General features: G+C 31.3%; 7 protein-coding genes and 1 long non-coding RNA gene across 14 annotated transcripts; 5 read left to right on the forward strand and 3 right to left on the reverse strand.

Moving 5' to 3' along the window:
- Nucleotides 1-4,483: 4,483 nt before the first annotated feature.
- LOC125418316 (uncharacterized protein At4g06744) lies at nt 4,484-6,274 on the reverse strand. The gene has a single exon (XM_048480161.2). It carries the CDS (start codon nt 6,132-6,134, stop codon nt 4,782-4,784), a length of 1,353 nt encoding a protein of 450 aa, XP_048336118.2. The 5' UTR covers nt 6,135-6,274; the 3' UTR covers nt 4,484-4,781.
- Nucleotides 6,275-14,882: 8,608 nt separating this feature from the next.
- On the reverse strand, nt 14,883-17,065 carry LOC107426949 (uncharacterized protein At4g06744). The gene has a single exon (XM_048461814.2). The coding sequence runs from the start codon at nt 16,928-16,930 to the stop codon at nt 15,245-15,247; it is 1,686 nt and encodes a 561-aa protein (XP_048317771.2). The 5' UTR covers nt 16,931-17,065; the 3' UTR covers nt 14,883-15,244.
- Nucleotides 17,066-19,245: 2,180 nt separating this feature from the next.
- Nucleotides 19,246-24,229, reverse strand: LOC112492809 (uncharacterized). 4 transcript variants are annotated; one of them, XR_003057232.3, is made up of 5 exons: nt 24,074-24,229; nt 21,496-22,102; nt 21,175-21,263; nt 20,050-20,457; nt 19,246-19,687 (listed from the first exon to the last, which is right to left on the reverse strand). It is a non-coding gene; the product is annotated as an uncharacterized LOC112492809 (long non-coding RNA). The 4 variants fall into 4 exon arrangements; XR_007242839.2 differs by lacking the exon at nt 19,246-19,687 and having other exon boundaries at nt 19,694-20,260; nt 20,347-20,457; XR_003057230.3 differs by lacking the exon at nt 19,246-19,687 and having other exon boundaries at nt 19,694-20,457.
- Nucleotides 24,230-31,712: 7,483 nt separating this feature from the next.
- On the forward strand, nt 31,713-34,625 carry LOC107426962 (cysteine proteinase mucunain). The gene is made up of 5 exons (XM_016037284.4): nt 31,713-32,382; nt 32,923-33,158; nt 33,255-33,395; nt 33,579-34,034; nt 34,127-34,625. Exons 1-5 carry the CDS (start codon nt 31,887-31,889, stop codon nt 34,220-34,222), a joined length of 1,425 nt encoding a protein of 474 aa, XP_015892770.2. The 5' UTR covers nt 31,713-31,886; the 3' UTR covers nt 34,223-34,625.
- Nucleotides 34,626-36,661: 2,036 nt separating this feature from the next.
- LOC107426986 (phosphatidylinositol 3,4,5-trisphosphate 3-phosphatase and protein-tyrosine-phosphatase PTEN2A) lies at nt 36,662-44,599 on the forward strand. 4 transcript variants are annotated; one of them, XM_016037310.4, is made up of 13 exons: nt 36,662-36,999; nt 37,902-38,428; nt 38,820-38,921; nt 39,006-39,062; nt 39,441-39,506; nt 40,604-40,780; nt 40,885-40,971; nt 41,093-41,157; nt 41,249-41,325; nt 42,070-42,116; nt 42,238-42,368; nt 42,476-42,545; nt 43,760-44,599. In XM_016037310.4, exons 2-13 carry the CDS (start codon nt 37,991-37,993, stop codon nt 44,279-44,281), a joined length of 1,839 nt encoding a protein of 612 aa, XP_015892796.3. In that variant the 5' UTR covers nt 36,662-36,999; nt 37,902-37,990; the 3' UTR covers nt 44,282-44,599. The 4 variants fall into 4 exon arrangements, with proteins under 4 accessions (XP_015892796.3, XP_015892795.3, XP_015892798.3 ...); XM_016037309.4 differs by having other exon boundaries at nt 36,662-36,994; XM_016037312.4 differs by lacking the exon at nt 36,662-36,999 and adding an exon at nt 37,203-37,435.
- Nucleotides 44,600-46,303: 1,704 nt separating this feature from the next.
- LOC107426976 (protein SRC2 homolog) lies at nt 46,304-49,073 on the forward strand. Its single transcript, XM_048481615.2, has 7 exons — nt 46,304-46,793; nt 46,923-47,027; nt 47,224-47,350; nt 47,459-47,530; nt 48,217-48,262; nt 48,376-48,730; nt 48,843-49,073. The coding sequence occupies exons 1-7, from the start codon at nt 46,706-46,708 to the stop codon at nt 48,881-48,883; spliced, it is 834 nt and encodes a 277-aa protein (XP_048337572.1). The 5' UTR covers nt 46,304-46,705; the 3' UTR covers nt 48,884-49,073.
- A 9,013-nt stretch (nt 49,074-58,086) lies between these two features.
- LOC132799390 (uncharacterized mitochondrial protein AtMg00810-like) lies at nt 58,087-59,058 on the forward strand. The gene has a single exon (XM_060811196.1). It carries the CDS (start codon nt 58,087-58,089, stop codon nt 59,056-59,058), a length of 972 nt encoding a protein of 323 aa, XP_060667179.1.
- A 3,115-nt stretch (nt 59,059-62,173) lies between these two features.
- LOC125424364 (uncharacterized) lies at nt 62,174-65,135 on the forward strand. Its single transcript, XM_048481573.2, has 7 exons — nt 62,174-62,497; nt 62,636-62,740; nt 62,936-63,062; nt 63,184-63,255; nt 63,943-63,988; nt 64,102-64,483; nt 64,628-65,135. Exons 1-7 carry the CDS (start codon nt 62,410-62,412, stop codon nt 64,666-64,668), a joined length of 861 nt encoding a protein of 286 aa, XP_048337530.2. The 5' UTR covers nt 62,174-62,409; the 3' UTR covers nt 64,669-65,135.
- The last annotated feature ends 5,879 nt before the right edge of the window (nt 65,136-71,014 follow it).

A 71,014-nucleotide genomic window follows, 5' to 3' on the forward strand; every position in this document is an offset into this window, starting at 1 on the left:
GTATCTTGGCGAAGTGCCAAACAGTCTGTGACAACATCCTCGACTATAGAGGCAGAGTATGTGGCGTGTTATGAAGCTACTCGTCATGCAGTTTGGCTTTGGAATTTTATTTATGATTTGGGAGTAGTTGATTCCATTGAAAAGCCTATTATGATGTATTGTAACAATACTGCAGTAGTGTCTTTTTCCAATAATTTAAAAGGTACCCCTAGTGCGAGGTACATTAATGTAAAGTATTTTGTGGTAAATAAGAAAGTTGAATAGGGTCTTATTACTGTTGTTCACATGCCTACTAACAGTATGGTGGCTGATCCACTGACCAAAGCCTTACTAGTAGGCATATTTGAGGAGCATGTGTCCCGTATGAAATTGTTAGGCAGCTGAGACTGCTGTAGGTCAGTGGGAGTTTGTTATAATTTTTGCAATAATATCCATATTGAGTATTATTCATTTCTTTAAGTATTTTGATATATTGATGTATGTGGATTATTATCTATTTATGAGATGATTTATTACACATATTATTGCTCCTTATATTTACAGGCCTGTTAAGACTTTTAGTTTATGCATATATATATGTTGATCCACAGGTGACTTGGTGAGTGCCTACTACCTAATTTGGTTATATTATTGTATTCTGTCGATATACAATGTACTCGAATGAAATGGTATTTATGTGTTGGGGGATTGCAAATGGTTAGATAAATCTCTACTACCTAGACTGAGTTTATGGCATACAAAGTGCTCAGTTGAAATGGTATAATGTTTTAGGAGATTTACTAGAGAATCTTTACTGCCTAGTCTAGTATATTGTTGTGTCCTGTCGGCATGCTATATATTTAGAGGAAATAGTATTATGGTTCAGGAGATTCTATAGTAAGTGAGTTCGGATTATATATATGATAATGATTATGCAGTCCAAGTGGAAGAATGTTAAATAAATAAATAATTTGTGGACTTGGCATAATCAATAACTCACTTACAGGGCCTATTTATGCTATTAATGGGATTGATTTATTTTATTATTTTTTAGTAGTGTTCTTGGTCACACACTCTCTATAAAACTCCAGTTTGCCCATTGAACTAGAGAATCAACTCTCTTTATAAGCCCATCGACTTACCTATATTTTTTCTATTATTATAATATTATTAAATAATTATTATTTTGTATGTGTTAAAAATTAATGGGTAAGTATGACCTGCAGAGATTATAAAAGGTTTAGGGCAAGCAAACAAACACATGTCATACGGTATTTTGAGATTAAGGTTTTCAGATATTTGAGAGTAGTGTGTCTATAGGTACTATTTTAAGTTGTTTTCTATTTTGCAGGATTAAAGTTTTAATTTATCAATGGCTGTATTTGGAGGATAGTAATTTATAATTTATGAAATTTATTATACATATTTAGATCCATAAAATTCTAACAAACCACTCATCATATTAGTTTTCTCATCTCCTTTCATCAATCTTTATTCCCTTTTTATTTTTGGATAAATAGGTGTGTGAATTTGTTGCAACAAAAATACATTTATGAATTTGTCTTAGTTTTTTTGTGTGGATTTCTTTATGGGTGTTTAGATTTTCATTTCTAAGGACTTGATGCTCTTCTAATTAATCTATATTTTGAATATTTAGTTGATTATTAATGAATTTTCTATTTTACTTATTTGTGTTTCCTCGTACTTATTGAATTTATACTTCTAATTAATTGATTGGGAATTAATTGGGTGTTGTCTAGATTTATGAATTAAGTGTTAGAAGAGATTAATTTGTAAATTGGGATCTAGGTAAACATAACTTAGGTTGTTATTGAGTTCAAGAAACCAAAAATACTTAGGCAATCTATTAATTGAGAGTTTAGGTTACTTGTGGATTCGGGAGGCCATTAGTACCTAAGTAATCAATAAGACGATAGCTTAATGAATAGGTAATAAGGAATAAAGGTATCAACTTGATTAATTATTCATATGATCTTGCTAGGCACTCGAGAGAGGTAGTGAGATTAATTTAGAAACCCTTGAATAATGGATTAATAGGAACTTGCTTTTAGTTGCTAATTATGAAGAGCGTAGGAAAATTAGAATGAGTCAAGGCTCTAGAATCATTTCTTCATAGGAAAATCCATACTTTTATATTTAGGTATGCTTTAATATTTAGTTTTAGTTTAATTTACATTTATTTGATTGCCAAAATAAATTCGCGTTGCAATTATTGGGGTACTTAGCTTAAGTCTAAAAACAATTCTCATAAGATCAATACTTAACTCATTATTTTATTATTAACTCATTATTTTATTATTTGAAACGATCTGTATACTTGCAAATTTTATTTATTTTTCCAATCATTCAGCATGTAGCATAGGTTTCGTTCATAACCAACAAACGGCCAAAAAAAACTCCAATGACTAGTGGTCTAACGTGAGGTTTGTGGCTAGATTTGGTGTTCTTCCTAGTGCCTGAGGAATTAGCAATGTTCTCCTATATTAGGAAGGAGAACTAACCCCAGAAGAGAAAAGAAGAGAACGAAAATAATAATAATAATGGGTAATTTTGAATGGAAAATATGTATGGATAAAAAATTGGAAGGTGTAAAAAGTGGCTCTCGGTACTGGTGCAAAATATTAACTAACGAGGCCCAAAATACATGCGCAATTGCTTTGGTATCACAAGCCCTCAAACACATTGTTCTTCAAAATTGGACCAAGCCGATGGGTTTACTGTCTGTTCTCATCGATCCTTTTCTCTACTGTCTGTCCCTTTCTCTTTCGGTCCCTCTCTACTGCCTGTTCTCATCAAGCCTTATTTTATTTAATTATCAACAAGAAGTGCGTGATAATTTGAGCTGTCAACAACCAGTTAGCCAAACCTTCACTTTCTTTTGGATTATTAGCACAGTAGTTTTTAGCAGATATTTCACATTTACACTTTGATCCTTTTTTTTTTTTTTTTGGCGTTATAGTCCATTATAAATTTTAATTTTATCACACTTCGAATTTTAAAACTATTTTTTGTTTAACTTTTACTAATTTTGAGGTGTATAATATACTTATACAACATACAGAAGCCTTAATTCACCCCCCAAAAAAAAAAAAAAAAAAGACATGCAGAGCCTTACGAGGTTGCCTAATTTTATAGGTTCATATTGTGCTAAAATTTACACTAAAAATAGTTTCAAATCAAAATGTAACAGAAATTTTAAATTTAAAGATCAAAAGTAAATGTGAGCATAATTTAGTCATTACAAATGCCAATAATAACCCTTTTCTTTTTCCCATTTATAATTGGACCCAAAATAAATCTTTGGCCATATATATTTGGAAACAAAATGCTTTATCTTATTCCAACCCAAAATTAAAAACAAAAAATAAAAACAAGGAAGCCAGTATCCCAAAATACTAATATAACATTTTATTTAATGTATTTTCAACGAAATATATATATATATATATATACACACACACTTTTTTTTATTGGGCAAAAATATATATATTTTCCAGTAGGGAATGTGTCCCCACCATCATAAACATCGGCAAAAACAGTTTGAGACCCTTTTCCTCGCTTATTCCAAGGAAAGATGAACCGATACACCTGGCCTTTTCTTGTGGACCTGTGTGTGTCAGATATGTCAATTTTCTCAACTACAGTTCCACGGCACCATCTACAAATATCATAGCTTTTAACAACAATATAATTTTCAACATCCATATCATAAATTATTTCCTTCCTCAGGAGTTCTTCTTATGGGGTCTCTTGGACACTAATTCTGTGAACTATTCTAAAGATGCCTTTCATTCTCAACACTTTTGCATGACAATCAGTATAAATTTTGTCAATTAAAGCATTTGAAAAAGCGCTTAATTGCCTTATTGTTTTGAATTGCCATAATTAATTTGTCTTTGCTAAATTCCATTTTTTTTTTTTTCCTAGATAACTCACTTTGTTCATCGATAAAGAGGAAATTTTCACTGACCCCCATGAAGTTTGCCAAAAAAAAAATAATCAAGACCCCAAGTTTTCAAAATTTATCACTTACCACCCCAACATTTAATCTATGTTAGAAAATTGACTAAATTGACTTATAATTTTTATTTTTTGCCGTTAATGATGAATGAAATATTTAAAGTTTACATTAGTTTGCATTTTATACGTTATTTTACTTCATTTTATAGCACATAATGAAAAAAGATAAAGTATTAATTTAATAAAATATTTGAAGTTTACTTATTGATTTGAATTTTATGTGTTACTTTTTTTTTTTTAATCAAAAATTTTATGTGTTACTTTACTTTAACACATTGAAAAAAAAAATGACAAATTATTAATTCAATATTTATTTGTTCCCATATATATATATATATATATATAAATGTAAAGCAGATATTTTATAAGAAAAAAAGTCAACTTTTTTTTTTTTTAATTACAAATCTCAGGATATGAAAGAAACTTTCCCTAGATTAAATGAAAAGAAAAAAAGAAGAGAAAATATTCTAATAAAATTATCTTTATTCTATTTTTTTTTAATTTGCTTAGATCTCTAAGCTAGATTACAATATTAATGCTTCAGAAAACAGTGAAATATTCACACTTTATAGACGTACACATTTATGCCCGGGGACATATAATCGTTCTATATCCACAATTTTCCAAGGAGAATTTTTATCAATCACAAAGAGATAAATTTTTAAATTTTTACTTTCACCATAGACGGATTTGTCTACATTTACTTCAGATACAGTAGTAGTACTTAACCAGACGGTGACAGATAACACACTGCATTAAAATCATAACCCATCTGGTGAATGAGCTCGATATGATACCGGCGGTGAAGCTGAAACAGCCGGAGTAAGTGCTGGTCTCCTACTGTCAGACTTCCATTTCGAAACCCATGGCAGACGACAAGGAATATAAGTCAAAACCTGATGGTTGATACAGAGGCTAGGCTTCGAAAAGAAACGAGCACATTCAGCCTTTGGTTTCTGATAAGGAAGATCCAAAATGCAATTCGACGTCACATCCAATATCTTCCTCTCGATCAAGTTCCGGCATGCCGGACCAACCTGAGTGAAATAGTTGTTCGCCAAAGACAGCTTTTCCAAATTAGGCAGCTTACAGACGTCCTCTGGAACCGCTCCAAACAACTTGTTGTTGTTGAAGTTGAGAAGCTCAATCTTTGCCAAGCATGCAAAAGAGCGAGGTATAGGACCGGTTAACTGGTTATTGCTCGCATCAAAAAGGGTCGCTTTTTTTAAGTATCCAATCTCCATTGGCAAACAACCGGAGAGCCGGTTGTTGAGGAAGAGAACCTCTATGAGAGTCTCCGAAGCTCCGCGAATGCTTTTGGGGATTGGACCGGTGAACATGTTGTTGGCGAAAGTGAGGTACAGAGCTGGTGTGGAGCCGAGATTATCGGGGAGTGGCTGCTCTAAGTTGTTGTTGTTGATGAAAAGCACGTCGACGTCGAGGTTGAACAAGCCTGGTGGAACTTTGCCCGAAAAATTGTTGAACCGAAGGTCCAAGAATGTGAGATTCTTGGCACCGAGGACTTCTAGTGGGAAATCACCTATTAGCCTGTTGTTGCTGAGGTCGAGCTCGTAGAGGAACCTGAATTGGGCTATTTTGGAGGGGATTTTACCCGTGAAGTTGTTAGAGTTGGCGTGGAAAATGGTGATGTCTTCCAGCTCGTCGATAAACCCTTCGAGGGTAAGATCACGACCGTTGAAATTAGCGCCATTGAAGTCTACACCGGCAACTGCTAGCAGATTGTCGTCGGGATGTTCTGCGCAGACAAAGCCCTTGTACTTACAGGCATCGTCTCCCTTCCATGTCTCTGTATAGCCTACGGGATCACATTCTATTTTAGATGCGAATGTTTTAATTGCTTTGGTGGCTTTTAGAACTCGGGGGCTTATAGGATTACATGATGGCGGTGGTGGTGGAGGCAGTGAACAACCTTTAGTGAGTTTAGGAGAAGGAGAACGATAAGAGTGATCACCACCAATGATTACCTTCGAAGCTTCCCTATTGGTTCTGATCACCGGAACAGAAGCGGCTGTCACATAATTGTAATTTTGCAAATATAAAAATAAGATTGAAGCACAGAAAAAGACGAAGATGGAGATGGAGATTGAACCCATTTCTCTTGGAAGCTAGTTGAGAATGGTTGGACATGATGTAGAAAAGACATATATAGAGAGAGACGGAAAGGAAGACTATTTTGAAGAATAGTCAACACACTCAAGAAGAAACATGTGAACTTGCCTACAAAAGTTTGTCCACGGCTGAGAAGCTGTTGCCTTTCGTTTTCAGAGAAACAGCGACACTTCCTTTTAAGCTTTTTTTTTTTTTTTTTTCTTGGCTGAATGACACTTCCTTTTAACCTTTTTTTTGTTTTTTGGCTGAAAACTTCCTTTTAAGCTTTAGACATTGCTTTGTTTAAATAAACATAGAATTGGACATTGCTAATATCAAATAATGGTTGATATATCTAAAGGGAATTGACAAAATTCATCATTATTTTTCCATTCTATGAAATAAAAAAGAAGCTACACATTTTTGCATTTTGTAGAATTAGAAGATATTGTTAATTAATTTTTAGTCGCATAGAGACCTTGTACAATGATCTTGATTCCAAGTCTATATTTTTTCAGTCAAGACATTTAAATAGCTTTTGAGATATTTATTGGCATCGCAAAGATGTAGGGTCATGACGCAAGTTGTAACTAACAAGGCCCAAAATCTTTTGCAAATATATATTTGGAAACAAAATGCGTTATCCTATGCCAGCCTAGAATTAAAAAAATAAAAACGAAGAAGCAAGCATACTAAAATACTTATATAATATTTTATACGTACTTGTACACTTACATTTAGAGAATAAGTCGAAAATGTCCCCAACATTAAATTGTCGGCAAACGCAGCTGGGACCCATTTCCTCTTTTCTTGTCCCAGGGAAAGAACTGATGGACCTGGCCTTTTCTTGTGGACCTGCGTCAGATATGTCAATTTTCCAACTGCGATTCCACGGCACCATCTAAAAATATCATCGGTTTTAGTACAAGTTTCCACATCCATATCATAACTTTATCCAATAGTGATTTTCTTCCTCCGGAGCTCTTATGGGGTCCCTTGGACACAAATGCCAAGAAAGGTTTTCTAAGGATGCCTTTTTCAATCTCAATGCTTTTGCATCACAGTCATTATAGACTTTGTCAATTAAAACGTCCTAGAAAGTGCTTAATTTTGGGTCAAGATAGAAATTAGACTTTAGAACAGGGGACTTAAATAGGAGTAATTTAGATCATGATATAATAATATAATTGAAAAATAATACAGAATTAGTAGATTTTAATTTATTATAAATGAGTTCGGATTAAATTTGAATCAATTCGTTTAATATAATTATTAAATATATCAATTTCAAATTAACCTGTTTAATTTAAAATTAATCTGAATTGATTTGTTTAACTAAACGTATCAATTAATATATCAATTTTATATTAATCCATTTAATCTGAAATTAATCCAAATTAATCCTTTTAACTAAACATATTAATTATCGTATCAATCCAACCTGATATGCTTATAATTTATTTAAATTATAATTTTAATATATTAATTTATCATTAATAAAATTTTAACTAATACTTTTTTATTACTAAATTACAAATTTATTTTTAATTTTCTTTTGTTAATTAAAAAAATAAAAAATAAAAAATAAAAAATATTAAAATAATATTTATTTACTTAAATATAATATGTTTAATACATGTATGGATTTGTTGACAACGAAAAAATAAAATTAATATGTCTGAGAGTATTGGAAATGTAGAAAATTAAAAATATAATTATTAATAAAACTTTTTTATATTATTTTTAGAGAAGTAGTATTAGATACATTATGTGTGTATATATATATATATATTTAATTATTATATGAGATTGTTATATTATCATATCATATGTTATATTAGTATAATTTTATAATTATAATTATATGGTTTTACATATATATATATATATATTTAATTTAGGAATTATTAGTGACTAAATTATTTTTATTTTATATGAAATAATTAATTTAAATAAGTTAATTTTTTTAATTTGATAAATTCCATATAAAAGGGTCAAGTTCGTGTAAATGGATCAATTTCGTATAAACAGGTCAATTTTGTATAAATAAATCAATTTCGTATAAACAAGTCATGCCGACCCAAATTGACCCATTTAATAAATGGGTTACACGGGTCATGTTAGGTACCTATTTATCAAACGGATCATATTCGGGTTGAAGAATTCTAACACGATTAACAAAAAGGTTGATACAAATCCGATACGATGACACGAATTGCCACCTCTAAACTTAAAATATGGTACTACAAAAGGCTTTGTTCGTATGAAACAAACATTTTATAGATTATATTTTTTTATTTGCAGTGCTATTGACTAAAAGAACCTTCTAAACTTCTTAGATATCATTAGCATCAAGGATTTAGTAAAACCAAAAGGCTAATTAGAAGCTCAACTAAAAAAGTATACATAATGCTAACACTAAAAACAAGATTACACATTAATTTTTAACCCCACTACAGAGTTTGCTGAGTTGAGTCATGAACTCATGACTTCTCCATAATAACTAATTTATTAGGTTGTCTGCTTGCTAGCTGTTCATTTCTATTGATAAACTCCAATTGAATTTCTTCCTTACTCACCAATTTACAAATGAAATGATGACGTATCTTTATATGTGACATATTGTCACAATAGATTTTTGTAGGTCTAATTTGCTCCATATGAAAATCTTTAAGAATTCTCCTTAGCCAACTTCTAACACCTCATCGACTAGCATTCCGTTACTCTCTTGCTTCATCAATCTTACCCCCAGTTTATCCACCGTATTTCAGGTGGTATGGATTTTTTGTTCAAACATTATAAGGGATCATCCATCTTGAAATACCTCCTGATTTCTTTTGAACTCTGAAACCAATCGCTTTGAAAAGGCTTAAATTATTAAGAGAGTGAATATTTTATATTTGAACATTACAGTTCCACAACTAGACAATGTGGGATTAAACACCAGTTAGCCTTGCCAACAAGGTAACTTGCCAGTGCTCCACATCCGCCCACACTTATCGTAGTAACCTCAAACCATACTTGTCTCATAATCCACCTTTGTACATTGTTCGATAATTTTATGCCTTCTTACTTCGCATTCTTTAAGACTCATAAGTCTTAAAATATACCTCCTTTAGGGCCTAGTGTTCTTACTAGCATATTTCTGGTCGAGTACAGGTTTTGATATCATTGCCCATTGATATTTAATTGTTTTCTTACTCTACTGATATTGTCTCTAATATATTCACTGCATTTCAAATAGTATGGGATTTTTTCAGACTTTTTAACGAGTCACCCATTCTCAAATTACTCCCACCAGAGCAAGCTTAACACCAAAGTTCTTTTGAACTCTCAAGTAAACCACTCTAAAAAGGTCTTTATTGTTAAAAGAGTGATTACTTTACATTTAAACCATCATTATTCCGCACTCTAACTATGTTGGATTGGGCACTAATTAGCCTACCAATAAGGTAGTCTACTAGTACCCTGCATCCCCCTATGCTTATGCTAGCAAACTCATAACGAACTACAAGTGGTCATCACAATCCATCTCAATGTATTGTTTATTAATCTTATTCTTTCTTGTCTCACATCTTTCAGGACTCACAGGGCTTACACAAACAGCTTCATATGCACATTGTATGAATGAAAATGTATTTAGCTTCTGCAAGGAAAAGAAATGACCTTTTGCTTTCTTAAACTCCATGATATTTTTTACAATCTAAGATGAAAAAACAAAATAGGACCTGACGCATTTTATGGTCATCAAGAGATTGTACCAATCACTATAAGTAAAACCAACTAATTTGAAGTGATCATCTTTCACATATTTTATTCCAAAATTTTTAGTTCCCCTAAGATATCTTAGAATCCATTTTGCAATCATGAAGTGTAACTTGCTTGGAGCATTCATGTATCTTGAAATAATGCTAATAGGATGCATTTAATCTAGTCTTGTGCTGGAGAGATAAATCAGGGAAGCAAACAAGCTTCTATAGATTATGACATCCATCTTTTCTTCATTACCATTTTACTACAACTACTCATTCAAAACCATAGGAGCAAAAACTGGTTTTCACTTGTTCATATGATATTTTTTAAGCAAATCATTTGCATCTCTTCAGAAAGAAAAATTTGTATTTTCTCTTGCCTAACTTGGATTTCTAGAAATTATCTTATAAGATCCATTTCAATCATTCCATATTCATGCATAATTTTCCTTCTAAGTCCTCCATCATCTTCATATTAGAACCAAAATAGATTTAGTCATCAATATATAAACAAATAAGAAGAATTGCAGTACTTCTTTCTTTATGTATAAAAAAGGTTTACTTGGACTATTTTTGAAATTGTTTTGAATAAAATAGCCATCAATCTTGTTGTTCCATGTGCCAGGAGCCTATTTTAACCATATGACTCTCAATTTAAGTTCAAGTGAAGTGTCACTCATTTTCAGCTCAAGTGAAAAGGGGTTTTTTTTTAAAAGATCAAATCTCATTGTTCAAACAACAAGACATTGTTGTTCAAATAATGAACAATAAAGTCATTGTTTTGAATAATGAATTAATCATTGTCCAAACTTGGTATTTAGTGTTTCAAAAACCACGTTAAAATACCCACCAATGAAATAAAGAAAAAATGTGTGGGGGAGATTCAAATTGGAAAACATCATTGATAAGTGTAGTGTCTAAGATAAATCCAATTTTGAGAAAACATTTCGTAAAATTAAAGATCGAAAAAAGGGGTCAAAATAGGTTATATTTAGATGAGACAAGACACTGTTTCTCAACTAAAATTTTAAAAACCATGTTTTGAAGAGAATCAAACTATAAAAATGTCTTAAATAGCAAATAGAGATCAACACATATCAATTAATAGGTTCATATGATTCATATCACAATATGAGTTACATATACTAACCGTATAATAATTCTAAATTGATACATCACATGGAAAACAAATCATAAATATAACAAGCATATTTTAATGTTCTCTATAGAAAAGAAAATTACTCTATTTTCTCACTATTCAAAAATCTCATCTAAGTCTTGATTCCTAACATAGTCCTTCGAAAACCTTCAAACTTTTTTAACCTTCCTTTGGAGACCTTAGAGAAACTATCGATATTTTCTTTATTTTCTCTTCTCTGAGATCTCTTTCTCTTCATCTTTAGGATAGTATCGTGAAAACAAATAAAGAGAATGTCATCGTAAACTTTTAAATACTTCTTAGGGTTTTAGAAACTTTATTAAAGTAATTTTAGGAAAAGATAATTAAAAAGGAATAATAGATATCTCTTTTTTTTTTTTTTTTCATTATCTTATCCTAGTTAAATAAATAAAAGTTTAAAACAAAAACCATTTTTCATCCAAAATTCGTCAACCTTAGTACCCATATACCATGGGTCATCCAAAATCTCAAACCAACTACAAAACCCATCTAAAATCGGGTGAACCCTGTCAGCCCAAATATACTTGTACCAAAACTTTTATAACTTTTCTCTAAAAATTTCAAAAAATTATTCCGTAAAATATTTTAGAAGGCAGACTTTTGGGGCTTTTTGGGAATAAATAATTTGATACATAAATTTCACTTGAAGCCTTCTAACTTTTGGGGCTTTTGGGGCTTTTTCCAAATTAGGCAGCTTATAGACCTGCTCAGGGCTTGCTCCGAGCAACTTCTTGTTGCGAAGTTGAGAAGCTCAATCTTTGCTAAGCGTGAAAAAGAACGAGGTATTGGACCGGTTAGCTTGTTGTTGCCGAGGTCGAGCTCGTACAAGTACTTGAGTTTGGTGAAGCTTTAGATATTGTTTTGTTTAAATAAATACAGAATTAGACATTGCTAATCAAATTTCGATTAATTTATCTAAAGGCAACTGATAAAATTAATCATTATTTTTCCATTCTTTGAGGAAAAGAGGAGCTACACATTTTTGCATTTTGTAGAATTAGAAGATATTGTTGATTAATTTTTAGTAGAATATCTTGTTCTCGTTAATTAATTGCCAGAATGTTTTGAATTTCCATAATTAATTCGTTTTTGCCAAATTCCAACATTTTGTTTTTTCCTGGATAACTCACTTTGTTCATAGATAAAGTGTAAAATTCCACGGATCCCCATGACGTTTGCAAAAAAAAAACCATCTATCCAAGTTTTCCAAATTTATTGCTCACCACCCTAACATTTAGTATGCGTTTGGAGTTATTTTTAAACCTCCACTTCTAAATTACAGTACAATTTTTTTATAAAATGTAGTATATATTTGGTAAATTTATAGATTTTAGATTCTATAATAATTCACCTTTTTAAAAGTTAAAATCGAAGTAATCCTAGATAGCTTTTTGAGTTTTTTTTTTTTCCTGACATAATCAATTTAAAATTACAATTATATCTTTTAGCTAATAACAAAATTTCTTTCTACCCATTTATAACTTTAGGGTTATAAATTAAATATATTTTTTTTTTCATGTTAATGAAATTAGGGTGAGGAAAAAAAATGTATATATATTATTAATTTTAATTATATTTTTTATAATTAAAAAGACAGTTAGATAGTAATAATGTATATATATATATATAATCATTCATATCTATTTTGGTCAGCATATACAATTACAATAATTAAACAATGTTCAAATTCTAATTTTATGAAATAAAAATTTACTAAAAACCCATAAGATTGTTAAAAAAAAATTGATTATTGCTTCAATAGAGCTTTTGTTGATTCTTTTATAATTTACAGCCACCCTAAATTTACCTTAGTCTAGTAAGAAAATTGACTAATTAAAAGTATTTTTTTGCCCTTAATGAATGAAATATTTGATGCATACATTAATTTGCATTTTATATATTATTTTATTTCATTTTTTAGTTCATATTAAGGGGTGAAAAGAAACAAAGGCCCAAACAAAAAAAGAAATGAAAAAAGACAAAGTATTAATTTAATAAAATATTTGAAGTTTACATTGATTTGAATTGTATGTGTTAGATTACTTCTTTTTTATTATTTTTCTCTTTGGTCAGTATGTGTTAGATTACTTTCAACACAATGAAAAAATTGGCATATTATTAGTTAAATACTTATTTATTCCTATACAAGGATAAAAAAGATTTTTTATAAGCCAAAAAGTCAAATTTGTGTAACAAAGATTAAATAGTAAGGTCGTAAGCAGGCTTGATGATTTTAAAGATAATCATGCTATAGTATCCTTTAAAATCATATTATTTCATATAGGAAGTTATACAATTTTTTTTCGACATTTGATATTATATTTTTAAAATTATTACAAATTGGTTCAAATCTATTAAAATTAATAAAAACAATCCAAAATTATACTTTAATATTAATGTCCTTTTTTTTTCATTTCTCCAATTAAAGTCATTAAAATAGATTAGTAAACTAAAAAACTTAAAACCAAAATAAAATCTGAAAAAACTCACCATTTAGTCAAACCAAACAAGACACACCTACCTTTTTTTTTTTTCTATAAAAATTAATTTTACTTTTCCAAAAGAAAAAAATTACATTATTTTACAAAAATAACGTGATCACTTTTTTTTATAGGTCTCTATTTTTTTTTTTTACTCTTTATTATATGTACATATTATTATTTTTATTTTTTGAAAAAACATATTTGCATTTTTCAATACTTTACTAATTGATTAAAAGAATAATAGTTATTTGTTAAAAAACTTTTCTAAAATTTTAAGTTTCTTTCCAAAGTTTATAACATTTTTTTAATACTAAAATTTTGAAAAAAAGTTTAAAATTTTATAAACTTATTTAAGAGAGGACTATTATTCTTTTAATAAATTAGGAAAATATTAAAAAATACAAATATAATTTTTTAAAAATAAAATTAATAACATGTACGAATTGTAGAAGATTCAAAATAAAATAACAAAACATAAAGACCTATAAGAAAGAAACATATCAAGAAATTTTTATTAAATAATGTAATTTATATCTTGGAAAAGTAAATTTTTTATTAAAAAATACATATTTTAAAATATATATATATACATATATGTAGTTTGATCGATCAAATGGTGATTTTTAAGATTTTGTTTTGGTTTTAATTGTTTTTAGTTTACTGTATTTTATTGAATTTAATTGGAAAAAAAATGGAAAAAAAAAGGATAAAGTATTAAGATGCAATTTTAAAGGGAGTGTATTCAATTTAGAATTTGAAAATTTTTTAAAGTTTTTAAAAGTTTAGAGATATTCAATTTAAATTTTAAAACAGTCCTTACAAGTCTAATGAAATTCAATTCAGATTTTATGGATTTTATAAAAGTACATTAAAATTTAAATGTATTCAATTAGAACTTTGTAAATTCTTTTAAAATCTGGTGATAATTAAAAAAATCATTGATTTTAAAAAATGATGAATTGTAATGGATTTAAAAAGATTTTAATAGTATCATTGTGAAGAAAATTGTAAATATGAAATTCAACCTTAAACCTAAAGATTTCGTTGAATTCTTATAAAATCTGTATGGAATCTATCAAATTTCATAATAATCTTTAAAATCTATACCTCATTTTAAAGTTGTAGACAGTTTTTATTAATTTTAATAGATTTAGACCAATTTGTAATAATTTTTAAAATAAAGATATCTGCTGTCAAAAAAGAAATTATACAGCCCTCTAAATAAAATAATGTAATTTTAAAATTTACTAAGGTGTAATTATCCCATGGTGTTTAACAAATCCCATAAGATCAATGAAATTTTCCCTAGATAAAATGACAAAAACGAAGAAGAGAAAATATGCTAATAAAATTATCTTTATTCTATAATTTAATATGCTTAGATCACTAAGCTAGGCTACAATGCTTAAGAAAATAGTGAAATATTGACACTTCATAGACGTGCATACACATGCACAGAGATCCATCTCTACCCACAATTTTCAAAAGAGAATTGTTGTCCATCAGAAAGAAGTAAATTTATAGTTTCGGCTTTACCCATAGACGGCTTTTTCTACATTCACTTAACAGATACAGCACTATACAGCAAATAAAGAAGACCACTGCATAGGGTTGAGAACGGTGGGAAAAATAAACCAGACAGCAATGACAAACAACAAAACTCAATTTTGAAAATGGGTCTTCACAGTACTGCATTAAAATCATAACCCATGTGGGGAAAGAGCTCCATATGATACTGGCGGTGCAGCTGAAGCAGCGGGACGAAGTGCTTGCATCTCAGTCTCAGACTGGTTGGACTCCGATGTGGAAACCCATTGGCGACGACAAGGAATGTAAGTCAAGGTGTGATGGTTGGCACAGAGGTTAGGCTTGGAAAAGAAATGAGCACATTCAGCCTTCGATTTCTGGTTAGGAAGATCAAAAATGCAGTTCGACCTCACATCCAATCTCTTCTTCTCGATCAATTTCCGGCACGCCGGACCAACCTGAGTGAAGTAGTTGTTAGCCAACGACAGTCTGTCCAAATTAGGGAGCTTACAGACCTCCTCGGGAATCGCTCCGAACAACTGGTTGTTGTTGAAGTTGAGAAGCTCCATCTTTGCCAGGCATTCAAAAGAGCGAGGTATTGGACCGGTTAATTGGTTATAGCTCGCATCAAAGAGAGTTGCTTTCTTTAAGTATCCAATCTCCATTGGCAGACAGCCAGAGAGCTGATTCTTGAGGAAGAGAACCTCTATGAGAGTCTCCGAAGCTCGGCGAATGCTTTTGGGGATTTGACCGGTGAACTTGTTGTTGGCGAAAGTGAGGTACAGAGCTGGTGTGGAGCCGAGATTATCGGGGAGTGGCTGCTCTAGATTGTTGTTGTTGATGAAGAGCACGTCGACGTCGAGGTTGAACACTTGCGGTGGAACTTTCCCGCAAAATCTGTTGAAACGAATGTCCAAGAACGTGAGGTTTCTGGCACGGAGGACTTCTAATGGGAAATCACCGGTTAGCTTGTTGTTGCTGAGGTCGAGCTCGTACAAGTAGTTGAGTTTGCCGGTTGTTATCGATGGGACTGTACCAATGAAATTGTTAGAGTTGGCATGGAAAATGGTAATGTCTTCCAGACCATTGATAAACTCATCGAGGATAAGCTTAGGACCGCCCAGTCCATAGCCATTGAAGTCGACCCCGGCAACCGCTTTCACCTTGTATGTAGGATGCATCGCGCAGACGAAGCCCGTGTAGTTGCACACATGTGTTGAATTCCATGTCTTGGTAACGCCTTTGGGATCCTTCACGACTTTGTTTTTGAATTTTTGAATTACATAGTAGGCTAATCTAATTCTGGCGCTTTCAAATTGTAAAGGTTGTGGAGATGGTGGCGGTGAACGCGGACGCGGAGATGGTGGTGGAGATGGTGGCGGTGAACGCGGACGCGGAGATGGTGGTGGAGGTGGCGGCGGTGAACGTGGAAGCGGAGATGGTGGTGGAGGTGGTGGCGGTGAACGTGGAGGCGGAGATGGTGGTGGAGGTGGCGGCTGTGAAGGTGGAGGCGGAGATGGTGGCGGAGGTGGAGATGGAGGAGGAGGCGGAGATGGTGGCGGAGGTGGAGATGGAGGAGGAGGCGGAGATGGTGTCGGAGGTGGAGATGGAGGAGGAGGCGGAGATGGAGGCGGTGGACAAACGGGTTCAGGAGAAGGAGGAGGATCAGAGCCACCACCAATGATGATCTCCAAAGCCTCCCTATTAGTTCTGATCACTTGATCAGAAGCAGCTCCCACATAATAATAATAATGTTGCAAAGATAAATTAAGGAAGATTGATGAGAATAAGATTGAAGCACAGAATGAGATGGAACCCATCTTTCTAGCCAGGAAAGCTAGTTGAGAATAGTTGGACATGGTGTACACAACATATATATTTATATATATACATATAGCGAGAGAGAGAGAGAGAGAGAGAGAGAGAGACCGACAGAAGACTATATTTCGAAGAATAGTCAACACTCACGAGGAAAGAGATGAAATTGCCAAAAATAGTTTGTCCATTGCCGAAATGCTGTTGCCTTTCGTTTTTCAGAGAAACAATATTGTGACTCTTCCTTTTAATCTTTTTATATCATTGTTTTGTTTAAATGAACAAAGAATTCAGACATTGTTTATCAAATTATGATTAATTTAACTAAAGAGGAATTAACAAATTCATCATTATTTTTCCATTCTATGGGGAAAAAGGGCTACACATTTTTGCATTTTGTAGAATTAGAAGATAATGTTCACTAATTTTTTGTCCAATGATCTTGATTCTAAGTCCATATTTTAGTCAAGACATTTAAATAGTTTGAAATATTTCTTGGCTTCGCAAAGCTGTAGGATCATCATGATTTGGCAATAAAAGCCCACTTTACCTTTAGTTCTCTATTGCTCACTCAGATTCATTGCATTATTGTTTTGGCTCCAAAAGTTTTAGTAGGCCCTGAAAAAGTCTTCAAAGTTTGTCCTTGTTAAGCACTTAAAAAAACAGTGATCGAAATCCAACAGTCAACAATGTTATTTTATATATACAGAAATAATTCAACTTCCAAAATTAAAATTATAAGGTTTAATTAGAGTAGAAGGAGCCAAAAAATAAACAGTATGGTGATAAACTTGAAAAATAAAGATGCTCCAAGGTCACTCAAAGACAGATGCCAACTTGAAACCTTCTGTCTGCAACTTGCTAGCATGAACTAAAGGCAACCCATAGCTCTTTTCCACAAAATGACACTAAATAGGACCGACTGAGACCCTAGAATTAAATCCAAACAGATTTTTGGGGAGGGATAAGATTATGTATATGGCTAGAAAGATCACCGTTTTGATAAGAAAAATATAACCATTAGCAAGTGCACAAAGGTTTACAAAAGACTCCATGAAATGAGACAAAAGAATCCCTCATGTTTAAGATGCTCAGAGAATGTGCACTTCAAATGAAATGCCAACCACGTCACAATGCATGAAAAATAATTCGGTATGTAGGAAGGAATATCTGAATACAATTTAAGTGCCAGTGGTACTGAAAGGTGACGTGTGGGATTGTTTTCTTGCATCATATATCAATTGGCCAATCTGACTGAGATAGTGTTACTTGATTATAAAAATATGAAATGGTCCAATTATTTCACAGCCATTAATTCTTATATTTCTATGCTCTCAAAGACAATAATTTCATCTTTTCCCTACTCGAATCTCAATCTTCAAAAAGAAAGAAAGAAACAGGCATTTAAAAGAAAATGTACTACAAATTATTATTATTATTATTATTTGCTAACATTATTATTATTTGAAATGGTTGATTTCATATATATCCTCAAAGATATGATCTATTTATACAAATATTCCTATAGTTTCAAAATAATCATTTACACTTATATAAAGGATGTGCATAATATTTATCAAATGAGTGTTAATGAAATAATAGATAAGAAAGATGATAATTTAAAGTCCAATAGAAAATTGATAATATTTTTCAAATTGTATTTAGAATAAAAGTGAACGATACCTAAATATATATATATATATATATATATGATTAAAGAAAAGGAAAAAGTCTAAACAAGTGAAAATGAGGTTTGAAAAGTATGGATGCAAAATTTAGACAGTATAGCAACTGTTATGTCATTTGTCAAATAATTATTTTTGTTAAGTAATTAAAACCCAAAAATATTTGTGCGTATTTTGACTAAACAAGACTCCGGGTCTTAGTCCCTAAATTTGTATTGAATTAAAATTTAAAATTTTCAATTTTACATAAGGTGAATCAAAATAAAAGCATGTATTTTAGCACCACAAGATCGAATTTGGATTTTTTTTTTTTTTTTTTTTTTTTTGGGTTGATAAAACAAAGTGAAGCTTTAAGTCATGTCGGAGTCAACGTACCCGGTCCCAAATGACATGAATGAAGCTTTAAGCATGTGGGAATCAACGTCCCTGGTCCCAAATGACATGCTATATTGAAAATGATGTTTCTAGCTGTTGATCATTAAAATGATTTTAAACTAATGATATGATGCACATTTTTTTCACTGTTTTGTTTATACTTTTTTTTGAAATAGACCACTTAAAAAATATCATGTATAAAAGAAAATTATGTGATACATTCTTCGTTGTACTCTTTGGTACATTCTCTATTGTTTATGGATCTTACCAGTCCCACATTATGATGCCTTTTGGCTGTCAAGCATTATTTGTTCTCTGTAGATCTTACTAATCCCATTATACGATGCCCTTTAGCTATCGTAAAATATATATACACATATATATTTGGAAAATCAAAAACAAATATATTCTTTATGCAATAAGTAATTTCCATTAAACAAGAGGGAAAAAAAAAGAAGCCCCAAACCAATTTCCACATACCAGCTCCTATCTGTCCTCTAGGCAGAACTATTATCATTATGTGGACTTCCATTCTTTTGGATGAGTCTCTCTGAACATCTTCTGGAAATACAGATGCCATATTATCACATTGAAAATAATGCCAACCAGCCAAAAAAAAAAAATAAAAAAATAGGTTCTTCCTCATATGTGACTGTGAGAGGTATGATCTGTCGGCTTTTGCATGGCCAAGTACATCGTTTAGGTGTGCGAAAATATGGAAGTCAGTACGGCATATTACCTCTGATAGTTCAAAAAATATAATATATTATATATGGATCAAGATCAAGATTGTACTTCTCCATTATGACAGTAAAGACCACAAACCTAACCCACTGAACAGTATCTACGACTAAAACATATGGAAGCTCATTCTTAGGCAAACAAATTATTTCAGGATAGTAGTTTATATTGAAGTTAAAGCATATTATATCCAACTGAATAAATACTTTATCACCCACCACGGTTGAAAAAGAGCTTCTGCTGGCAAATTTTATTGTGAAGCACTTAAATTCAAGTAGGCATAAATTGAAGCTTCCATTATGAAACAAATAAATAAATAAATAATAAAAGTTTACTTGCTTTTAGTTGCTTCCAAGCCTTACCGGTGTCAAACTCTTAAAAGGTAACACATTCCTGACAACCAATGCTTTAAGGCCCTTAAAGCTTTTCAGCACAAAAACTTATGTGCTTCACCTTGTCCCCCTTTTTAAAAAATGATTTAGTCTTGATCACCAGATTATCTTCACAAACCTCTGTCCATGCAAATCTTTCCACAGGCAAAATAAGGAACCTAGATAATTCTGTTGTGCCTTTCTGCTTCAAAAAGATTAGTACTAAACAAGTGATTATCTCAGCAAAAACGTTGGTCATATCTGAGATTACATTCCCCTAAAGCATACCAGTCTTCATTTCAGCACAAGGAGGTCAGATAAAAGATATCCCCTAAGTCACGTCACTTTTCCCTTATCTGTCCCATCAGCTGCTTATGTTTAACGGATTTCCAGCAAAGCCTGAAAGAAATATTGGAACGTATTGGATGGATACAAATATCACCTTCAAGAAATAAATGGTGGAGAATAAGTAATACATAACCATCGTCTTTTAAAAATAATGCATCAAATAATATCATTGTACTCATTTTGAAAAGTAAAAAAGGGCATGGAAAGCAATGCATATCAACTCACGGGCGACTAGAGACAATTTCTGAAGCATTAAGGCAATAAGCTTTTCAGCAACATAAATAAATATGTATATGAAAAAAACAACAGTTCTAGCATGATTAAAACACAAACTTTATGGAAAAATATAATAGGTTTTGCAAGTCTATGAGTCAACAAATCTTTTTCCTCTTTACTTCCAATACGATTCAACAAGAACTTAATTGATAAGGACTCTTCTGGTAACCATAATTCACCTACAAATAGAGAAAACCTGTTTAGTAAAAATTCCCCATTTATGTCCATTGATTATATCCCAAAAGGGTCGTTATTAAACCTTTTAAGAGTTTAATAGCTTTATGGAGAAAACGTAAAATCTTAAAATCCAATTCCTTAAACACAAAAATTTTATGAGTTGCTCCAAAAAGTGAAAGAAAACCCGCACAATTAGTTATCAAGGGAAGCATCGCTCAAGCAGAAAGGTACAAATGAAACAGTGTCTAGGACATGTCCCTTTGTTACTTATGTGGCTAATATTTTAGCTGAGTCTCCTGAGGCTATTAGACTCACCTTTGCTCTAGGAGATACCATTTTAGGTGACCCTTAAAACATAACTTTCTACGTCACTGATATCTAATGACTTGAAATCTTCACACTATCTGCACATCAACAACTGGACTAAGATCAAATTGAGCAAAGAAATATATATCATCAGCTAGGATGATAGCATGCTTAACAAGTGTAAAAAAGGCTTTTCACTTCCCAAAAAAGGGAAACAAACATTATAGAGCAATATTCTTCCAATAAAGAATATCGTACTCCAAAAATCAGAGTTAAAGGTAGAATAATGAAGAGAACTAGAAATAAGACATTGAAATGATTAACACATACACAATTAAAAGGTGGGAGACTTCTTAATATAGAGCTTGTTCCCATACAGTAGCATTAGTCCTTTTCTAAGTAACAGGGGAGAGCTGATTGAGATCACCATGACAGAGAATAAGATCACCTAAAACTCAATTGAAGACCAGAGTACGTCTCACATCTGAATGGACTTCTTATTTTCGTGACTGCAAAAGCTGTATGGCTGTATATATTCAAAACAAAACAATAAAGCTATGAACCTAATTTTTATCCAAAAATTGGCTAGATGATATCAAATCTTCCATATTTCCATGACAAAGAATGCGGAGGACAAAGAGTCAACCATATCTCATATAAAAGCCAAACTTCTGAATTACTATACTTCATTGTCTTATCACTGACAATGGATGCCAACCGTGATTGCCATGTTCTAAAATAGCTGTGATCTAAGAAGAGAGAAAATTATCAAAAAATTACTTTATTTTGAAACCATAGTCTTTCTATCTGTTCTGCTCCCCAATGCATTATATATCAAAATAAATTTTTTCTGACATGCGAGTTAAGGTTAAATAAACTTAGCTTCTGGAGTGTCACAAACGTATAAGGAGTCAGATCTTTCTTCATTTTCCCAATCCTGTCAATATTCAAAATTTTCAACCAATTATTTGCTTCATCCTTTTCTAAGACATTAATCTTTTTACAGCACTACATTGATTCACATCAAGTTCATAACTTATATAACAAAAATAAATAGGCACAGTGTGAAGGAAGGCAACTACTGCCACTGCATCCTCTGGAAGAGAATAACAATTGAATTTCAAAAAATGAGTTCAAATGTTAAACAACTAGGTTACATGGTCATCCTACACATGGGCATTATTTGCTATTGGTCATCCCACTACCTTAAACACCAGTTTACTACAGCAGTGTCACTAGGATTATCCTGTGGCAGATTTAATGTCTCAATGAGATACAGATTTGCGTTAAACTTGGGCTTCCTGGGTACTTTTCGACAATTTCTTTTTCTTAGTTTTGGCTTGTTCCATTATGAACCATACAAAATTGTGGCCTGTGATTTGGAACCTTTTTCTTTGCCTGGCCTTCCATATACAGATAGCAAGGTCAAGACTTACAAACTATATCATAGTAGGAAATCAGATTGAATTCAAAAAGTACATTGACAAAGTTTCAAAGTCATCGATGTCAAGCTTTGAAGTTCTCTTAAACAGAGCTCTGCAATCTGCCTTACTCGGAATACTATAAAAAGGTAATACGGGGCTCATACACTCCGCAACAACACTTTATCCTCCACATCCAGGTGGCTCATGCACTGTGCAATAACAAGTATATCCTCCACATCCAGGAGACGTTATTGCCATGGGAGGAAAAATTCTTGCCATGGGCCACTAATGCCCAATCATCTCAATTTTCTGTTTCGTCCTTTTAAGTTGTTTATAAAAATGAATTTCATTTGTTTTTCTATATTATTGTTTTCCCCTTTTTTTTTTTTTTTTTTTTTTTTTTTTTTGCGTTGAATGAAGCTTTTTGTGGCATGAGATGGACTGTACTAAAACCTTGGTTTGGCACAACTTTTTTTTTTTTTTTTTGTTTATGCTTCTCCAAAAAATGCTTATGATGTAATATGGTTAAAAGTGCTTTTGAGATAAAAATTATCCAAATATTTTCAAAAATATTATTTTTGCCTCAAAATCTGCAATGCTAAACAAAGGCATAGCTTGCTTCTGCTTCTCCAAAAGTTCTTCATGATGAAGTCCCTCTTAAATGATTTTGGTTAGATGTACTTTCGAATGTGAGAAACATTTTTTAAAAATTATCTAAAATCTTTTAAAAACAGCTTTTAAAGTTTAAAAATTGCTTTTAAAAAACTTTGTCAAATAAAATATTTTTTAAAAATTATCCAAATATTTTCAAAAACAGCTTTTAAAATTCAAAATTTTTTTTTCAAAAACACTGCAAAACAGGACTTTAAATGTTTATTTAGAGCCTAGAGGCCAAGAGAATCAGAGACACCATTCTTAATGTTTTATCGGTTCTCAGTTCATAGGTATGAGATGCAAAAATTATTGAAACCAATATCATCCTTAACAGTAAATTAGTAAAGTGTGTACACATTTTCAAAGACATTATTTGTTCCTGATCATAATGACGAAAGGTTGCTTAATTAAAACTCTAGTCTAACAAAACAAAAAAGAAGCAGACAACGAAATTAATTGAAAATTAAGAGAATTGTATTCTCAATCAATTATCAACACAATTATTCTGCTTCAGGTCTACGAAAACTGAGAAATATCGGCAAATGCACATGCGCCATTATTGTTTCTTTTTTACTGTAATTCAGTCAATTATAAACGCAAGCAGTTGTGGGATATTCCATTACTTTAGCATTAAGCTGGTTATTTGAAAGAAATTTTTTTCTTCCATACCTCGAATATCGTGGAAAAACTAAAACAGCATTAATTCATACAGACTGCGAGCATATATATAAATCTATATATAATAGAAACAAATGTTTACAATTTAGACACGATTTTAAGCATCAAATGTAATAATTTTGAAAATGGTTAACCGAAAAATACATACTTACATAGCCATGTTGCACGGAGGGGGCCCAAAAATCATGCATTATCACCTACCATGTTCATGATGTGGTTGCTGAAACATTGCTGTTTGTTTCTTGGGAAAGCACATAGAGCATGTGGGAATGAAAATCGAGGGCATTGTCTGCAGGCGAAAGTTTCTGCCTTTTGGGAAAACCCAGCTTCAAGCTTGGCCCTTGGGCCACTTATAAGCCCATTTTTACTTTGTTTCTGTATATACTATTTTGCATTTTTCTTTTAATTCCACCAATCTATCTTCTTCTTTTTTTTTTTTCCTCCTCCATCAAGATTTTATGTTTAAACCTCCTTTACATTTAAACTATATATGAAAAAAAAAGATTAAATAATTCATATTATATTGTAATATAGTATGCAAATATGAACCAATCAGAATAATAAATAATTGAACTATTTCATCATCCATAGTTTATTTAGGTGTGTTTAGTAACATAATTGGTTTTTAGTTTTTATTTTTTAATTTTGTTTAATTTTCTTAAATCAATTATTAGTTAATGATACGTAAAGTTTATTAGGCATATATATTAATTATAACGTTAAGAATGAGAAAAGAAAAAAAAAACGCAAACATAAGTTAGTTATAAAGTTTGTTTGTTTGTTTGTTTTTTTTTTTTTTTCTGTTTTTCTTTTTTTATTTCCTTGAACTTTTTAATTGTTTAAAAAATCCAAAAAACTATAATTATTATTAAATTAACCCTGGATAGAAACAAATTTCCTGATTTAACATGTGTTTTTAATTGTTTTACCGTTAGATTAAGTTTACAAAAACTAACTTCTAACTTGAATGCACATTGACTTGAATTGGTTCAATGTTATGAAATTTTATTGAAGATGAACGCATAAAAAACCAAAAAATAAAAAAAATCAAATCAAATTGTTTTTATTACAGAAACTATCATGCAAATAAACCGGAATGCAAAACTCTATCTTGATAAAAATTCCCCTCTCTTAAATTGTAATTAAAAATAACTTCTCAAAAAACTATTCATTGGTAAGGCAAAAGAGTTATATAAAATTAAAAAAAAAAAAAATGTTACTTACTGGGAAGTTGTTAATTCGTGAAATTCCAATAAAAAAAGTAAAATATTATTTTCATGATAAAATAATTTATCTTTAAAAAAACAATTGACACATGCAAAATAAATAAAATAAAGAATAATAAGAAATTTTATAATAATATATTAGGGTATAAATGATTCTCTCACCAATGACGGCTCTGGTAAAGCCATCAAGGCGGTGGGCGACGGTGGCCTAAGGCCAAAAGCAGCCATTAAATATTTTATATGTATTAAATATTAAATATATGAAAGATTGTTTGTACTAATTAAAAAGTCCATTTTGAAATTAAAAATATTTTACAAGGTCTATTTTTATAATGATATATTGGGATAGAAAAGGATCAACGAGACTGTGACCAGTGGCGGCCCCAATTAAATATTTTACATATATTAAATATATCAAAAAAATAATTTTATATACTAATTAAAAACGTTCATGTGGAAATTAGAAATAATGAATTAATTATATGTAATAATTAGGATGTTTATTTTTATAATAATATATGAGGATATAAAAGGATCCGTGACCAGTGGCGGCAAAACAACCAAGGGACACAATTAAATATTTTATATATAATTATATTAAATATATATATATATATATATAATTAGTAATAATGTATTGGTTATATGAACTAATTAGAAGACTAATTTTTATAGTAATATATTGGGAATAAAAGGTTCGTGGATATTATTTTCAAAAATTGTAATCCAAAATAATGTATACATTAAAAAAGAAAATTTGTGGCTGTTTGTATTAAAATTATATATTTTAAATGTAAATATGGATAATATACTAACTAAATCAGCTTTATTTAACTGTATTAAATTTATCAAATATAATTATATGTAATAATTAAAAGGTCCATTTTGAAATTTAAAATATTGGGGTAGAAAAGAATCTCTGACCAGTGGTGTCTCTAGGGTAACGCCAGGTGGGGCTTAAGCCCCAAGACAGCCAAAGCCATAATTAAATATTTTAAATATATTAAATATATCAAAACTAATTATGTGTATTAATTAAGAGGTCCATTTTGTAATTAAAAATAATTTATTAATTGATTTTTAAGGATAAATTTATCTTATAATTTATCAAAAGTTTTCTAATCTAATTAGAGAACTCCAAAAAAAAAAAACAAAAAAAGGAAATATAATTATTTTAACTATTTTTGAAAAAGTAAATTTCTAATCACATTTAATGAGGTTTTTTTTTTTTTTTACATTAATCATATTAATGAGTTGACAATCCTATTTTCAGATTATATCTCTTCTCAACTTTTAGGTAAATAAATTTTCTAACATTGAAACGTCTTCAATATTCATTAATCATTCTTCATCTAAAATATCAAGGAAAAAAAGTTCTTCTTCATCTCTTTTACTTTGCATTCTCTCTCACCTTGAAATTATGCGGAAATCTTAGCAATGTAGAAGGTAAATTTGAAATCGTTTGGATTCCAGAGTGAGTTTGGCCATTATGGTGGATTTTTCTCTATGCATTTTACACCACAAAATTAGTCTTTCTTTTGTTCCTATGATTTTTAAGTGAAATATGTTATGATATAAATGAATTAATATTTATTTATCTTAAAACATTATTATATATAATAAAATTGAAGACCCCAGTTTCTTTGATAGCTAAGGCTTCAAATAAAGTAGAGGCCCAATCTCCAACCAGGGTAGACAAAGCTGTATATACAATACAAATAACAAACCATTATTGAAGATGATAATTTAGTGAAAAAAGCTACTCAATTATTATATTTATAAATTAAAATTTATGATTTAAATTTTGATAAATTTGGTTGCTATCTCAAAATGTCACATGCTGATATGCCTTATGACAGTAAAATGTGCAACCAATCCAATTACTCAAATTTCCCAACATATTATTATTATTATATTTCCAAGCTGCTTAACTCCATTTGACAGACCAGACAAACTTCCAAAACATGCCATATAGACAAAATCCAAAGGATGTGGAAGGCTAGGGTTGGGACTTGAACATACCCAAAATAAGAAAGGAAAATTTCTATCAATTACTCCAAACTTTTATTATTTTTTGATATAAAATATGTATTTTATCATTTTATGTCAAAATAAATATAACTACTATTTTATCGTTTAGGTTATAATTTATGTATATTAAAAATATATCATTTATTATAAATTGCAGTTATATAATATTTAGAATATCTTTAATGGTGAATATGAATTAATCATTATATGATATAAAAATTAACATCGTACAAATTTATATTGCATAAATGTATATAAAAAATTTAAAATTGTTTTCCTATAATAATGTAGATAAAAATTATTTATAACTGTTAATTGATCATATAAATATATATATATATATATTTTACTTTTGAAAGAAATTTTAGCTTTTTAAAATATTTAACAGAGTTTTAAAAAAAAAATATCCACTTTATTAATATTAGGTTAGATTGATATTTTAGATATTACTATTGAAAAATAAATTTTTTAAACAATGTTCACATTGGTTATGTAGCATTGCTTAATTTTTACTATCTATGTGGTTATTAGAGATATTTTTTTTCAAGAAAAAAAATTTTCATTGAGAACCAACAAAGTACAACGGTCAGCTTGTAGAGTAAGTAAAAGCCAATTAGGCCCTAATACCCTCCAAGAATCAAAAGACATTAAATCTAAAGCATAACGAGTAAGCAAATGAACTACTCGATAAAAATTCCTAATAGAAAAAAGTGACTAAAAGAATCATATAAATCAAAAAGTCCCCTAATTAATCAACCCAAAAACAAGCTTCACCCAAATAGTCATTAAATATACTTTTTCTAATATAATTAGGAAGACAAATAAAAATGCATTTCAATTAAATATGTTATTCAATAATATCTTAACAAATGTTATTTGTAAATATTTAAATATATTTAAATAACATCATTATCATGTTAATATCAAAACAATCAATTTTTTTTAATAAACTATTCTATAAAATTTGGTTTATGGGGAATCACCAAATTTAATTAATAATTCTTGCAAAATTATTAAATAGGTGATTTCTTTAAAACAATCATTAAAACTTACTTTTAGATTTTTTTTATTTTTTTGGATCAAATATCATAGAAAGTGATTTCATTTTCTTTACAACGCTTTAAAGATTTGAAAATCACTCTCAAATGCATCTTTAATCAAAAATCAATTTAAAAAATGATGGAGAGTATATAATCAATTTTCAAATTTCAAAGATGTAGCTATATTTTTATTTTTTTTACAAAATTTAAAGGCGATTTAAGAAATATTTAACTTTGAAATAAAAGTTCGAAATATAGTTTACATCATTATTAAAAAAAAAAAAAAAAAAAAAAAAAAAAAAAAAAGCTCATTTAGCATGATCATAGACTTTATCCATATAAGTTGAAGAGCAAGCAAATGATTATCTCCATTCTTTTGACAACTTATGGTTTGCATTGTCTCAAACGCAACCATTACATTGTCCATAACCTGTTGTCCAAGTATAGAATATTTTGTTCGTCAAAGATAGCATAAGGATGAACAAGCTTTAACTGATTCGCAATCGACTTTGCAATGATTTTAAAAATCACATTACAAAAGACTTATTATAGACTGGTATTCAATAAGTAGTAGGATATTTCACCTTCGAATTCAAAACTAGCAAAGTATGATTAATTAGCACTTAGCTCACCACCATAATTCAATAAATTTATACAAGCTTATTGTTATTATTATCATTTTTGCAATAGCCACTTTTTTGAATCATGAATCACATATATTCATAATAAATACATGTAATTGTGAACTACTCAATTAATCATCACATATATATTTATATACATATTTATATATATATATATATATATATATTTGCTTGTATTGGAAATGGAGCGTTCGAATTTAAACCTATACCATTAGGCTATCTCCAAAGAGACACTTGAAGATCATAAAATCTCACATACCAGACTATTGATTTTAGTATATTTTGCACTTTCCCTTCCAAACTAACCCTGAAATTGACTCCTGTTCTATTTTTATAATCATTTTACCTTAATTTCATAAGTTAACAAATAGAATTGATAAAATTAGCGTAGCTTATGGAATTCTGTCTAATTTATTTAATTACATTTTAAATATTTTTGTGAAGTGTTTATAGTTTTGTCAAATATAGTAGAGATTACAATGGCATAAAAATAATATTTAAAAAAATAATATAAGAAATTTGTAGAGCTTCGAAGCAAAGTGTAAAATGTACACTAGCTTAGTTTTTTTTGTTTTGCATGAGTTTGAATAATAATTTAATGGTATAATATCATGGCGTATATCTAATCACAACCTCATGTTTATGAATATGAATGATATATTAATTATAGCTTTGTCAAATGTAGTAGACAAATATAGATTACAGTCGCATTAAAATAATATTTAAGAAAATAATCTAAGAAATTTTTAGAGCTTAGAAGCAAAGTGTAAAATGTACACTAGCTTAGTCTTTTTCATTAAAAAATTTTTTTTTTCATTTTTGAGTTTGAAAAATAATTTAAAAATATAGAGTTGTGATGTGAATCAAATCACAACCTCATAATTGTTGATATGAATAATATACTAATGGAATCAAACTCAATCATATGACCTTAGCATTTATAATTGTATCAATTTAATTTTCCCATGGGTAACACATAGTTAGGCACATGATTTAATTTTGCTCACAAAAGTTGACAAATTTTAATTGGCTCAATAACTGTTACAATAAATTAATTTTGACTAACTTGATTTGGTTTAATGCATATCGACTTGAATTGATTAGTAAAAAAGAAAAAAGAAGAAGATCAAATTGGTTTCATCTTTGTTTACAAAAAGAAATTATAAAAATTGTCATGCATATCTTATCTAAACGCTCAACTCATTGACTAACTTATTTATTTATTAACGTGAAATGAATGTTTAATTTTCTCAAATAACTATTCATTGATGCCACCAAAGAGTGAAAAAAAAAAAAAAAAACAATTGAAAAAACAGAGTAAAAAAAATAATAATAATTGACTATGTTTCCAGCTAGCTGTGAAGTTGTTAATTTGTAAGATTCCAATAAAAAATTAAATATTATTTTCATAACAAATAATTTATCTTAAAAAACAATAAGAAAATTTATAATAATATATATATATATATATATAGATATAAGGATATAAAAGAATCTCTGACGGCGATAGATAAAGTAGTTTATACAAAACAAATAGCCAACCACATGATAGATATTTGATATGATGCGACACTGAACTGTCAATGCACAGCCAATTCAATTACATATTAACTGGAAACAAAAAAAAAAAAAAAAAAGAAAAAAAAAAAAAAAACAATCCAATTACCCAATTTACCCAAACTATTATTACTCTATCACCGAGTGGCTTCGTTCCACTGAGCAGACCACGACAAACTCCGTAAATACACCCACGCACACGAAATATCAATGGAAGTGGACGTCTTTTACCACCCAAAAAAAAAAAAAAAAAAAAAAAAAACAAAAAAGACCTCCAAAGTTCCATAATATATTTTTTTTTGGGTTATAAATATGTATTTGATCTTTATATGTCTATCATTTATTTTATAATTTTATGCATATTGAAAAAATATCATTTACTATAAATTGTTTTCTTTTGTAATACAAATAGGAAAACAAATAAATACATTTTAAAGTTCAATTTTTTTTAATTAGTTCATTTGTTTTAAATTAATCCATTTACAAATTTATTTATTTATATTTAAGTTGTATAAATATATGAATTTTTAATATTTATCTTAATGTTTATTGTTTTGTAAATAAATTTTGATAAATATTTTAGTATCTAATAGTATAATAGTATTGTAACTTTCTCTTTTTTCTTTCTTTTTTTTTTTTTATAATACTGGTAGCATAAGCATTATACTAATATCCAAAAAATAATTTTTTTATTCATATATAATAATTTTTTATAATGATTCTTGAAATCAATTCCCCTATTAAACTAAACTTGATGTATAATGAATTATCAAATTAATGCTTCTCTCAAAATTATCAAAAATCACTTTTACATATTTTGTGTTTGCCAAACACCATAGGAAGTTATTTTATATTCTTTGAAACGCTTTTAAAGCCTTTTTTTTTTTTTAATCGAACGCTTTTATAGTCTCCAAAATCAACTCTTAAACACATCCTTAGTTAAAAAAATAAAAAATAAAAAGGAAAATCACTTTTAAAAAAAATGATAGAAAAAGTTAATTATCCACAAAAAAAGGGCAAAAATAATGAATTGTTTTTAAAATTTCAAAGATGAGATGCAAAAATAAAATAAAATAAAATTTCAAAGATGTAACTGTATTTTTTTAATAAAATTTGAAGGAGGTTTTTAAGAAATAAATATTTAACTCCGAAATTAAAAAAACAAAAATCACAAATATAGGTGGGGTCAGCACCAGTAAAAATGAGCTGCGTGACAGGTACAATTTCCTCTCTCCTGCTTCAGCGATTTCAACGCAGTTTCGGTCTTTTTACCCCCAAAATCCCAACCATAGCGTAGCCTATCAATAACATCATCCCCTTCACCAACCCATCCTCTTCTCCTTCTTCTCTGTCCCCATCAAACTTCTTTCCCTTTCTCTCTCTATATATACCTCTCTCTCTCTATACGTTCCCATACAAATACACACTCACAACCCCACCTTTTTCATCTTTTGTTTTCCTTCAAACATGGCTAACTTTTCCGGATCTTCGTTCGCTCTCTGTTTTCTGCTTTTTTGCTATGTGGGTTTGTCTTTTGCCGTCGATATGTCCATTATCGACTACGATCAGAAACATGGAATGGCGGTTCCTTCTTCCTCCTCCGAAAGGACCGAGAAGGAGATGAGAGTTATGTACGAGTCTTGGCTTGTTAAGCACGCCAAGGCTTACAATGCCTTGGGAGAGAAAGAGAAGCGTTTCGAGATCTTCAAGGATAATCTCAGGTTTATTGACGAGCATAATAAGGAGAATCGGAGTTATAAGGTCGGTTTGAATAGGTTCGCCGATCTGACCAATGAGGAGTATAGGTCTATGTATTTGGGTGCGAAGATGGACCGGAAGGCTCGGCTTTCCGGCGAGAAGAAGAGCGACCGGTATGCTTACCGTGTCGGCGATCAGTTGCCGGAGTCTGTCGATTGGAGAGAAAAAGGAGCCATTGTTTCGGTTAAAGATCAAGGACAATGCGGTGAGTTTCTTTTTTTCTTTTTTATTTTATTTCTGATTTCTATTTTTAATTTTGTTAGAAGTTTTATTTTATTTTTTATTTATTTATTTTGTGTGTGAGATTTTGGGTTGATAATGGGTTGTTTTTTGAGCGTGGAGATCGGAACATGTTTTGTGTTAGGCATGCATGCCTAATTTTGGTTATGGATTGGAGACTTTGACTGACAGGAATGTTTACAGTTAGGTGTCTGTTTGTTTGGACGGATATTACTTTCCCGGAAATTTTGGGAAAGATTCCGTAGGACAATTTTAGTTGGTCTTTCATTTATCTGTTTGCGACAAATCATGTTTATGTAAACTTTTTTTAATTCGTTAATTTCGTAATTCTAAAGTCGCATTATTTGTGTAATTCTCATAAGAATGGTGTTATTCCATATAAAAATTGGATCAGAAAAAGTGTAGAAAAATTACTTGTAGAGCGATAAGCATAGTGATTGTGATTGTAATTGCTTGATGTTTGTTTGGAATCCTAAACTAACCCAAAATAATTTTATTCGAATAGGGAGTTGCTGGGCTTTCTCAACCATTGGTGCAGTTGAAGGGATAAATCAAATTGTAACTGGTGAACTGATCTCTTTGTCAGAGCAGGAACTTGTTGATTGTGATGTTTCTTATAACCAGGGCTGCAATGGTGGTCTTATGGACTATGCCTTCCAATTTATCATCAACAATGGTGGTATTGACACTGAAGAAGATTATCCATACAAGGCTCTTGATGGCACTTGTGACCCAAACAGGGTATGTGTGCTGTGATGGAAATTTTATCTAGCTTTAGTCCAATAAATTTCTTTTATTGCACCCAAACATTTCATTTATATTGTGTATGTTTTGCAGAAGAATGCTCATGTTGTGACCATTGATGGTTATGAAGATGTGCCAGAGAATGATGAGAAATCCTTGAAGAAAGCTGTGGCCAATCAACCTGTTAGTGTTGCCATTGAGGCTGGTGGCCGGGATTTCCAACTCTACCAATCGGTAATGGCTCTAAATTACTCTTTTTCTTTTCTTTATTGTCTCTATCCGTAAATTACAATTTACCAAATCTTTATTCATGAATGGGGTTGTATACTCTTTCAATTAGACTCTAGACTAAGTTCCATTATTGATCACTTCTAAAAGAGTGTCTTGTTCCATCTTACTATATATACTGGCATTCAGGGTGTCTTTACTGGACACTGTGGAACACAACTAGACCACGGTGTGGTTGCTGTTGGGTATGGTACCGAAAACGGTGTTGATTACTGGATTGTGAGGAACTCATGGGGATCCAGCTGGGGTGAGAATGGATACATCAGGCTGCAGCGCAATGTCCCCGGCACCAAAACGGGCAAGTGTGGAATTGCCATAGAGCCATCATATCCAACCAAGAAGGGTCAGAACCCTCCTAAGCCTGATCCATCTCCACCATCTCCTCCTGTAAAACCCCCAACTGTTTGTGATGATTATTATTCATGCCCTGAGGGAAGCACTTGCTGCTGCGTCTACCAGTATGGTGATTACTGCTTTGGATGGGGATGCTGCCCCCTTGAGTCTGCAACCTGCTGTGATGACCACTACAGCTGCTGCCCCCATGACTATCCTGTATGCGACCTCGATGCCGGAACTTGCCGATTGGTAAGGATAGCTCTTTGTTTCTGTTACCTCCATTTGAAGCTTTTTCCTCTTTACCTATTCTGCTAACATTGTGTATTGAAAATATGAAACAGAGCAAGGACAACCCATTTGGAGTCAAAGCACTGAGAAGAGCTCCAGCTAGAAGTATTAGAACCCACCAGCATGCTGGTAAGATCATCGTTGCTTGAAAAATCCTTAGGGTCGAATTGGGTGGTTTGGAAGAGGAAACTGAGTTTCATGGGAAAGAATGATGGCTGGTTAGATACAAAACCACACCCAATGGGAGGTGTGCAAAGTGAAGGACATGAATTTGTTATTCACAAGAAGGATTATTTGGTGTACCCCTTGTTTATTTCCTGGGAGTCAAAATGTCTTTTAAATTTATGGTGAATTATTGTAGATAACAGAACTATTTTACCAAGCAGAAACTATTTGAATTTCCTTGTTAATCTATTTCTCACCATAAATTGTATATATGGGCAATTGGTTCTCTTTGTTGACGTGGATTGTTGCATTTTGTTTGTGGGTGAAATTTCAGGCTATTAACTGTTTGTCAAACTTTAATGGTGGAATAAATTCTGATAGCAATTATTCAGGGCTCATTGCCCACTGTTGGAATGAAAAGCTTTTTATTTTTATTTTTTATTATTTTTATTATTTTTAATCATTTATCATTAATTTATTTTTGTGAAATACTATTTTACCAACATACAATTAGGTAAACACAAAAAATTGAAAGGGAATTTAAACCAACACAAGTGTAAGACGTTTCCACCAATGGGACAACTATGAAGGGGTACCATCTGGTCACTGCGAGAATGGTGACGGCGAAAAGAATCTCGCCAGTCGTCCCTTCTCTTTATTTTCTTAAAATAAGTAAGTATAACATGCAGAATAATTTATCATTTATTTAAATAAAAAGCAATAACCCATAATATATGACATTGTGTGAAATAATTAAATATTTAGTTGTCGTCGAAATCACCCGCATGCTGTACACTTTTCCACCGAAAAAAAAAGAAAAAAGAAAAAAGAAAAAAAAAAAAGCAGATATTGTACACATAATAATCTCTATGTATAATATTTACTTGAATTAATACTTTTTTTCTAAAATAAAACTGATAAAGAATTATACAATAAACCCTTTTTTTAATTAAATATTGTTATGCAAATTGTTTGTGTAATTGTTAGCGATCACTTTTATCAAATTTTCTTGCTGCTAGATTTTATCAAATCATTACATATATATGGACATTGTCATACATTCTGCTAGTCTAGGAATCAAATAACTTACAAAAATAATAATCTAAGAGTCTTTTCTTGTTCCTTCCAATTTTAATAAGAATTATGTCAATACACAATGCAAATTAGGTACAATATCTTATTCAGCAAAATAAGTATATAAATAAATAAAAAATCAAAATAAACTCTCCTAGGTGCTTAGAGAAGCTATGGTAACTGGAGTTTTGTTTATGATATTGACGGTAGAAGGTGGTTCTTTAGAATCATGATTTTTTATAGGGAAAATTTCATGTAGATATTTTATATCAATTACAATTAGATCCATATTTATTAATAATTATATTTAGAATTCACATGTTAATTTTTTAAATTAAATTTTATAATTAAAAATTATAAATATAATTATAATAAAATCGAGATGGTTTAAATAAAAATTACCTTTTTCTTATAAATTAAGGATATATTTGATATACGATATAATAATATAATAACTATTCGATAATATTAGCTATTTATATATTTGATATATTTATAATTTTACAAATATCTATTTCAAAAAACGTATTTTGGAATAATTATTTCTTTTAAAAATTTTATAAGTGGTATAATGTTTCATATTTTTATTCCAATTTAAAATATATTTTTATCATATTTTAAATATATATTTAAACCTAAATACATTTTCTTGTATTAAAAATATATAAAATAACTAAAAAGTTTTACTTTTAATTGATTTTTATCTCATTTGATATTTTTTAAATAAAAAAAATTAAATGCTCTATTTCAATACCCTAATCAAATATATTAAGCGGAATAATTATAGTTTTTTTCCATCAATAAATATTCCTTTTCATTCCGTAGGAATAGTGAATCTGCACTGGAGGCTGCTTTTTTTTTTTTTTTTTTTTTTTTAAATAACCCAAATAGGCTTTTCTTTTTCAATATCGGCTTTTCTTTTCTTTTTATTAAAAAAAGAAAAAAGAAAAAAAAAAGAAGTGGAAGAAATTTTGTTGCCTTGGACTAAAGTGAAAGCTGCGTTTTTAATCAAAGGGTGGGGCCTGCTTTAGCGATAGTGTTTTTGTTCTCGCTGTTGTTTTGCCTCGTCTGTTGTGAATTGTGATATTTGCCCATAATGATTTTAAAAATAAATAAAAAAACATTGATTGGAAAAGAAAAAGATAGACAAAGCCGTATTTTGTGAATTTTTTTGTTTTTTTAAAAAGAAAGTTTTAATAAGAAAATGGATAACTCCTTAACAATAAATAGGCAGAGTGATGGAAGTGATTTTAATAAATCAAATAATAGCAGGTAGGGTCCACAACCATTCAAGTCCTCATCCAACCGTCACTATTTATTTTTCATATTGGAAAAAAAAAAAGAAAAAAAAAAAAACAAAAACGTTACTTTACTGTAGTTACGGTACCACCGTATACGACCCACTGTGGTTTCCTAGCCGTAAGATCACAATATAAAACCGAAGTTCTTCATCACTTGCAATACATGTCCGCCTAATCACACCGTCGGATTCGTTGACCGAACGAAGCACGTGACTGACGTTAGCTTTTACCAGACACCTTCAAATCCCGCCGGACTACGAAGTTGCATCTCTCTACGAAGTTGCATCTCTCTCTTTCTGTGGAACCCTAGGATGCCCTAAGTACACTGCGTGAGATTCTTTGTCTGTCAATCTTGTCGGTCTCTTAGCGATGTCAATCACGGTAAGGTTGGTTCATGGCCGTAGATCTGAAATTGCTCAATTTTACCAATTTTTCTATGCGTGTTGCATTCTAATTGGTACCAAAGTGATTTAATTATTCTTTTGGATGTAAATTTTTCTGTTTCTTTTTTTTCTTTTTTTTTTTTTTTCTTTTTTTGCGATTCTCAATTTCTTTATATATGTATATATACATAGATGTTTGTTGCGGTGTGGTATTGAAATAAAGCATTGTCTTCGAGTTGATTCCAAGCTGAAATTTCGATTCTTTTAGAGTCAATCGAGCCAAAAAAAAAAAGACTGTAAGGAATTAACTGCACTCGGAAATGGGGCATCGAAGGGCTTATTGTGAATTTGCTTAACTTAGGCTTTGATTTTGGGTTGAAGTAAGAAAATTACTTTGTAACATGGAAATGATAGTTGAGTGGCTCTGCCCGATATGTAGGTATATATGCATATGTATAGTTTTTTTTTTTTAATAATTTTTTTTCCCTGTCCATCTTATTGCTATTGTTATTACATTTGTAATTCAACTGCAGTTTTGGGTTCATTTCAATCTGCTAAATTGGTATTAGGTTAATTTTGGATTCATTAAGGTTATTTTCTGCTTTTTTGCAACGATAATGCATGCAAATACCAAGAAATGACACTTCCTGCAAGTTTAGTTTATTAGTTTTTTCGCGTTTTCCTTTTCTTCTTTTTTTGCCCATCTTTGTATCAAGAAGATCAATAATTGGAGGACTCACCGAGAGAGCAGGACCGCATACCTTCGACATGACTCATCTTGTTTTTCTTTTTTGTTGGATAACGCATTTATTTGTTTCAACTGAAATTAATATGAATTAGAATCACTTAAGTTGTTGATCATGTTTGCACATTACTCTAAATCATCATTTTGTTTTGACTTGCAGCTGTAATTGCAAGGTATAGCTAAAGAGAGAAGTTTTATGCTGGTGTGTGAACTTTCATTAATCTTCATAAAAGTTTCCGGGATTGTAAAATGAATAAGGAATCAGCTGATTTGCCATCTTCGGTTCCTGTCAAAGAACCTGAAGTACAACCTCCTGCAGCCACGGATTCTGGGTCAGATAATTCTTCCCGCGATGTACCATCTTCTAAGCTGTCTACTTCTGGCCTATCATCATGGGCCAAGAATCTGAAAATTCCTCAGTCTTCGGTGTCAGTGACAACACAAGATGGCTCACCAACTGGGAATGCCGGAAAATCAGGTTTTGCACGTTTTACAAGTGGTCTAGGATTGCGCTTGTCTCCAAAAGCTTCACCCCCTGATGAAAGTTCTGATGGATCTGCACAAGCTGCACAAACTGGTTTATTTGGAACAATTACAAAAGGTTTAGTTGACTCTTCTAAAAGTGCTGTGAAGGCTGTACAGGTTAAGGCTCGGCATGTTGTCTCTCAAAATAAACGAAGGTACCAGGTGGGTTGTTTGTTTTGGTGACTTATCTTTTTTGCCGTTTTCTTTTTATTCATTTGCACTATGGCTCAAGACTTGCTTTCTCGGTCAGTTTCTTGTGGAAACTAATTTTACCTTTACTTTATCAATTTCTGCTCCATCCTAACTCTTTTATGAAGGAGAATGAACCAATACCTATATTGCCAGTTCTATTAAATTTCAGTTCTATTAACTCTTGAGAAGTAATTTCATACTTCAAATGAAGCCATAATGGAGAAACTAGGAATAGGATATAAAATTGGTAAAATGAGTTTTTATTGACTGGATGATATGCTAGTTCTATTTGTGAGTTTTTATTGACTGGATGATATGCTAGTTCTATTTGTGTAGCATTGAGTTTTCACATTGTATGTAGGAAGGGGGATTTGATTTGGATATGACGTATATCACTGAGAATATTATTGCTATGGGCTTCCCTGCTGGTGATATGAGCTCTGGGTTCTTTGGATATGTTGAGGTTAGCAAGTACTTTGCACTCACCCTTTCACTTCCAATTATTGTATATCATCAACAATAAAAACCATCTGTATTTGCATTACAGGGGTTCTACAGAAACCACATGGAAGAAGTGATTAAGTTTTTTGAAACTCATCACAAGGTAAAAACATTTTTGTTTCTAGGTGATGCATGTACATCTACGTCTGACATGGTTCCCATACTCTTAATACTTAATCCTAGTTGACTTCTTTATCTTGTTTTAACTGCAAGCCCTTGACAATTTTTTTAACTTATAATTTATTTAGTACTTGTCAAACTGGATAAGACCATGTTAGAGTAATGTATTGATATGTGAATTTGGGGTTGGTTTATTGGACTAGAATTTCTTTTATCCTTCCTTACTCGGCTTACCTTGATACAAATTTCATTGCAGAAATGAAATGCTATGGTTTTTTTAATTATCTTGTACTTTGTATCAATGCAAAAATACTGCTTCTTTTATGTATTGGTCATTGTTATTTTCTTGTGATATGTGCAGGGCAAGTACAAAGTATACAATCTTTGTTCTGAAAGGCTGTATGATGCATCATTATTTGAAGGAAAGGTGAGTTGTGATTTGTCATTTGAGTTTTCCATTGGCTGATGATGGTTTGAACATTTTATTGTTGAATCTAGATATCTGAACTAAATCCTAATCTGTGTAGATTACTATGAAAATATGTTTCCAGAGTTGGGCATTGTATACAAGGTTAAATGTGTTGTGCTGAGAAAATCAGTTCTTATACAAATAATGCAGGTCAGGTAGCCAAAAATTTATTTAGCTCTAACTATTTTAAGTGCATGTCATATGATTGTCAATAACAAAATTAGCAATGTAAACAATAGGTGGATGGTTATTGAGGACAGGCATGGAAGCTTTGTTTATGATGTCTTTGACTGAAAATGCTGTTTGCAATTTCAATAATCATAGAAGATAACAGAATCTTTCCTGTTATAAGTTATTAATTTTGGCAACATAAGCACTTGTTTTAGAGCTTCATCCAGCACAACCAGTTAATATTCTTTTGTTGCAGTGACATTCTGTCCAGATAATTGAGAAATTTGGTCTTAATGTGTATTGGATGAAAGGAAACATTATGGATGTAACTTCAACTTGAAAACATATTAGCATTTACCAGTTGAGATGCTTGTAGTGTTGATGGTTGAAATTTATTGTGGCATTCACCATCCAATGTTCGCGCCTCCTTGATAAATTCTTGCCAATACCACCATTTGATTCTTGATAGCAGCCTATTTTTTACCTTAATGATTGGTGTGCAACCTTTAAAGCTGTAGTTTCATTAGGACTGCATAAATAGAGAATTCATGGGTGTTTTTGCTAATGTTTTTTTCTCATCCAATGTTAGATTCATTAAACTTTTACATCTCAATGGCTGTCTGAAGTGATAGTGAAGAGCAATTCTAAGACATGCAAGTATTTTTTATAATTAAATCAGATAGTCCAGAAATCCAAATGAACGTTGCAAAAATATGTGGTATCCATTATCAATGTAATTTCCTGTAGTAGTATGGTGTCCTTCAACTTCCAAACTTCTAATGAATCAATTGTAACTCTCCGATCTCATGTTTGTGTTGATGTTATAAAAGACATCCTGATAAAGCACTATGCTGAATGCCTACTGACATGAATTCTTTCTTCAGGTGGCTTGTTTCCCATTTGATGACCATAATTGTCCCCCTACCCAGCTGATAATATCATTTTGTCATAGTGCTTATTCGTGGTTGAAGGAAGATATTGAGAATGTTGTGGTTGTGCATTGTAAGGCTGGAATGGCAAGGACAGGGCTGATGATTTCTAGTCTTCTTCTATATTTGAAGGTAAAAATATTGTTCCCATAGAAATTGTAATGAATCATTTGGAAAATATTATAATGATGTTTTTTCATATTTACCATTTTATAGTTGTTTGCCTCTTAATGCAGTTCTTTCCAACTGCTGAGGAGTCTATTGACTACTACAACCAGAAAAGATGTTTTGATGGAAAAGGACTTATTCTGCCAAGTCAGATTGTGAGTCTATTTACCTTTATGATAACTTTTTGAGGAATTGCATATGCTCATACTATATTACTTTCTGTTCTGACTTCTTTCTGTCTGACAAACAAAATATCTCCCTTTCCTGGTTTTGTAGAGGTATGTCAAATATTTTGAACGTATTCTAACATACTTCAATGGAGAAAATCCACCTGGGAGAAGGTACTTCTGACCATACAATCTCTCTCTCTCTCTCATTCTTGGTCCTCTCCACATGCATATTAACATCACATATCCTTCATATTTTTTATAGGTGCATGCTTAGGGGTTTTCGGCTTCACAGATGCCCTTATTGGATCAGGCCTTCCATTACTGTTTCTGATCATAATGGTATATTGTTGCATGCCTGTTTGATTGTTTTAGCCCCTTGTCCCCATCGTTCTCTTAGTATATTTCATTCTTGCTTTTGTTACACTAAAATAATACTTGAAACCCCTTTTTCCTTTTTCTATTTAGGCTTGTGTGCAAATATTTCTTTTTAACATTGTAATTGCTGTCTAAAGAGTGGGTCTTTTCCAATCACCACCAAGATGCTGATAGCTCTAGTATGCAGCTAGATCTCAAAGCTGGGTTCAAAATTTAGCTTGTAAAGTATTATGAGTTAAATGTAGTTGTGCTCCTGATGATATAGTAACATAATATAGTTTCTAGACTATGTCATTCTATTGTTTAAGATACTGACCTGGTGTTGAATGCAACATCCATCTAATGGAGCAACTAGGATGCGTTTGTATCCTAACCATAACCATATATTGCTGGTACTTGAAATAAATTGTTGAGGGGAGGAAAACCATGTCTAACATTCAACTTTTTTGCAATACATATTCCTTTCTTTCCTTTTTCCCATTTTTTTTTTAATTTTAATTTTTATTATTATTATTATTTTTTTACTTCGATGGAGGCAATAATATTGTGTTGGGTTCATAATTGAAAGTGCAATAATTTGCAGTAGTATAGATTACTAATTTTAACTACAACTATTTTAATCACCCTTAGATCTATAATGTATAGGAAATGTGACATTATGCTAATAGTTTATTTATTTGTTTTTTTAATGCTTTTGCTAATGCATAGGTGTTCTCTTCTCCACAAAAAAGCATCCAAGAACCAAAGATCTTTCGGTAGGTCTTATTGATTGTTAGATTGTTTGAAACATTATGAAAAGTATAGTTAATGTTTCATTAACCACTTTGGTTCTGGAGTATCCTTCTACTAATTATATGTATAAACTTGTATACATAGCCTGAAGATTTTTGGTTTAGTGCTCCAAAGAAGGGGGTAATGGTTTTTGCTCTGCCTGGGGAGCCTGGACTAACAGAGTTAGTTGGGGACTTCAAAATTCACTTTCATGATCGTCAAGGAGATTTTTACTGGTTTGTAATCGAGCCTCTTTCCAGTCCATTAGTCTTTCTTTATGCTTTTATCATTTGGCACTTGAACTTTTCTGTTTTATTTATTGGTTTATTGTTTTTAATTTCAGCTGGTTAAACACAACAATGACAGAAAATAGAAAAGTTCTGACCACCAGTGATCTGGACGGGTTTGACAAGGTAAATGCTAAGCACTTAATTTAGCAGTACAGTTTCTAGATGGTCGGACTCCTGATCCCTGCTGAAGCAAACCGTCCACTTAGACACACTATATGAAAACAACTGCCTCTAATTGAAAAAACTAAACTACTTCGTTCTTCACTTCCCGAGCTTCTACTCCTTGGACATATATGAAGTGTATAACTCACCAGAAATTTCTAATTTGCTAGTTTTCATCACTGTAGGGAATTTAAATCTCAGAAAATATCCTATTTGAAAAGCAGAAGCTTAAGTACAGTATTAATGTGGAATGTTAACCAGACTTCTTGATTCAAATTATATTTAATTTTCAAGTTATCCATAACTTCTTAGTCAAAAAAATAAATAAATAAAAAATCATTTTGATGGACCAGCCTAGTTTTTTCTTCTTATATATATACATATATATATATATATATATAAATTAAGAGAATGAAATTCCTGTCAACGGCCTAGTTTCATTTGTTTGCTGTGGTTTTGTCTGGATTCAAGATTATCCACATAGGGAGAAGCGTAGATCCTGTTGGAGCAGCTTTCAATAGATCCAATCCATTTTTAGAGTGCATGGAGGAGTTGTTGCACGCATCCTTTGTATTGCTGGCATCAAAGATCAATAATTCTAGATGAAGGAAAGAGTAACTAGTGGGCTGGAAAGTGCAGCTTGATCCTTGAGAACCACATCAAGAAAGATCAATTTTAAGAGAATATTTATTTTTCTAACAATCAGTGACCACACCTTTCTGTTAGCCATCACCTTATCAGCTTGGATGTAGAACTTAGGTGCTTTCCTCTTTAAGATAGGGGTAAATGTTTTGTGGTGGGGTAAAGGAGGTTCTGGGGCGTTGCAGAAAGATGTTTTATAGTCTATCTTTGGTAGTAGGCCTTTCTGAACTTCCCTTCTCCTTTTCATCTTAAAGACTCTGTAATATACTTGTTAATGGTCTGCCTCGTAGCTTTTAAAAATGTTAGTTTCCAATCTTTATTTATTTATTTTTTTTGGTGCTTAACTAGCAAAAAGCAGATTTAATCATCTTTAAGCCTAAGTTTCATGTTTAAATTTTTTGGGAAAGGTAGAATTATCTTTGCAAGATGTAGGGTTGGGTTTTAGATGATTGCCATCTTCCTCTTTTAAAATTACGTTCTAATTATTTGAAGTATTTGGCGTGTTCATTTTGTCTGGCTTGGACTCTCCGCAGAGAAAACTTCCTTCCCCGGGATTTCAAGTTGAGGTTGTTCTGGTAGATTATAATAGCTCCGTTCCTGCAACGCCAAATACTGAAACTACTACTAATAGATCAGAAGGAAGTTCTGGAGCCAATCCTGCCTCAGCTGATGGGGGTGGTGCTGATCCTAAGCAAACTAAAAACTCAGGAAACCAAGATGATGTCTTTTCAGACGAGGAAGCTGGGTCTTCAAAGAGCCGGAGAGCTGCAGCAGCTTCTTCTGCAGAAGGTGCAGCTGTCAATGCCACCTCCAAGTCTGAAACTGATTCGAAGAAGTCTGATCAGATAGCGAATTTGACAAGAGCAACTGAACAAGCTTCAATTGGAAGCACAGGATCGACGCAGGCACATTCTGCTAATGAGTCAAAGAGTGTTGCTGTTGGTGGAAGTGTCCCAGCTTTTGAGGGTACCAACCCGGAAAGCGAGTTCAAGGCAATGGCTGCCGATGCCTCTGTGTTTACATTCGGAGATGACGAAGACTATGAGAGCGAGTAGTTGGTCGAGTGGGTTGACTTTGTGGCTTGGAAATTAGTTCTTAGGTTCTGTACATATTTAAGAAAAGAAAAAATGGATTGCAAGAAGGTGTAGCAGTCAATTATGACTGGGTCGATTTGGGTCCATTTTTTCCATTTGTAATTTCAGGTATTGTTCATCATTATTGTCTTGTTGGATTGGTCAAGCTAGAATTATTTAAAAGGTCTGAATAATTTTACATTAAACTACAACTGAATTTAATGTCAATTCATTTTATTGCTTTCAATGGAAAATGAAGAAGTAGCCATGTATCATACGATACAGGGTTGTTGTATACCATTTTTAATGTTCTTATGCTCGTTCGAGGTTTGACCTGTAATCTAATCGTGTATTCCAACATCCCCTGCACTCGGTTTCTTTTCTGCTGCTGGATTTTCCAGCCAAATTTAGGCGACTTTTTCATTTTTCTTATTTATATTTTGAAATTCAATCTCAATTAAAAACTATGGTTAATTTACATTTTGATATCTTCTAATTTTAAAATTTTACATGTTCCATGTTCAATTTCAAAATTTAATATTTTAGGTCTCCAATTTTATATTTGATTGAATTTAGTCCAATTTAATTTTTGATTAATGGGAGAACTAGCTGTGTACATGGTATTAAAATGCATATATTTCTAATTAAGAAAACAAAAGCCTGAAACTTTTGACAAGTTCATTACGGGATTTTGAATCCAGAATTATTACCTTCTAACTAGACTTTCCTGAGGGATCTAAAAGTTTGAAGCTGAAAGGTACTAGCATAATCCAATGCAAATTCTAAAATTAAAGGATATAAAAAGTGCAACCAACCCTTAAAAATTCGATCGTTGGTGGAGATTGGGTCCCTTATGTTTCCTTTTCATCCTTTTGGTCAACTATTATATGCTTATTGATATGTACCGCAATCTAAATCTAGTTGCAAAAAACAAATATATATATATATATACTTAGGACATCGATTTTTTTTTTTAAACTATTGTTTATGTTATCGATATCAATAGACGCGAGATATATATATATATATATATATATTGTTTATGATATCGATATCAATAAAAGTGATATTTATTTATATATATCTATATATATATATATATATAATATTTTGAAATGAATAGAACCAAGATACTTGTTACAAATATTTTTATTTTAAAAATTGAAAAAAAAAGATAGCACCAAGTAATAATGAATAATAATATATGAAACAAAAAAAAAAAAAGAAAAAAAAAGCAAATGGTACGGATAAATAAATAAATAACACTACTTGATTGCAATGCGAATATATTAAAAAGAAAATAGATAAATACACTTCAATATCCTATATAATTACAAATATTCCAATCAAATTTTTTTTTACTATTTTTATAATGTTCTTAAACTTTTTTTTTAGCATCTAATATTTTTGAGCTTTTAGATTTTATTAAACATTTAATATATTTTTTTTATCGATATGAGAAAATTAATTTTAGAGACTTTAAAATGAAATTTAGTAATTTTGAAAGGTAATAATTTTTTTTTTAACTTTCACAAAATAAATAAATAAAATTTTTAAAAAATAAAAATTATTTTTAAGGTCATATAAGGTGCACGTGATCCAAATTAATAAAATTTGATAGAATTAATCCCCATTAAACTAATTTAAAGTGATTTTGAAAACATAAAAATCAGTATACTACAATTTATTTTAAAGACCCAGCTAAAACATTAACACATTTGTGATAAGTTCATTTATCCCTTAAAAAATAAAAAAAATAAAAAAATTTATCAAATTACGCATTGAATTACCTGTAAAGAGCTACGTAAGCAATTACTTAGACTAGGTCAAAATGGGACCAAATCTGATTAGGACAAGACGTGGCAAATTCAACACGCAGACGTGTCAATTGGTATTATGGGAAATTTCAAAGTAGTACTGTATTAATAACGTTTTAATTAGCCTTGGAGAGCAACAAAAACGATTTAGGCGCTTTCTTGTTCAGTGCGCCACACGTACGTTATCTCCCGGAAACTGAGTTGGAAATATCCGATGAGGATTTTAGAATACCCTCCCTTGTTGTTAAGCAACAATTCATTGTGTATTCGCTCTATATATATATACATAGGTTTGTGTGTGGCAAATAGATACCCAGAAGGTTATTTTTATTTTTTATTTATTTTTTTGTTGATTGAAGGAAGTATGAATGTAAATTTTTCAGAAAGTTAAAAAAAGAAAAAAAATAAATAAATAAATAAAAGAAAGACTCGCGGTTTAGAATATTCTGGGACCGGGTTGGTAGTATTATATTTAATATTAATAATAAACGACTAATTGTTGCTGGTCTTTCAACTTAACCTTTGGGTCTATAAAAAGGATATATATATATATATATATAGATGGACTTTATTTTGGAGTACAAGGACAATGTTCTTAAAACCCTCCTATTCCTCTGCTTTCTCTTCATCTTCCATGTCGGTTTATGGTATTCAAGGCCAAATTCTTGAGGTTACTGGTATGAATACCTGTTTCCCTTTTTTCTTTTTTCTTCTATCTTTTTAGTTGTTTGAATAATTATTGGAAATACGAAAAAATTTACTTTTTTGTGGGTTTTTTTTTTTTGGGACTTTCTTTCTTGATCCAGTTGTTGGGTGTAACAAGTTGAAGGACACAGAATGGATCTCACGCCAAGACCCTTATGTCTGTCTTGAATATGCTAGCACCAAATTCCGTACAAAAACTTGCACTGGTTTGTATCAATTTATGTCTTATTTATATATGCTAGCATAAGCTCTTGTTTTTGTTTTGTGTTTTGTGTTTTTTTTTTTTTAATGTTGGAATTTCAGATCTGAAATTCAACTCGAACCCAATTGTAGTTTGTTTCGGTTGTGAGATTTAGGATTTTGATTTAACACATGTTTTTGTGAATTTTTAATTTGTTGTAGATGGTGGTAAAAATCCCACATTCCAAGAGAAGTTCGTTTTTACATTGATTGAAGGACTTAGAGAATTGAACGTTGTAGTTGGGAACAGCAACACCCTCACTTCCGACGGCTACATCGGCAGCGGAAAGTAATTAAATTTTACACATTTTATTTTTTCATTTTTTATTTTTATTTTTATTTTTTTAAAAGATTTCAGGTTCCTAGATTTGATTTGTTATATATACTTTGTTTTCAGGGTTCAACTTCAGAAGGTTCTTTCACAAGGTTACGATGACAGTCCTTGGTCTCTTCAGACTAAAACTGGCAGGTAGTTATTGCTAATGAAACTCTCTAACCTTTTATTTTATTTTTTTTAATTTTATTGGTTTGGTCATTTTGTTTATATGGCTGATAGGAGTATTCATTATAACACTATCTTGGTCACCGACAATTTCTTTAGAGGTCCACTTCTCTATTAGTTGCTGCTGTGTTTTGATGATTATGGGTCCTTTTAATATGGCTGCTAACCATTTTGAATATGTTAAGAAAATTTTAAAGCAAATTATATTATAGTCAGTTGTCTACTATACAGTTTTCTTATTGCCGAAGATTGTTCATATGCAAGTGATTTTTAACAACTAATAACAAAAGTCAGCTAGAAACAAAGTGCAAAACATTTTTTAAGTTTCAATGGTGTCAATGTTTTATATTATTGCGAGAGAGATATGGGACACAAAAATTTTAAAGGGTTATGGTGAATAAGCCTTCCTTTTTCTCATTTAATTATCTTTGTACAGCTACCTCAGCTCCTCTAGGTTCACTTTTTTGGCATGATTAGACAAAGTAATTTTTCTGTGCTGTTGTACTGATGTATGTTTTGGAGACACCTAGATAATTTGTTTGAAAGTAAAATGAAAAAGACGGTAGACATTCCTTTGCATGGACCAGTTTTTGGTTTCTTATAATGTAAAACTCTTCCCCTGTTTTGCTGATTGCTTAATCTTTCTCTTGTAGATATGCAGGAGAAGTACGACTTGTATTGCATTATGGAAATGCTAATGTAAGTTATAAATCTTTTTAAGTCTATTCCCTCATTTTTGGACAGTATGGTATGCATTATATAGTATGGAGAAGTGGATTTTGAACTGAATTACTGTTTTCGGCTCATTGCAGAAAGCAACAACAAGCTATACTCCATCAGCACCACCATATGTAGCACCACCTACAACGCAGGCTCCTCTGTATTCTGCACCCCCACCAGCACCTATACATTGTTATCCACCTCCATCAACTGTGCCTTCTTATCCACCTCCAGGATCTCTGTCTCCTTATCCACAAGTATCATCAGTTTATCCTCCTCCATCTACCTATGCTCCATACCAACCTAATTCAGCTGGCTATTCCCAACCGCTGTACTCTCAACCCCCGGCCGCCTATCCACCCCCGCCATACCAGTCGACAACTGCATATCCTCCTCCACCATATCCACCTCCTCCACAGGCTTCCTCCTACTATCCACCTGCTCCAGGTAACTTCTTCTTTCTTTTTTTTTTTTTTTTTTTTTTGGGTTCTGTTGTTATTAGCTGATAATATTTGATTTCTTTCTTGTACTAAAATTCTGCTTTCTGCTTTTATATCAGGTCCTTATCCAGGAATCTATCCACCACCACCATCATATTGAGATTGTGCTTTTCGTACCCCAAACGTCTTGTTAATAAAACATGAAATATACCACCATCATATTGAGATTGTGCTTTTCGTACCCCAAACGTCTTGTTAATAAAACATGAAATATGCTGGTACATACACCAGACAGAAAATGAATAAAGATTATTAAGGAATTGTTCTATAAAAAACATTCATATATCATATCTTCATATCTTAATCCATGAATATACAAAGCTATTTATACTAGAAACATAATTTACTAAAACTATGAATATAGACTAGAACAATAAATACATATCAAACTCCTAAGAGACAAGTACATGAATACATGCATCTGTGACAAGTACATGAATACATGCATCTGTGACAAGTATAATTAAATCCTTAAATAAATAAACCTTATCTTCAAGATACATGAAATAATTCTCAATTAATATTCTCCTCCTTGGGAATTGTTTCATGTATCCCCAACATATTTCTCATATGCTCAAATTTTGCCTTTTGAAGACTTTTGGTTAAAACATCTGCTACTTGAGCTTCAGAAGGACAATAATTCAACTTGATTTCTTCATTAGCCACCATCTCCCTTATAACATGAAACTTGACTCTAATATGCTTGGCAATGCCATGAAGAACTGGATTTTCAACAAGAGAAATGGCAGATTTGTTGTCCACATTAATGACCATAGGTGAACTAACATTTATGCCAAATCTGAAAGTATTTTCTGAATCCAGATTGCTTGATTTGCTGCAGAGACAGCAGCAACATATTCTGCTTCAGCAGAGGATTGAGCAACAACTTCTTGTTTCTTTGAGCATCAAGAAAACACACAATTTCCAAGAGTGAATACATAACCTGAAGTACTTTTGCTGTCATCTTCATTTCCAGCCCAATCTGAGTCCGAAAAACCCATTAATTCACCTGAGCATTTTGAACTGAACCATAACCCATACTTGGCAGTCCCTTTCACATATCTCAGGATTCTTTTAGCACATCTAAGATGTTTCTCACATGGTTCATGCATAAATCTTGATAAATAGCTCACAGAAAACATAATATCAGGTCTGGTGTGTGCGAGGAACAAAAGACCTCCAATGATACTCCTAAACATGGTAGCATCTACTTTTTCACCTGTATCATTTTTTGACAGCTTCTCATTGCAGGCCATTGGTGCAGAAACTGGTTTGCAATCTTTCATCTTCCATTTCTTCAACAAATCTTTGGCATACTTGGATTGAGACATTAAAATACCTGTATCTTTCTGCATGATCTCCATTCCAAGAAAGTAGTGCATGATACCAAGATCTGACATTTCAAATTGCTTCTGCATTTCCATTTTGAATTTCTGAATTCCATCCTTGTCATCACCTGTTACTAACAAATCATCAACATACATAGAGACAACAGGAGTTGAACCTTTCTTGACATATAATGTTGCCTCATTTGGACTCCTTTGAAAACCACATTTACTTAAATAAGCATCAATTTTTCCATACCAGGCTTTTGGAGCCTGTTTCAGTCCATACAAAGCTTTATTGATCTTTAAAACTTTATCACCTTCAATCTTAGCTGGAAAACCTTGAGGAATGTCCACGTAAATATCCTCTTTCAACTCACCATTCAGAAATGCTGATTTAACATCTAAATGATAAATTTTCCAGCCAAATTTTGCAGCCAAAGCCACCAGCAATCTAACTGTATCTTGTCTGGCTACAGGAGCAAATGTTTCTCCATAATCCAAACCAGCTTTTTGAGCATATCCCTTTACAACTAATCTTGCTTTCAGTTTGTTGACTGAACCATCCGGGTTTCTCTTCACCTTGTAAATCCATTTTAGACCAATTGGCTTTTTTCCTTTAGGTCTGCTCACAAGATTCCAAGTTTGGTTCTTGTTAATCATGAACAACTCCTCCTCCATAGCTTGAACCCATCTAGGATCTTGTGATGCCTCTTCATATGAATCTGGTTCAGAGATAGCTAGATTGTAGCTCTCATATATATCAGCAATACTTCTGGTTCTTGGCTTCAATGGTTCATCTTCATCATCATCATCAAATTCATCTTTGTTATTTTGCTGTTGTTCCTTTAACTCTAGATAAGGTTCACGAATAATATTTTCTTGTTTCTTCAATTTTTTCTCAGCAAAATCCCAATATGTTCCTTCATCAATTAACACATCTCTGCTGATAAGAACCTTTCCTTCTTGAATATCATAAACTTTGTAACCTTTGGTCATAGGAACATAGCCTAGGAAAATCCCAAGTCGTGACTTTTGATCTAATTTGGATCTCTTGGGTGCTGGCACATGAATATAACATCCAGAACCAAAGATTTTCACATGCTTTACTGAAGGTTTATGACCTGTCCATGCTTCAATGGGTGTGACTTCCTTCAAGGCTGAAGTAGGAAGTCTATTCATGAGATATACTGCTGTGTAGGATGCTTCAGCCCAGAATTCATTTGGAAGCTTCTTCTCAGCTATCATACATCTTACCATCTCCATGACAACTCTATTCTTTCTCTCCACAACACCATTCTGTTGTGGGGTGTACGGCGTTGTGAGTTGATGAGAAATACCATACCTATTGCAAAAATCTTTGAATTCCTTAGAGTTAAACTCAAGACCATTGTCTGTTCTGAGAGCCTTGATTTTGCTGTCTATTTGAGCTTCAACCATCCTCTTGAACTTCTTAAAAACATCAAAAACATGTGACTTACTTTTGATGAAATAAATCCAGGTCATACGGGTATAATCATCCACAAACAGAACAAAGTATTTGTTCTTGTTCAAGGATTCTTCCTTCATGGGACCACAAAGGTCACTATGAAGAAGCTCAAGCTTGCTCTTTGCTCTCCATGTTGCTTCAGCAGGAAATGGAATTCTATGCTGCTTTCCCATTTGGCAGACTCCACATATTTCATTTGGAATCATCACTTCTGGCATATTTCTTGCCATACCTTCCTTACATAGTTTAGATAGAGCATTATAGTGAAAATGTCCAAATCTAGAGTGCCATAGCTTGGATTCACCAAGAGTTACATTACATGCATCTTCCTTTTGAATATTAAGATTCAACATGAAAGACTTGTTAACCATGGGCAGTCTTGTAGTTAAAGAGCCTTTCATATCATAAATATAACATGAATTTCTTTTAAATAAAATGGAATAGCCATTCAATATCATTTGAGGAACACTTAGGAGATTATGAGAGAGAGAGGGGACATAAAGAACCTGTTTGATAAGTCTTGGTCCAGACTTGGTTTGAATCAAAACAGTTCCCCTTCCAGCAGCCTCTACAACTTGTCCATTTCCAATTCTGATCTTGAGTTTGATAGATTTGTCTAAGCTTTGAAATAGACTCTCCTCCTTAGCCATGTGACTTGTGCATCCACTATCAACCAGCCATGTATGTAAATCGGATTCGAGTAATTGAAAGGCAAGAAATACATATGCTTCAGATTCTTCTTCTTTTTCTTCTTCTGTGACATTTGCTTGTTGAGTTGTCCCTCCTTTGCCTTGTGCATTTTTCAGTCTGCAATTTCTTTCAAAATGACCCACCTTTTTGCAGAACCTGCAATGAATGGGAGCTTGCCTTTATATCTGCAATCGTCCTCCTTGTGATTTGTTCAGGTACAATGTTTGCATGGTGGAAAACTTGGCTTTTGGTCTGAATTTGCAGAAATCGGCACACCCTTTCCTTTGTCTGAACTTCTTTCCGCAGGTTTCTTGCCATCTTTTTTGCTTTGCTTATTTTTGTGTCTTGCTTGGAATGCTCCTTCAAGATTATCTTCATCATCTCTTATGCTTAGCCTTTTTTCAAAGGCATAAAGCCTACTAATCAGTTCTGAAATACCAAGAGTTTTAGGATCAACAGACTCTTCAATGGCTGAAATCTTTGACTCATACTTTGTTGGTAGGCTGACAAAGAGTTTTTCAATAATATTTTCATCTGGAAAATCTTGACCAAGAAATCTAATCTTGTTTGCCACATCAAGGAGCCTTGAAGCATATTCTTTAACATTTTCTCCTTCCTTCATTTTCATGAGATCAAACTCCCTCTTCAAGGTTCTTAAATTGACAGACTTGACTTGGTTATTACCTTCAAATTCCAACTTCAATTTGTTCCACACTTCTTGTGGAGACTTAATATTAATAATCCTTGTAAAGACTTTATTTGTGACAGCTTGATGAATGCAGGTCAAAGCTTTTGGCTTCCTTTGGATTAGCTCTTTATGTCTTTTAATCTGAATAAGAGTGGGATTATCAGGTAGAGGAGGAGGATTAGTGTCTTGCTCTACCACTTCCCACAAATTGAGAGCTTCAAGATAGGCTTGCATCTTGAAAGCCCATAAATGATAATTGCTTCCATCAAACTTTGGAGGACCAGAACCAATCTGCTCACTTGAAGACATGCTTGACAGATCCCTCAAGAATCTTGCTCTGATACCACTTGTTAATAAAACATGAAATATGCTGGTACATACACCAGACAGAAAATGAATAAAGACTATTAAGGAATTGTTCTATAAAAAACATTCATATATCATATCTTCATATCTTAATCCATGAATATACAAAGCTATTTATACTAGAAACATAATTTACTAAAACTATGAATATAGACTAGAACAATAAATACATATCAAACTCCTAAGAGACAAGTACATGAATACATGCATCTGTGACAAGTATAATTATATCCTTAAATAAATAAACCTTATCTTCAAGATACATGGAATAATTCTCAATTAACATTCTCCTCCTTGGGAATTGTTTCATGTACCCCCAACATATTTCTCATATGCTCAAACTTTGCCTTTTGAAGACTTTTGGTTAAAACATCTGCTACTTGAGCTTCAGAAGGACAATAATTCAACTTGATTTCTTCATTAGCCACCATCTCCCTTATAACATGAAACTTGACTCTAATATGCTTGGCAATGCCATGAAGAACTGGATTTTCAACAAGAGAAATGGCAGATTTGTTGTCCACATTAATGACCATAGGTGAACTAACATTTATTCCCAAATTTGAAAGTATTTTCTGAATCCAGATTGCTTGATTTGCTGCAGAGACAGCAGCAACATATTCTGCTTCAGCAGAGGATTGAGCAACAACTTCTTGTTTCTTTGAGCACCAAGAAAACACACCATTTCCAAGAGTGAATACATAACCTGAAGTACTTTTGCTGTCATCTTCATTTCTAGCCCAATCTGAGTCCGAAAAACCCATTAATTTACCTGAGCATTTTGAACTGAACCATAACCCATACTTGGCAGTCCCTTTCACATATCTCAGGATTCTTTTAGCACATCTAAGATGTTTCTCACATGGTTCATGCATAAATCTTGATAAATAGCTCACAGAAAACATAATATCAGGTCTGGTGTGTGCGAGGAACAAAAGACCTCCAATGATACTCCTAAACATGGTAGCATCTACTTTTTCACCTGTATCATTTTTTGACAGCTTCTCATTGCAGGTCATTGGTGTAGAAACTGGTTTGCATTCTTTCATCTTCCATTTCTTCAACAAATCTTTGGCATACTTGGATTGAGACATTAAAATACCTGTATCTTTCTGCATGATCTCCATTCCAAGAAAGTAGTGCATGATACCAAGATATGACATTTCAAATTGCTTCTGCATTTCCATTTTGAATTTTTGAATTCCATCCTTGTCATCACCTGTTACTAACAAATCATCAACATACATAGAGACAACAGGAGTTGAACCTTTCTTGACATATAATGTTGCCTCATTTGGACTCCTTTGAAAACCACATTTACTTAAATAAGCATCAATTTTTCCATACCAGGCTCTTAATGTTAATTGAGAATTATTCCATGTATCTTGAAGATAAGGTTTATTTATTTAAGGATATAATTATACTTGTCACAGATGCATGTATTCATGTACTTGTCACAGATGCATGTATTCATGTACTTGTCTCTTAGGAGTTTGATATGTATTTATTTTTCTAGTCTATATTCATAGTTTTAGTAAATTATGTTTCTAGTATAAATAGCTTTGTATATTCATGGATTAAGATATGAAGATATGATATATGAATGTTTTTTATAGAACAATTCCTTAATAGTCTTTATTCATTTTCTGTCTAGTGTATGTACCAGCATATTTCATGTTTTATTAACAAGTGGTATCAGAGCAAGATTCTTGAGGGATCTGTCAAGCATGTCTTCAAGTGAGCAGATTGGTTCTGGTCCTCCAAAGTTTGATGGAAGCAATTATCATTTATGGGCTTTCAAGATGCAAGCCAATCTTGAAGCTCTCAATTTGTGGGAAGTGGTAGAGCAAGACACTAATCCTCCTCCTCTACCTGATAATCCCACTCTTATTCAGATTAAAAGACATGAAGAGCTAATCCAAAGGAAGCCAAAAGCTTTGACCTGCATTCATCAAGCTGTCACAAATGAAGTCTTTACAAGGATTATTAATATTAAGTCTCCACAAGAAGTGTGGAACAAATTGAAGCTGGAATTTGAAGGTAATAACCAAGTCAAGTCTGTCAATTTAAGAACCTTGAAGAGGGAGTTTGATCTCATGAAAATGAAGGAAGGAGAAAATGTTAAAGAATATGCTTCAAGGCTCCTTGATGTGGCAAACAAGATTAGATTTCTTGGTCAAGATTTTCCAGATGAAAATATTATTGAAAAACTCTTTGTCAGCCTACCAACAAAGTATGAGTCAAAGATTTCAGCCATTGAAGAGTCTGTTGATCCTAAAACTCTTGGTATTTCAGAACTGATTAGTAGGCTTTATGCCTTTGAAAAAAGGCTAAGCATAAGAGATGATGAAGATAATCTTGAAGGAGCATTCCAAGCAAGACACAAAAATAAGCAAAGCAAAAAAGATGGCAAGAAACCTGCGGAAAGAAGTTCAGACAAAGGAAAGGGTGTGCCGATTTCTGCAAATTCAGACCAAAAGCCAAGTTTTCCACCATGCAAACATTGTACCAGAACAAATCACAAGGAGGACGATTGCAGATATAAAGGCAAGCCTCCCATTCATTGCAGGTTCTGTAAAAAGGTGGGTCATTTTGAAAGAAATTGCAGACTGAAAAATGCACAAGGCAAAGGAGGGACAACTCAACAAGCAAATGTCACAGAAGAAGAAAAAGAAGAAGAATCTGAAGCGTATGTATTTCTTGCCTTTCAATTACTCGAATCCGATTTACATACATGGCTGGTTGATAGTGGATGCACAAGTCACATGGCTAAGGAGGAGAGTCTATTTCAAAGCTTAGACAAATCTATCAAACTCAAGATCAGAATTGGAAATGGACAAGTTGTAGAGGCTGCTGGAAGGGGAACTGTTTTGATTCAAACCAAGTCTGGACCAAGACTTATCAAACAGGTTCTTTATGTCCCCTCTCTCTCTCATAATCTCCTAAGTGTTCCTCAAATGATATTGAATGGCTATTCCATTTTATTTAAAAGAAATTCATGTTATATTTATGATATGAAAGGCTCTTTAACTACAAGACTGCCCATGGTTAACAAGTCTTTCATGTTGAATCTTAATATTCAAAAGGAAGATGCATGTAATGTAACTCTTGGTGAATCCAAGCTATGGCACTCTAGATTTGGACATTTTCACTATAATGCTCTATCTAAACTATGTAAGGAAGGTATGGCAAGAAATATGCCAGAAGTGATGATTCCAAATGAAATATGTGGAGTCTGCCAAATGGGAAAGCAGCATAGAATTCCATTTCCTGCTGAAGCAACATGGAGAGCAAAGAGCAAGCTTAAGCTTCTTCATAGTGACCTTTGTGGTCCCATGAAGGAAGAATCCTTGAACAAGAACAAATACTTTGTTCTATTTGTGGATGATTATACCCGTATGACCTGGATTTATTTCATCAAAAGTAAGTCACATGTTTTTGATGTTTTTAAGAAGTTCAAGAGGATGGTTGAAGCTCAAATAGACAGCAAAATCAAGGCTCTCAGAACAGACAATGGTCTTGAGTTTAACTCTAAGGAATTCAAAGATTTTTGCAATAAGTATGGTATTTCTTATCAACTCACAACGCCGTACACCCCACAACAGAATGGTGTTGTGGAGAGAAAGAATAGAGTTGTCATGGAGATGGTAAGATGTATGATAGCTGAGAAGAAGCTTCCAAATGAATTCTGGGCTGAAGCATCCTACACAGCAGTATATCTCATGAATAGACTTCCTACTTCAGCCTTTAAGGAAGTCACACCCATTGAAGCATGGACAGGTCATAAACCTTCAGTAAAGCATGTGAAAATCTTTGGTTCTGGATGTTATATTCATGTGCCAGCACCCAAGAGATCCAAATTAGATCAAAAGTCACTACTTGGGATTTTCCTAGGCTATGTTCCTATGACCAAAGGTTACAAAGTTTATGATATTCAAGAAGAAAAGGTTCTTATCAGCAGAGATGTGTTAATTGATGAAGGAACATATTGGGATTTTGCTGAGAAAAAATTGAAGAAACAAGAAAATATTATTCGTGAACCTTATCTAGAGTTAAAGGAACAACAGCAAAATAACAAAGATGAATTTGATGATGATGATGAAGATGAACCATTGAAGCCAAGAACCAGAAGTATTGCTGATATATATGAGAGCTGCAATCTAGCTATCTCTGAACCAGATTCATATGAAGAGGCATCACAAGATCCTAGATGGGTTCAAGCTATGGAGGAGGAGTTGTTCATGATTAACAAGAACCAAACTTGGAATCTTGTGAGCAGACCTAAAGGAAGAAAGCCAATTGGTCTAAAATGGATTTACAAGGTGAAGAGAAACCCGGATGGTTCAGTCAACAAACTGAAAGCAAGATTAGTTGTAAAGGGATATGCTCAAAAAGCTGGTTTGGATTATGGAGAAACATTTGCTCCTATAGCCAGACAAGATACAGTTAGATTGCTGGTGGCTTTGGCTGCAAAATTTGGCTGGAAAATTTATCATTTAGATGTTAAATCAGCATTTCTGAATGGTGAGTTGAAAGAGGATATTTACGTGGACATTCCTCAAGGTTTTCCAACTAAGATTGAAGGTGATAAAGTTTTAAAGCTCAATAAAGCTTTGTATGGACTGAAACAGGCTCCAAGAGCATGGTATGGAAAAATTGATGCTTATTTAAGTAAATGTGGTTTTCAAAGGAGTCCAAATGAGGCAACATTATATGTCAAGTAAGGTTCAACTCCTGTTGTCTCTATGTATGTTGATGATTTGTTAGTAACAGGTGATGACAAGGATAGAATTCAGAAATTCAAAATGGAAATGCAGAAGCAATTTGAAATGTCAGATCTTGGTATCATGCACTACTTTCTTGGAATGGAGATCATGCAGAAAGATACAGGTATTTTAATGTCTCAATCCAAGTATGCCAAAGATTTGTTGAAGAAATGGAAGATGAAAGATTGCAAACCAGTTTCTGCACCAATGGCCTGCAATGAGAAGCTGTCAAAAAATGATACAGGTGAAAAAGTAAATGCTACCATGTTTAGGAGTATCATTGGAGGTCTTTTGTTCCTCACACACACCAGACCTGATATTATGTTTTCTGTGAGCTATTTATCAAGATTTATGCATGAACCATGTGAGAAACATCTTAGATGTGCTAAAAGAATCCTGAAATATGTGAAAGGGACTGCCAAGTATGGGTTATGGTTCAGTTCAAAATGCTCAGGTGAATTAATGGGTTTTTCGGACTCAGATTGGGCTGGAAATGAAGATGACAGCAAAAGTACTTCAGGTTATGTATTCACTCTTGGAAATGGTGTGTTTTCTTGGTGCTCAAAGAAACAAGAAGTTGTTGCTCAATCCTCTGCTGAAGCAGAATATGTTGCTGCTGTCTCTGCAGCAAATCAAGCAATCTGGATTCAGAAAATACTTTCAGATTTGGGCATAAATGTTAGTTCACCTATGGTCATTAATGTGGACAACAAATCTGCCATTTCTCTTGTTGAAAATCCAGTTCTTCATGGCATTTCCAAGCATATTAGAGTCAAGTTTCATGTTATAAGGGAGATGGTGGCTAATGAAGAAATCAAGTTGAATTATTGTCCTTCTGAAGCTCAAGTAGCAGATGTTTTAACCAAAAGCCTTCAAAAGGCAAAGTTTGAGCATATGAGAAATATGTTGGGGGTACATGAAACAATTCCCAAGGAGGAGAATGTTAATTGAGAATTATTCCATGTATCTTGAAGATAAGGTTTATTTATTTAAGGATTTAATTATACTTGTCACAGATGCATGTATTCATGTACTTGTCTCTTAGGAGTTTGATATGTATTTATTGTTCTAGTCTATATTCATAGTTTTAGTAAATTATGTTTCTAGTATAAATAGCTTTGTATATTCATGGATTAAGATATGAAGATATGATATATGAATGTTTTTTATAGAACAATTCCTTAATAGTCTTTATTCATTTTCTGTCTGGTGTATGTACCAGCATATTTCATGTTTTATTAACAAGTGGTATCAAACGTCTAATGCTAGTAAAGATCATGTATAGATTTTATGGTCATGATTCGGTGATTCTCCATCAAGGATGTTGATGTTTTGATAACTTGTTTCTCGGGTTTTTTTTTTTTTTTTTGTTAAAATGGTACCCTGTTTCTCTTTTCACCAACTGTTGATAAATCAAATATCTCAAGCTTTTTTCAAAAAAAAAAAAAAAAAAAATTTGATAGTTCTTTGTCTGTCCAACATGGTTTTGAAGGCAGAGCATGTGAAGTACGAGTTTTTAGTGAAAACCGTTATCAAGACTAAGCGGCTAGTGGTGGATCTTGAAGGCTAGACTGTTGCTAATAGGCAGTTGACCTCTTTAGTCTTTAAGGTACACCAAACCTTGCACTGCCATTGATATGTTGTTACAGAATTTCTTTTCAGCTTATAATGTGCCAAACCAAAAAAAAAAAAAAAAAAAAAAAACAAAGGAGGAACAGTTTTGGTTATTTTCATGTGATGTTTGCAATCATAATTGTTAGATGTAGATGTTCGGGAATAAGGGGGGGAAAAAAAAATTGGAGAAATCCCTTTCGTTTGCTATTTTGTTGGTTTTTAAAATTGCCATGCTCAAAACCTGAAGGGAATAGGAGTGTTTTTGCGTTTAAGAACACTCTTTTAAGATGACTGGAAACTAGGAGCTGAATATTTTCAGGACGATTACTTGGTAAACAAACAATGGAGCTCAAGAAGTTGGGTTCTCTGGACAATCAAATCAAATATTAGATAGATAGTGAACCATTCTAGCTATTGATGTTGCTTTACAGAGCTTGCACCATTGTGTTCTGTACTAAATGGCTGCTAGCTACTAGTTTTTACCATACATTGACAGCCTTAATTCCTTCTTCTTCTTCCTTTTTTTTTCCTTTAATTTTTTAATTTTTAATTTTTTTAAATTTTTTAATAGGTTGTTGCTTTAGTGTCTGTTTCTCTGTTTTCTCTTGTAACAAAATTTTATTGATATATTAAAGTAAGATTCTGTCAAAGTATTTTGTTGAGTGGCAATGAACCGTGAATTGTTTTCTTATTGATATCCAACATAAAAAAGAATTGAAGATTTTTCTTAAAAAAAAAATATTTCAATAGATTTGATTTTTTTAATGATATACACATATTCATATGCAGGTTTCTTTTCTGCTGCAGCTGGATTCTCCAGCGAAATTTAGGCGACTTTTTCATTTTTCTTATTTATATTTTGAAATTCAATCTCAATTAAAAACTATGGTTAATTTACAATTTGATATCTTCTAATTTTAAAATTTTACATGTTCCATGTTCAATTTCAAAATTCATTATTTTAGGTCTCCAATTTAATTTTTGATTAATGGGAGAACTAGCTGTGTACATGGTATTAAAATGCATATATCTCTAATTAAGAAAACTAAAGCCTGAAACTTTTGACAAGTTCATTACGGGATTTTGAATCCAGAATTATTACCTTCTAACGAGGCTTTCCTGAGGGATCTAAAAGTTTGAAGCTGAAAGGTACTAACATATTAATTAATCCAATGCAAATTCTAAAATTAAAGGATATAAAAAGTGCAACCAACCCTTAAAAATTCGATCGTTGGTGGAGATTGGGTCCCTTATGTTTCCTTTTCATCCTTTTGGTCAACTATTATATGCTTATTGATATGTACCGCAATCTAAATCTAGTTGCCAAAAAAAAATATATATATATATATTGTTTATGATATCGATATCAATAAAAGTGATATTTATTTATATATATATATCTATATATATATATATATATAATATTTTGAAATGAATAGAACCAAGATACTTCTTACAAATATTTTTATTTTAAAAATTGAAAAAAAAGATAGCACCAATTAATAATGAATAATGATATATGAAACAAAAAAAAATGCAAATGGTACGGATAAATAAATAACACTACTTAATTGCAATGCGAATATATTAAAAAGAAAATAGATAAATGCACCTCAATATCCTATATAATTACAAATATTCCAATCAAATTTCTCTTTTACTATTTTTATAATGTTCTCAAAGGTTTTTTTTTAGCATCTAATATTTTTAAACTTTTAGATTTTATTAAACATCTAATATATTTTTTTATCAATATGAAAAAATTAATTTTAGAGATTCTAAAATAAAATTTAGTAATTTTAAAAGGTAATAATATATTTTTTTAACTTTCACAAAATAAATAAATAAAATTTTTAAAAAATAAAAATTATTTTTAAGGTCATATGAAGTGCACGTTATCCAAATTAATAAAATTTGATAGAATTAATCCCCATTAAACTAATTTAAAGTGATTTTGAAAACATAAAAATCAGTATACTACAATTTATTTTAAAGACCCAGCTAAAACATTAACACATTTGTGATAAGTGCATTTATCCCTTAAAAAATAAAAAAATTTATCAAATTACGCATTGAATTACCTGTAAAGACCTACGTAAGCAATTACTTAGACTAGGTCAAAATGGGACCAATATCTGATTAGGACAAGACGTGGCAAATTCAACACGCAGACGTGTCAATTGGTATTATGGGAAATTTCAAAGTAGCACTGTGTTAATAACGTCTGAATTAGCCTTTGGAGAGCAATAAAAAAGATTTACGCGCTTTCTTGGTCAGTGCGCCACACGTACGTTATCTCCCGGAAACTGAGTTGGAAAAATCCGATTAGGATTTTAGAATACCCTCCTTTGTTGTTAAGCAACAATTCATTGTGTGCTCGCTCTATATATACACATAGGTTTGTGTGTGGCAAATAGATACCCAGAAGGTTATTTTTATTTTTTATTTATTTTTTTGTTGTTTGAAGGAAGTATGAATGTAAATTTTTCAGAAAGTTAAAAAAAGAAAAAAATAAATAAAAGAAAGACTCGCGGTTTAGAATATTCTGGGACCGGGTTGGTAGTATTATATTTAATATTAATAATAAACAACTAATTGTTACTGGTTTTTCAACTTAACCTTTGGGTCTATAAAAAGGATATATATATATATATATATATATAGACTTTATTTTGGAGTACAAGGTCAATGTTCTTAAAACCCTCCTATTCCTCTGCTTTCTCTTCATCTTCCATGTCGGTTTATGGTATTCAAGGCCAAATTCTTGAGGTTACTGGTATGAATATCTGTTTCCCTTTTTTCTTTTTTCTTCTATCTTTTTAGTTGTTTGAATAATTATTGGAAATACGAAAAAATTTACTTTTTTGTGGTTTTTTTTTTTTTTTTTTTTTTGGGACTTTCTTTCTTGATCCAGTTGTTGGGTGTAACAAGTTGAAGGACACAGAATGGATCTCACGCCAAGACCCTTATGTCTGTCTTGAATATGCTAGCACCAAATTCCGTACAAAAACTTGCACTGGTTTGTATCAATTTATGTTTTATTTATATGTGCTAGCATAAGCTCTTGTTTTTGTTATGTGGGTTCTTTTTTTTTTTTTTTATGTTGGAATTTCAGATCTGAAATTCAACTTGAACCCAATTGTAGTTTGTTTCGGTTGTGAGATTTAGGATTTTGATTTAACACATATTTTTGTGAATTTTTGATTTGGTGTAGATGGTGGTAAAAATCCCACATTCCAAGAGAAGTTCGTTTTTACATTGATTGAAGGACTTAGAGAATTGAACGTTGTAGTTTGGAACAGCAACACCCTCACTTTCGACGACTACATCGGCAGCGGAAAGTAATTAAATTTACACATTTTATTTTTTGATATTTTAATTTTTGCAATTTTTTTTTTTAATTTTTTTTTTTTAAGATTTCAGGTTCCTAGATTTGATTTATTATATATACTTTGTTTTTAGGGTTCAACTTCAGAAGGTTCTTTCACAAGGTTACGATGACAGTCCTTGGTCGCTTCAGACTAAAACTGGCAGGTAGTTATTGCTAATGAAACTCTCAAACGTTTTATTTTATTTTTTTTAATTTTACTGTTTTGGTCATTTTGTTTATATGGCTGATAGGAGTATTCATTATAACACTATCTTGGTCACCGACAAATTCTTTAGAGGTCCACTTCTCTATTAGTTGCTGCTGTGTTTTGATGATTATGGGTCCCTTTAATATGGCTGCTAACCATTTTGAATATGTTAAGAAAATTTTAAAACAAATTATATTATAGTCAGTTGTCTACTATACAGTTTTCTTATTTGCCGAAGATTGTTCATATGCAAGTGATTTTTAACAACTAATAACAAAAGTCAGCTAGAAACAAAGTGCAAAACGTTTTTTAAGTTTCAATGGTGTCAATGTTTTATATTATTGCGAGAGAGATATGGGACACAAAAATTTTAAAGGGTTATGGTGAATAAGCCTTCCTTTTTCTCATTTAATTATCTTTGTACAGCTACCTCAGCTCCTCTAGGTTCACTTTTTTGGCATGATTAGACAAAGTAATTTTTCTGTGCTGTTGTACCGATGTATGTTTTGGAGACACCTAGATAATTTGTTTGAAAGTAAAATGAAAAAGACGGTAGGCATTCCTTTGCATGGACCAGTTTTTGGTTTCTTATAATGTAAAACTCTTAACCTGTTTTGCTGATTGCTTAATCTTTCTCTTGTAGATATGCAGGAGAAGTACGACTCATATTGTATTATGGAAATGCAAATGTAAGTTATAAATCTTTTTAAGTCTATTCCCTCATTTTTGGACAGTATGGTATGCATTATATAGTATGGAGACGTGGATTTTGAACTGAATTACTGTTTTCGGCTCATTGCAGAAAGCAACAACAAGCTATACTCCATCAGCACCACCATATGTAGCACCACCTACAACGCAGGCTCCTCTGTATTCTGCACCCCCACCAGCACCTGTACATTGTTATCCACCTCCATCAACTGTGCCTTCTTATCCACCTCCATCAACTGTGCCTTCTTATCCACCTCCAGGATCTTTGTCTCCTTATCCACAAGTATCATCAGTTTATCCTCCTCCATCTACCTATGCTCCATACCAACCTAATTCAGCTGGCTATTCCCAACCGCTGTACTCTCAACCCCCGGCCGCCTATCCACCCCCGCCATACCAGTCGACAACTGCATATCCTCCTCCACCGTATCCACCTCCTCCACAGGCTTCCTCCTACTATCCACCTGCTCCAGGTAACTTCTTCTTCTTCTTCTTCTTCTTCTTCTTCTTTTTTTTTTTTTTTTTTTTTTTTGTTTTGTTTTGGGTTCTGTTGTTATTAGCTGATAATATTTGATTTCTTTCTTGTACTAAAATTCTGCTTTCTGCTTTTATATCAGGTCCTTATCCAGGAATCTATCCACCACCACCATCATATTGAGATTGTGCTTTTTGTACCCCCAACGTCTAATGCTAGTAAAGATCATGTATAGATTTTATGGTCATGATTCGGTGATTCTCCATCAAGGATGTTGATGTTTTGATAACTTGTTTCTCGGGTTTTTTTTTTTTTTTTTTTTGGTTAAAATGATACCCTGTTTCTCTTTTCACCAACTGTTGATAAATCAAATATCTCAAGCTTTTTTCAAAAAAAAAAATTGATAGTTCTTTGTCTGTCCAACATGGTTTTGAAGGGCAGAGCATGTGAAGTACGAGTTTTTAGTGAAAACCGTTATCAAGACTAAGCGGCTAGTGGTGGATCTTGAAGGCTATAGACTGTTGCTAATAGGCAGTTGACCTCTTTAGTCTTTAAGGTACACCAAACCTTGCACTGCCATTGATATGTTTTTACAGAATTTCTTTTCAGCTTATAATGTGCCAAACCAAAAAAAAAAAAAAAAAAACAAAGGAGGAACAGTTTTGGTTATTTTCATGTGATGTTTGCAATCATAATTGTTAGATGTAGATGTTCGGGAATAAGGGGGGAAAAAAAATTGGAGAAATCCCTTTCGTTTGCTATTTTGTTGGTTTTTAAAATTGCCATGCTCAAAACCTGAAGGGAATAGGAGTGTTTTTGCGTTTAAGAACACTCTTTTAAGATGACTGGAAACTAGGAGCTGAATATTTTCAGGACGATTACTTGGTAAACAAACAATGGAGCTTTGGGTTCTCTGGACAATCAAAGGAAATATTAGATAGATAGTGAACCATCCTAGCTATTGATGTTGCTTTACAGAGTCCGCACCATTGTGTTCTGTACTAAATGGCTGCTAGCTACTTAAGTTTTTACCATACATTGACAGCCTTAATTCCTTCTTCTTCTTCCTTTTTTTTTCCTTTAATTTTTTAATTTTTAATTTTTTAAAATTTTTTAATAGGTTGTTGCTTTAGTGTTTGTTTCTCTGTTTTCTCTTGTAACAAAATCTTATTGATATATTAAAGTAAGATTCTGCCAAAGTATTTTGTTGAGTGGCAATGAACCGTGAATTGTTTTCTTATTGATATCTAACATAAAAAAGACTTGAAGATTTTTCTTAAAAAAATATATTTCAATGTATTTGATTTTTTTAATCATATACACATATTCAAATGCAGGTTTGACTAATGTTTACAAAATAAGAAATTCTATACATGATAAAAAATAATTGTAAAAAGAAACAATGAGCTGTACAATGTAATAAAAATGATTGTTCTTGAAAAGAAAATTTTAAAATATATATAAAAGAAAAGATTCCTAAAATTAAAAGAGAGAGTATTAAATAATGAAAAGAGATATAAAAGAGAATGGGATATTTTCAAAAAAAAAAAATATGTCAAGGCATAATTTTTTTTAATCATAGATATACATATTTATATTACGGGTTTGACTAATGTCTACAAAATAAGAAATTCTATATATGGTATAAATAATTGTAAATAAAAACAATGAACTGTATAATGTACTGAAAAATGGTTATTCTTGATAAGAAAATTTTAAAATATGTATAAAAAAAATATCTTTAAAATTAAAAGAAAAAGAAAATAATATAATGAAAGAGATATTGGGAAATACAATTATCCATTTAAATTAAATTATTTATACAATCAAATTAAATCTTTTAAGTGAATAGATAATTTTTTTTTTTTTATCATTTACAAATAACTCCCCCCTTTATTTCTAATATTTCAAACTCATAATCTTCTAGTTGTATGTATAAATGACTTACCAACTGAGCGAGCATCATTTATTGTAAGGTATATTTAAAATTTGTATTTTGATAGAGTGATAAAATGTATATTCAAAATTTATATCTCAAAATATAAATTTAAGAAATTAAAAGTCAAGTCAAAAATTAACTTTATAAAAAAATCAAATTGAAATTCAAAAATCATGTTTTATCCTAAGTTTTCTACCTTTACAAATAGAGGGAAAAGCTAGAAAAAAAAAAAAGAATTTTGGAAATATAGTGGAAAAGGCTAAAAAATATAGAGAAGAGAAAAAACAAAAAGAATAACAAAAAAACAAAAAAAAAGGAGGGAAGATAGGAAAAGTGTAGAGCAAAGAAAAAAATGTGGATATAAGTATTTATGTTATACAAAAAACTAATGCTGTAAATGTTATAGATGAAAGTTTTCCAACACATTACTGATATTTTTAGTTTGGTTGAACTTAAAAAAATGAATTGTTTGGTAAGTTTGTAATTAATTGATTATGCAATGATTTATACCCTTATAACTAACTCTTTTTTTTTCTTTCAATTTTGTTAAAATGGAGAGGTTGTTGTCAATGACAATGTTTAGTTCGAAGAATTTGTAGAAAGACAAACAAACTCATTGATATTGTGTTTCAAGGACTACAATATGTTTATCCATAATTTTTTTAATATTAAATGGTAATTTTATTTGTATATATTATTGTACAAGTTTTGATGAATATTTAAAAAAAAAAAAAAAAAGCTTTCGCATACTTTGTAGGTGAATTTGTTGATTGAATCTATAATTAACATACTCCAAATGTATCGTATCAAGAGATTCAAAAGTTATATTTGTAATTTTTAAAATATATATGCATTTCAATTTAAACTTTATTTGTGAAATGTTATTTATATTAAGGTTTAAAATTTCAATATTGATGCAAATATCGAAAGTTCAAAATATGAAAATTTTTATGAAAATATAAAACAGTATTAAATATCGATAAAAAAATCACAAAAAATATAGAAATTTATTTTAAAAAATAAAAAATTTTATTGAAATTTTAGAATTAACTTATCTAATTAATCAATTATTAAATTGATTATAAAAATTGTAAAAATATTGAATAAATATTATATTTTTCTTAATCAATTTAATTTATAGTAAATGGTACTGATTATAATAAATTATTATTAATATAAATATGTAAAAATATATATATATATATATATATATATATATATATATATTTGATAAAATTGTTTATTAAATAAGATAAAATAATTATTACAATTATATTATATTTCATAAATATTATTTCAATACTTATAGAATTCTTAGGCGGTTAAAAATTGTTGATCTCTTCCTTATTCTCATTTTGAGATGTGAAAAAGTAATTATTAAAAAATGTATCTCTTTAATAATTTGTTATGTAATTATTAATATGTCAACCGTAAAAATCTTGTATTAAATGTAGTTGTCTTTGATATTTAGTATAATATATTCTATCATCTTTTTATTTTTATTTGCATTAATTTAAATACTATCAATGCCAATTTTTTATAATATTGTATTTTCATATTATTATTTTTCGTTCTTATATAATCAATTATTAACTTATAATTATGGGATTCTAATGAATCCATCTTATATAAAATGTATAACAAGTATATATATATATATATATATATATTATTAATAAATAGAACCTATCAAAGTTCAATTTAATTCATTCCGTTTTATTTATGTCATTAAATATTTAAAAGACAATTAAAATATGAAAAAACTATCACTAAAATTAATTGGTAAAATAATTTATTAAATATAAAAAATATTTATGAATTTTTTTTAAAAAAAATTCATAAATATTTTCAAAGTACCATGGAAATTTTGAAAATTTATATGGAAATTTTTAAAATTTCAATGGGTATTATGGATTTCTTAATCAAATTGTTAAGAATTTGATATGGATATTTTGACGGAAATTTTCACGGAAATCTTGATGAAATTTTATAAATTTCGATGGATATTATGGAAATTCTACCATTTTCCATTTTCAACATAAATTTCATTTTGATTCCTTAAAAAAACAAAAATTTCTAAACATTAGTTTATGTAATACTTTAATATTTGAAATAATTAATAAACCATCATAGATAATTATCGAAATCATTTATTACGGTTACACTTCATGCATTGCATAGATTTAACACTTATAATAAAATCTAAAATAAGAAAAGCTTCAATCAATTTATTATGCATTAAACTAGAGAAAAATTGAAATGATATTTGCTTTGTTTATTTTACAGCAGACCTCTCCCTTGGTTGGTTTCCAGAAAACTTGAAGTTATATCTTCTTTTACGTCTAAAAAATTTCACCAACTTATTATTTGTCATTGATTTGTTAACCGAAGTAACAATATATACCATAAATTCTTTTACCTGTGCTGTGAGAGTGAGAAAGCTTTTGTTTTTTCTCTGAAAGATAGATTCTGTGAATAATCTCTTTTCTGGATTGAGATTCAATGTGATTGATTATTTGTACCTTACTCTTTAACCCATTTGCACCATTGTAATGTACAAAGATTTTGGCTAATTATAATTGTCCTGCATGTGGAAATGGCGGTTGACCTTGTACTCTTTTCTACCACAAAAAAAGGACTTATAATATTGAAGAAAATCCAACCAACAGAGTGAATAAATCACCAATAGAAATTTTCTTAAAAGTTAAAATGTAGTGCAAAACCATTTTTCTGGAAGCAAATGAGTATCTTCTCCTTTACTGATGAGCTTTATTGATTTTTTATAGCATATTTACATTAATCTATGACTATCATCAATCATTTCCCCACTAGGCTGTGTTTCTAGCAACTTTGATAAACAGTGTATTTTGTTCCCACCTCTCCATCGACAAAAGCTATCTTCTCAACTAACCAAGACTTTTTTATATTTCTACGAGTAAGTGACCTTCCTTCACTGCTTGATTATTTTGTTGCTGTAAACAGTTTTGATAGTGTTATTTTAGATATCTAGAAAATAAATCATAATAACGTGCAGCCTTGTTAACTAAAGAAAAAACTCATATTCTTCAAACAACTATGTCGAAATTTGATTCCATTTTCTTCCTTCATTGTTTAATCATAGGCATATCAATTAGTAACAAGTATATAGCTTCATTTATAAGCCATATATATTACAGGCAGGGTACATATGGATTTCAGTTTAAGTAGTCTAATAAATTGTCTGTTCTTTTTTATCTTTTTCAGGTGTTTATGGAATCACACTAATCTGAGTGTGCTCCATATGTCAAATGGACGGAGCCATTAAGATGATTTGTCATTAATTTCTGCAAGAATCTTTAGCACCAGAATACATTAGACAGAACTCGGAGAAACTGTTTACTCTTAGCAATCATCAAAATAGAAGACCAAATTAAGAAACAAAATCCAGCTTGCGTGGAAATAATATTACAGACATCCAAGCTAGTCTGTCTTCTGCTTGGTGGGTCGCTTTTTTCTTCAATTTTCACTCAGTGAGGTTGATAATGATGATTGCTGTTTTTGATTTATTTTTTTACCCTTGGAGGGTAATTATTTTTTTGCTTGTTAATCATGGTACTTTTTTTTTTTTTTTTTTGATAAAATTGTTAATCATGGTACTTGCATGGGTACAAACCCCCTGACTACATTGATGTTTGATGAATGATCATGATCTTTCAAAATTTAATTAGATTGTAAAAATTGTCTAAATTATGAAGGTGATGATGAACATCTAGAAATCATGGTTGGAGGATATCACATCCTATCATCTGGTTTGATTAATATGAAGCACTTGAAATCACTTTATGTTAAGAGCCATCAAGTGGATGTTCCCACTTCCACTTCCACAAAGAGAGACTTTTGAAGAGAGTGGTTGAGGCTAGTTTTTGGGTTTGAGTCAAAAGGGTCAAGCTCGACTTGTCATTTCAGACTAGTTGTGAAGGACTTGTTAGGTCTATGGTCAAGAACTAATGGGTTTTTTTTTTTTTTTCCTTTTTCTTTTCCTCTTATCTTTTTTGTTAATATTTTGAATTAGTTTTGAAAAGGCGTTTTTAGTTATGGTGGATGACATAATATGCACTCAAGTGCTTCACGTCTTTGAATCCTTAAAAAAGCACCCACCTACTGTCAAATCCTCCTTCTTCAACAGAGCAGTTTGGTGCATGATTTCTGACGCCTAAAGGAAAGAAGAATTTGGATTAATTTAATTTCCATTGTAAACTGGAAGTAGTTTCAAAGAAAGATTTCTAAGAGAGTTTGTGATTTGTTTGCTGTGCTATGCATATGAGCTGCCTTTCGGAAAACAAAGACACTTCATTTTTAGTTCAAAGAAACAAAGAGCTTGTTATAAAAGTGAAGTCGAAACCGATTTCCATTCTGATGTTGTTGGCCCAAATTACAGGCTGCAAAAAACTGCTATTGCGCTAGCTAATATTTCAACCTTGGGTAGTCTTTTTTACTTTTATTTTTATTATTTCTTCAATCATTTATTTTGTACCAATGAGATTTGTACACAGATCCTTACTTTTTCTCCATGGAATATGCAAATATCATCCCCTTTACTTTTTGATTGGA

The sequence above is a fragment of the Ziziphus jujuba genome, chromosome 9, assembly GCF_031755915.1.
Source record: "Ziziphus jujuba cultivar Dongzao chromosome 9, ASM3175591v1".
Classification (NCBI taxonomy): domain Eukaryota; kingdom Viridiplantae; phylum Streptophyta; class Magnoliopsida; order Rosales; family Rhamnaceae; genus Ziziphus; species Ziziphus jujuba.

Excerpts from the sequence above, each read along its gene's own strand:
- LOC125418316 (XM_048480161.2), bottom strand. The coding sequence starts at position 6,134 with ATGGGTTCAATCTCCATCTCCATCTTCGTCTTTTTCTGTGCTTCAATC.
- LOC107426949 (XM_048461814.2), bottom strand. The coding sequence starts at position 16,930 with ATGTCCAACTATTCTCAACTAGCTTTCCTGGCTAGAAAGATGGGTTCC.
- LOC107426962 (XM_016037284.4), top strand. The coding sequence starts at position 31,887 with ATGGCTAACTTTTCCGGATCTTCGTTCGCTCTCTGTTTTCTGCTTTTT. Across the intron at positions 32,383-32,922 it reads TAAAGATCAAGGACAATGCG|GGAGTTGCTGGGCTTTCTCA; the intron begins GTGAGTTTCTTT and ends TTATTCGAATAG. Across the intron at positions 34,035-34,126 it reads ATGCCGGAACTTGCCGATTG|AGCAAGGACAACCCATTTGG; the intron begins GTAAGGATAGCT and ends AATATGAAACAG.
- LOC107426986 (XM_016037310.4), top strand. The coding sequence starts at position 37,991 with ATGAATAAGGAATCAGCTGATTTGCCATCTTCGGTTCCTGTCAAAGAA. Across the intron at positions 40,972-41,092 it reads TTATTCTGCCAAGTCAGATT|AGGTATGTCAAATATTTTGA; the intron begins GTGAGTCTATTT and ends CTGGTTTTGTAG. Across the intron at positions 42,117-42,237 it reads CAAGAACCAAAGATCTTTCG|CCTGAAGATTTTTGGTTTAG; the intron begins GTAGGTCTTATT and ends TTGTATACATAG.
- LOC107426976 (XM_048481615.2), top strand. The coding sequence starts at position 46,706 with ATGTTCTTAAAACCCTCCTATTCCTCTGCTTTCTCTTCATCTTCCATG. Across the intron at positions 47,028-47,223 it reads CCGTACAAAAACTTGCACTG|ATGGTGGTAAAAATCCCACA; the intron begins GTTTGTATCAAT and ends AATTTGTTGTAG. Across the intron at positions 47,531-48,216 it reads CTTCAGACTAAAACTGGCAG|ATATGCAGGAGAAGTACGAC; the intron begins GTAGTTATTGCT and ends TTTCTCTTGTAG.
- LOC132799390 (XM_060811196.1), top strand. The coding sequence starts at position 58,087 with ATGTATGTTGATGATTTGTTAGTAACAGGTGATGACAAGGATAGAATT.
- LOC125424364 (XM_048481573.2), top strand. The coding sequence starts at position 62,410 with ATGTTCTTAAAACCCTCCTATTCCTCTGCTTTCTCTTCATCTTCCATG. Across the intron at positions 63,063-63,183 it reads GACTACATCGGCAGCGGAAA|GGTTCAACTTCAGAAGGTTC; the intron begins GTAATTAAATTT and ends CTTTGTTTTTAG. Across the intron at positions 64,484-64,627 it reads CTACTATCCACCTGCTCCAG|GTCCTTATCCAGGAATCTAT; the intron begins GTAACTTCTTCT and ends CTTTTATATCAG.